This window comes from Brachycentrus maculatus, unplaced genomic scaffold (genome assembly GCF_059751285.1).
Source record: "Brachycentrus maculatus isolate JH-2025_06_01 unplaced genomic scaffold, ASM5975128v1 h1tg000004l, whole genome shotgun sequence".
Classification (NCBI taxonomy): domain Eukaryota; kingdom Metazoa; phylum Arthropoda; class Insecta; order Trichoptera; family Brachycentridae; genus Brachycentrus; species Brachycentrus maculatus.
In genome coordinates, this window is record NW_028280759.1 from 631304 (window position 1) to 688760 (window position 57457).

At 34.1% G+C, this 57457-nt stretch overlaps 2 protein-coding genes across 2 annotated transcripts; both read left to right on the plus strand.

The window, feature by feature from the left end:
- Positions 1–20144: 20144 nt before the first annotated feature.
- Positions 20145–24054, plus strand: LOC148313892 (transmembrane protein 205). Its single transcript, XM_088272316.1, has 4 exons — positions 20145–20506; positions 21489–21673; positions 22026–22189; positions 22336–24054. The coding sequence occupies exons 1-4, from the start codon at positions 20238–20240 to the stop codon at positions 22618–22620; spliced, it is 903 nt and encodes a 300-aa protein (XP_088128442.1). The 5' UTR covers positions 20145–20237; the 3' UTR covers positions 22621–24054.
- A 2114-nt stretch (positions 24055–26168) lies between these two features.
- Positions 26169–56972, plus strand: Cand1 (Cullin-associated and neddylation-dissociated 1). The gene is made up of 23 exons (XM_088272791.1): positions 26169–26369; positions 26469–26638; positions 28084–28297; positions 31375–31509; positions 32549–32706; positions 33510–33672; positions 35496–35775; positions 36462–36604; positions 38392–38552; positions 40537–40742; positions 41352–41518; positions 43074–43202; positions 43986–44117; positions 44621–44789; positions 45279–45427; positions 47821–47981; positions 51212–51410; positions 51678–51797; positions 53031–53168; positions 53907–54095; positions 54820–55063; positions 55656–55802; positions 56188–56972. The coding sequence occupies exons 1-23, from the start codon at positions 26328–26330 to the stop codon at positions 56313–56315; spliced, it is 3744 nt and encodes a 1247-aa protein (XP_088128917.1). The 5' UTR covers positions 26169–26327; the 3' UTR covers positions 56316–56972.
- Positions 56973–57457: the final 485 nt, after the last annotated feature.

The following is a 57457-nucleotide window of genomic DNA, read 5'->3' on the forward strand; positions in this document are numbered from 1 at the left end:
ATAGAACTTCTAAGAATTTGAGTAGTGTGGTTGTCAATAATGGGTAGAATTGGTGAATGTTACACGTGTGTAAAGTGATCACTTAAACTAACCTATGACGGTCGTCAGCCCCGTAAATGCTCAGACTTCCATATTCTTCTTCATCTTTGATGAGATGTCACAAAATAATATGAAATATATCATATCATTTGACCATGTTTGTATGACTAATGGTTGACAAATTATTTTACATATATAATTTTATAAAAGGGAATCGTAAAATATGCCCTCGGCACGGAAAAACTCAATGAGGACACGGTATTGTTTATTTTATTTAAAAGGTATAACCCGCAAAGCCTCTACTTTTAGAGGCACGTCTGCAAGTAGGATAGTTAGGATAGGAACGGTAACAAAATATACCACAAACACCAAGACCAATTGAAAATAAATCTTTCTTGAATTCATTTGGCAATTGGCGGAAATCAAACCCGCGACGCCAGTTTCGCAGTCGGGCGTCTACCCAACTACGTCACGGCGCCTGTCGTTGATTTGTCGGTTATTTAAAATTGTAAGTATGTGTATAATGAAAAATAAATAAATATACGTTATAAACTGAACGTTAAAATTACCTACGTAAAAAGCATTTTGACATAGACATTGGTATAGGTATCGGCTGTTGACTTTGTGACGCCTGTCGCGAGTTTGATTACGAATTACGTAGGTACTTGACAGATTACGTACTGCGTGCGGTATTAAACTGTACTGCGTGTATAGTGTTGCCACCAGACACTACTATAGTATTGTACGAGTATACCTTCACTTCCCTCCAAAGTCAATATCAAGTGGATTGTCAGCGACTCGTCAGATAAATCAAGGATCGGACCGACCAGGATGGGGCACCATACAGCATACAGCTACTGTCGCCTGTCAATCCTGATTCTGGGGATAGACCAATCACGTAATAATATATAACTCAACATGACAGCTCGGCTGTCAAACTCAAAACACAGTAAGGGACATTTTTTTAGTAGTACGTTTTTTTTTGCATTTTTGGACTAAGTAGATTCTACTTAGTCCAAAAATGCAAAAAAACCTACACCTAAAAAAATGTCCCTTACTGTGTTTTAAGTTTGGACAGCCGAGCTGCTTCAATCGTTTTGTATTGGTGAAGTAAGAGACCGCACAATGTGTTAGAAAATGTACTGCATTTTACTACGTGTGAGCCATTTTTTTAAAATCGTTTTTACATATGACATTTTCAGAGCCCATATGGTGGGAAAAATAAGTGTAACTCACCAACATAAAAAAGATCTCTAATTCAATTAAATTATTTTAACCACTTTTATTATTAGTACACTTTAACCTACCGGTTTCGACAAGAACCTTGTCATCATCAGGGTTTTTTTAAATTTAAAACATTATAATACTCATAATTAATTACGTTTTTGGAATGTTATTAATTATGAGTATTTTAATGTTTTTAATGTTTTAGAATTGAATAAACCCTGACGATGACAAGGTTCTTGTCGAAATCAGTAGGTTAAAGTGTACTAATAACAAAAAAAGTGGTTAAAACAAGGTTGTTTACTCTTATAAAGCTCATAAAATGAGTCACAAAGTATCTGCGAAAAATATTCAAGAAACAATTCAATTAATTCAATTCATTTATTTATAATTAACATACACATTACAAACTAAAATTTTAAGCGTATGAATTAACAAAAAATCGAAAATACCCCCCCAGACACATGGAACGGATCAATATCCAGCGTGATATTGTTCAGCATAGCAATAGCTCTTCCTACAGGCATAACCATCGGCAGGTTGGTCCTGTATATAGGAATGTGAAACAATCTATGCCGACGCTGTCTTAGGTAACTGTCGGGAACATACAGATCGATTCTCCAGATAATTTCAGGATTATCGATCATACCGCGCAACAATCGATAAAAATGCGTAATCAAATACAATCCTTCTATTCTCTAAACTATTGTAACCAAGCATACCCTGAAGAAACTCAATCGGGTAAAGCCGAGGATAATACCCTTACTCTTTCATATAGAGATACCTCAGAAACTTCTTTTGGACTTTCTCCATCAAAAGAGAGTACTTAAGCTCATGTAGCCCTCAAATCATCGTGCCACTCTCGAGTCTTCTTCGCATAAAGGAATTATAAAGATTCTATATTCTCAGAACGCGGGTATTTTCGAAAACCCTGGCAGTACGCAGAAAAAATCGTAACTGATTCCATTTTCCATAAATTCATTAATAAGGTTTTTTACAAATAATATGAATAACTATTGAATAACATAACTATGACCTCCAGCGCGGTAGCCAAATAATCTAACAAAATGAGGGACTAAGAAAATATGCAGCGTACATAATAGACACCTAATGCACATAAGGTAGTACTGTAAAACATGTCATGGCTTTAATTACCTAATCTTCTTTACTAGGTATTACCTCTTTTTGCAACTAGCTGTAATTATATTTCACTCCACACGTAAGCCAATTCGCTTGATCCAATCCCATACTAAGCATACCAGTGGTGTGGGACAAATTACTATATAAGTATGTACATATACGTCAAGGATGCCCAACCGGTCGATCGTGAATCAAAATTACGGCAATTCCGAAAACCATGGGGAAATTGTAGAAAAACCCACGTAAAATAGATAACAATTGCATATTTAGTGTACCATTGACCTGCCGCTTGTTCCTCTATTACCTGACCTAGAAATAATAATAATATTTTTATTTACAACATTTTGAGTGTGTCCAAATACTTATTCACAAATCTGGATTATTTCCTTTTATAGGAGTTATTTTTCATATTATTTCTGACATCTCATCAAAGATGAAGAAGAAGTCTGGGCATTTACGGGGCTGACGACCGTCATACGTGACAACCTAAATACAATAGAATTACGGAAAAAATATTAGGCCTTTTGTCAGAATATTTTATAGTAAGAGATAATTGGTACGAATAAAGCAACTATTAAATTTATTTTTTGTCATCTCATCAAAGATGAAGAAGAATATGGAAGACTGGGAATTAACGGGGCTGACGACGGTCGTAGGCTGGTTTAAGTGATCAATTTATACACGTGTAACATTCACCAATTCCACCCATTATTGACAACCACACCACTCAAATTTTTGGAAGTTCCATATATCGCGCACTCCTTTCAAGAACGTCATAAATCAAAAAACTTGATTTTTCAGGAGAACGTTTTTAAAGTTTAAAAATATAATACAATGTATTAAAAATAAATATCAAGCCACTTATTGAACTTTTTTTCTGAGCAACAGATATTTTTAGGTAAAACCTGAAGATTTTTTCTCCATTTGAAAAATATTTAGTTTATTAAAAAAAATAATTAAACAATACCTTTTCTACAAAATTAAAAAACAACATTTTCTTCCCTCTAGCGGGTAAATATTAAGTTAAAAATATGATTCTTTTTCTGGGGTATAGTACATTTTCTAGGCATTCTGAAAACATGCATAACTCAAAATTGACGATTTTTGATTTATGACGTTCTTGAAAGGAGTAAGTGATATATAAACCAATTCAGAAACATTGTTCTTGAATCACTAGAACCTCACTAGAGACATCCATACAGCCGTTTGTAATAATGCTTATCTCAGCATTGCATTCTTTCCTTTAGAACATATATCATGCATTATTTTGCCGCACATTCATCTAATGGATCGTGTTTCAAAGGCATTCTGTCTTTTTACATCCTTCTTTTGCCAACTGCATGCTTTAATTTCATATGATTAATGAAATTAATTAGATTAATTTCATATATTCTAACTTGACAAAATAATTTATAAACACCAAACGTGTTTATAAATATAATTCACATCCACTTCTATACATAGGGTTGGAACCAAGTCTCCATTATGCACTCACAGCTTACCTTTAGCTTTGTCTCCTTGTTTTCACAAATATACAACATGGAAGTGTAATTTTTGTATAATTACTGAAATTCCTTAAAGTAAAGGTTTTTATTAGTTTTCTCTAATGCGCAATTTGATTGACAAGATTAAAAGGTTGGGCACCCTTATGTACATGATACATACCAATGCACTTCTATAAAATGCACGTGTTAAATGTCACATAAATATATTATATTGTATGTATGTACAATACATATGTACAAATGAGGTCATGGCTCGACTGACTGGGAACTAGGTTAAACAGTTGATATCCAATCGTCAGATGTAATTCCTCTTTCTTTACTCTTATCAGCAAATAAAATCGGATTAAATGAAAATTAATCTAGGGCTTAGGGATAGGACTTATCACCAGCGCCGACCCTAGCAATTTTATAAGTTGGGATAGTCGATTACTCAGAATTCATTCAGTATTTTGTATGTGCCGAAATATTCGCTCACATATACGGAATACACTCCACTTAGGTCGTTGGCGTAGTCGGGTAAGATGCTCGGCTACGAATCTGGCGTTGCGGGTTCGATTCCCGCCAATTGCAAAATGAATTCAAGAAAGATATAATTATTTTCATTGGTCTGGATGTGCGTAATGTATTTTTCACATATACCTTACCTTTCCTAACTATCCTACCTGCAGACAAGCTTCTAAAATAGAGACTTAGCGTGTTATTCCTCAAATAAAAAATAAAAAAAATATTGGCATCTCAACATCGATGGTCTGAAACAGGGCTATCCAAACCAGAAACGATTCCGAGTCAATTCAAGAAAATAAATACATTGGAAGTCCGCAGAAACAAATACGTTAACTTTTTAAAGAATTAAAAAAAGTAAAAATACAGGATGTCACTATTAAAACAAACTAATTTTATTAGTTCTTCATTAGCTAAGCTAGATATCTTACCATTACGTCGCTTCTCCGCTGAGGTAACCAGAGAGAATACAAAATCACATCAATCTGTCTTTTCAAACAAACTACTCCTCTTCCAAATTCATGCATCTCCTTATTACACGTCTATTATTCCGACTCCTGGCCTGACCTAAAATATTGTAAATATTTGATCATGCCAAGCTTTCCTCGATTTTCCTCTCTTCCTTTTGCAACTACACTCGTTTCATACATTTGTATTACTCTTCTTTCTTCACTCATCCTATTCCCAAGCCAAAACCATCTTAACACACTTTTTTAAATTTATTTAGATGTTAAGTTTTTACCTAAAACACTGTTCATTAGTTCTTCATTAATTTATCTTTTACAATTTTGTCAGTATCAACATTAATTATTACGAAATAAATTTTGTAAGAGGAATTTGTTGTGATTGCAGTAGATCAAAAACACATCTCGGGTCGGACGTATAAGCCATTAGCCGTGCTTTGGACAGCCCTGGACTAAAAAATTAATTGAATATTTTTTTTCAAAAGATATTATATTTTCAAATGTTTTTTTGTTATGCAAAATAATTCGGGAAAGAGTCCTTATAAAAGTTTCTTACGTAAAAAACTTACTTATTTCAGAACTCGAGGTTTCAATGAAACTTCTTTCTGAGTTTTCATCATCTCTAGATTACAGATTGATGACTACATTGTACAACACTTCCTCGGTACAAAGATCACTCTAGATCAAGAAAGACCTTCGCGATCAATACCGATAATTGAATTAAGCAATCGTCTCCGGTGTAAATCCGTATATTGAAGTGAACTTTCGCCATAATTTTCTCGTCATGGTTCGCTATATGGCTCACGTAAGCAAGAAGCACGTGTTTATATCTACCATTTTAAGAATAAATAATCATTATTAGATACAAAGCATCAGAAATGAAGACTCCAAGGAGCACTTCTGGCAAGAGTCTACGAGATAGAGAAATATACGACATGTTATTAGATGGGAAACGCAAAGAAGAAGACGATGGTAGCACATGTGAGAAGAATGGAACCATCCAGACTCCCCCACATTGCACAACACGGCCAAACCCCATGGTAGACGACTTCTAAAGAGATGAATTTACAGCTGGGAATCGACATCGGAGGAGGGTAATCCCTCTAAAAAAAACAGGCCACAAGGCCAATACCAAAAAGAAGAAGAAGAAGAAAAAATACAAAAATATCAAGTAACGATACGACTATTGAAATTTGATGTGCATAAAGCTCTGAATTGTATAAAAAAAGTCTTATCATGATCGATAAATACACATAGAAAATGCGATCAGCCCTGCGCCTCATGTATTAGTCCAGGATAATATTAAATAAACGTTAGAGTAAAAAATCACTCCATTTCTTATATATATATATATGTGTATATATAAATATATATATATATATATATATATATATATATATATATATATATATATATATATATATATATATATATATATATATATATATATATATAAATATAATATATATATATATATATATATATATATATATATATATATAAATATAAATATATATATATATATATATATATATATATATATATATATATATATATATATATATATATATATATATATATATATATATATATATATATATATATATATATATATATATATATATATATATATATATATATATATATATATATATATATATATATATATATATATATATATACAGTATCTACTCAATGAATTAGGGCCACCCATTATTTTTTTGAATACTCTGAAATCTTTTGGATTATTATATTTATTTTACATAAATACTTTAAGTTTTCTATTGACATCTAATATCATGTATATTACCTTCAATAATATGTAAAATATACCTGGATTATTTAAGCCTTTACAAAATTTCAAACCCTTTTTCTGAGAAAGGTCCCCAATTAGCACAGGTAGACAGATAGTTGAAAGTTCAAAAAATAGTCCTATCTCATTTATTAGTGAAGTTTCTTGAGTTCTGGTTGTTGTTTTGTTCAGAGAGGTTATATAGTTATCGCGTCTTGTGAAAAAAACTTAATTTTTAATTTTAGTTCATAAAGTATAAAAAAAATTGTAAACACAAGTGTTTTTTTTGAAAAGGACAAAATGGGAAAAAGTAAAGACATTCCTGAGGAAAAAAAGTTTAGTGTTATAGTGCTACTGAAATTAGGAATACTATCTAATAGAGAAATTTCAAAAAAAGAAAACGTTTCTCGTCAAACAGTGGACAGAATTTCAAAATCAATAAAAAATCATTCACCCGCCGCCAGCAATCGGCGAAAGAACTGTCGTAGGATTAGAAAAACAACACCGAGGACTGATCGAAAAATCGTTCAAAGTGCCTTAGAAAACCGTAGTGCATCAGCAAAAACATTAAAAATAAAATTGGAAGAAGAGGGTATAAATATATCGGTATCAACACTGAGGCGACGTCTTTACGAAGTAAATCTGAAATGCAGGCGCCCTGTAAAATTACCAAAATTGACACCACGAATGAAAGCGGATCGATTAAAATGGGTCAGGCTACATCGAAATTACTCGGTAGATGATTGGAAAAAGGTATTTATTTAAATTGAATTTTCAACATATCATTTTAGTAAATAAACTTATATATTTGAATTAAACTTAAATTTTCATTATTTTTCAGGTCATCTTTAGTGATGAGTGCCGGTTAGAAGCCGTGACAGAGAGCCGTCGATTCGTCAGGAGAACACCAATGGAACGTCACAATGAGGCCTGTGATGTAAAAGTTATCAAACACCCCCCTGCAACAATGATATGGTCATGTATTATTAACAATTTACCTGGGCCGTAGTTTTTCGTGGAAGGAACAATGAACCAAAATTCCTATAAGCAGGTCCTCGAACGAATTTTATTGCCCTTCTACCATACACTCGACCCAACAGAAGGTCCATACACCTTCATGCAGGATGGGGCACCTTGCCACCGGGCTAAATCAATAATAAAATTTTTGTCTAACAAAAATCTGCCTTTGCTCCCCTGGCCTGGAAATTCTCCGGACCTTAATCCTATAGAAAACGTATGGAGCATGTTAAAAAATAAGGTATACTCATTTCCAAATCCGACAGTAGACTGTCTAAAAAAAAATATTCAAAAAATTTGGTCAGAAGACGAAGAAATAAAAAACATGATAAAACAGTGAATTTTAAGTGTGCCAAAAAGAATTGAGGCAGTTATTTCTGCCAAAGGTGGAAATACTAAATACTTACTATATTTATATGAAAATATATGCATAATTTAAGCGTAATAAAGTGTTCATGTATAAATAAAGCTCAATGTTGTTTTATTCAAGGTTTTCTCTGAGTTATTCCTGTTTGAATTGAGAAATTGCGCGAAATTCTGCGTGGCCCTAATTCATTGAGTAGATACTGTATATATATATATATTTATATATATATATATATATATATATATATATATATATATATATATATATATATATATATATATATATATATATATATATATATTTTTTTTTTTAAAGTTTTGATTTAAAAACTGTCTTTCTAAATCAAAGAAACGACACTTAAAGTTTGTAAATTCCTTCGTAAAACTGCCGTTACATCATCACCATTTTATTTTTTTCTGTTGAACAATGTTTTATCTCTAAAACTCTTTTCAAATCAATAAAATAAGTAAAGGAATATATTTCTTTACAAATATTGCTTGTCAAACTTCGTTTTATGATCAGTCATATCGTTTTATTACCTGCAACAAATGCATATCAACGTATTAAAGTAATTTATGAGTATTGAGTATTTGGCGTCAAAAATAAAAATGCATATAAGCTCCCTTATAAAAAAATCATGTTTGATTTATACTGTATCGTGCGTGATGATTTTATTAGCAATAAATATCACGCGTAGGTGATAATATAGTTGTATTATTAACACATGTATACCATGTGAAATAAAACTACAAATAGCCCATATAAATCAATGATAATAGGGTCATATAAAATTATAAATATCCTTCGAATGTATCTTCCTTAGGCATCAAGTTGTTAACATTGTGACGTGTGGAAGGTAGGTGTTAAGTATTGCAATTAAAGAATGTAATAATAATTTATTTAATGCACTATATTTGAGTCATATATGCACTGATACCGTAGGACAGTGTTCCACAAACTGTTACAAAGGTACTCCTGCCAAATCAAGAATTTTCAGAGGTACCCCAATGAAAAAAACAAACATTTTTAATTAATGTTTTACTTAATAAATACTACTATTTCTTAAAATCTACTGTGACACGTGTTTCGATGCATTCCACATAATTTTCAAACACCGTATGAAACACCGTTGAAAATTATGTGGAATGCATCGAAACACGTGTCACAGTAGATTTTAAGAAATAGCGGTATTTACTAAGTAAAACATTAATTAAAAATGGATAGATTTTACCACAAAGTGACTGCCAAATCAGTTAATTCAAATTTGATTTATTATTCAAATTAATATAATCTGAAAACATATATAATTTAACGTATGATGTTTAATGAAAATTATGAGCCTATTTAACTGAGCACAGGCAAGAAAAATTTGTAGCAATTGTTGATAAGGCTGCTCTCATCTCTTCGTTGATCGTCTTAAGGCATTCTCTTTGTTTTTATTTCATAGTAGTCAGTCGAAAATTCCTATTCGCATGGTCTTCGCGCAACAAAGCGCCTAGCTCGTATAGCTTTCAGCTATTTGTGGGTGTGTTATCTTCACAAAACTAGACTTTTTTCCGCGGCACACCAACTAATCACCACGGTACACCAGTGTGCCGCGGCACACACTTTGCGAAACACTGCCGTAGAGCCTAAGGTAGACCATTATCAGTATATTTGAATCACATTATTTTTTAAAGGTTATGAGGTATAAGGGATTAAAGGCTCATAGGTATCAGGGATTCGTAGACGATCATTCTCGTATTCAGAAATCCTGTCGATATTTTACCTCATAACAAAAAATCCATATTTAAAAAAAGTTTAGGTCTATACTCTAGCTAAAACAATCATGTGTCTAAAAAATTACCTTCGCTCTTTATCACGTGTGCTTAAAATCAATTTAAACGCATAACAGTTTTGTTACGAAATTCGACATAACAATGAGCAGAAATTTCGAATCATTTTATTTTTTACACTTGGTTTATGCTTTAAATTTTAAAAATATATACTTATATTTAATTGACTATTTTCGTTTCCTGATCAATATCAAATAAATAAAGTGTCAAATACGCGAAGTATTATACTAAAAATGCCAAAAGTTGAAGGTACGCTTTTACAAACATAAATAGAAGAAGAGTGTCATAACAAGATTGTATTTTTTCTGTTTTTCTTTATGTTAAAATTATACGTCAACCGTTTTATTAAAATTTATATCCTTATACCCCATATTTCTCCATTTTTTATTTTATTTGATTTAGTGGAATAACTTTGTGGAGTAACATAATTTTAAAAATATTTTAAAATTCAATTATCAGTTTTCATTATTTCACCCATTAATGAGAATGTCCGCCTCCGTAGTGTAATGGTCAGCACGCTCGGCTACCGTTCTGGAGGTCCCGGGTTCGATTCCCAAGGGGGGTAAAAATAAATATATGTTATTTTTTCACTGTAATATTTATTCAATATTACCATGGACTGGTACCTGAAGCGGAGGGCTGATCACCTTTCCTTCATGTGTAAAACGATCATGATAACACTGCGTTTATAAGACACAGTGCCCTATGCACCATTGGGGTGCGGATAAGGGTTTTATTATTATTATTATTATTATTTATGAGAACATCTGTAGTTCACAAAACTAGTTGTGTTTACATTAATAAACATAAAAAGTGGTCTTATACGAGTATTTTATTATGAAATTTAAAGATTTTCTTGGCAACTTGTTTCCTATTTCCTTTAAGTAGCATTTACAAGAGCTCAATTTTTTTTATACTTTCCACTAAACTAAGCCAATCTAGGTGTCCTGTAAATAAGCATTTCGAAACAGAGGCAAAGGAATGTCCTCGAGACAATATGCAAGCCAATCGAATCCATTGGCTTGGAATGCTTTCTAGTTTAGTGGACTGGGATCAAATCTGGACTCGTATAAATGCCACTTTCAAGATATCTGCTCAGCTCTGAAGAGTTGAACAGATGGCGCTATTAAAGGGACATATATTCTATTTTCACGAAACTCTTTATGAATAATTCCTCGATTAAAAGATATTGGTTCCTAAAAATAAGAACACCGATACTATAATTCATTCAAACCCTTTTCCGCACCCCAATGGTGCATAGGGCACTGCATTATAAACACAGTGTTATCTTGATCGTTAACACACGAAGGAAAGGTGATCACCCTTCCGCTTCAGGTACCAGTTCAGGGTAATTGAATAAATATTAGAGTGAAAAATCACTTATATTTATTTGACCCCCCCCTGGGAATCGAACCCGAGACCTCTAGAACGGCAACCGAGCGTGCTGACCATTACACTACGGAGGCGGACAAGATATATCAACAACATTGTTAGTGTGTCCAAATACTTGTTCACAAATCTGTATTATCTCCAATTATAGGAGTTATTTTTCATATCACTAATTATTGACATCTCAATATAGATGAAGAAGAAAATGGAATTCTGGGCATTTACGGGGTTTACGAGGCCTCATAGGCTGGTTTAAGTGATCACTTTACACATGTGTAACTTTCACCAATTCTACCCATGACTGAACTTCGAATTCAAATTCGAAACATAGTGCTTGAATCACTCAAATTTCACTAGACATCTACTGTGAGATAAAAAAGCTTTTTTTATGGAACAGAAACCCTTTCATTTGTATGTGAAGTCTGAATCCTAGATCATAATCACATTCATGAAAAACCCTAGAGAATATCCTTTAATTTTATTTTTTAGCATATAATTTGACCAGTTAATTCATTTACAACATTTTTAGTGAGTTCGAATATAAAAAAAACTATATATTATACTTTTATTCATTAATTAAATTAAATTGATAAAACTTTAAATACATAGGTACCTATTCAGGTTATCAAGAAGCCCATCACACATCTTGATATGGCCATGTACGTCGTCCTGAACCCTGTATCATAAGATTTGTGCGTATCAATCAGTTTATCGTTCTGTTCATCGATATACAAGTTATAATATCTTATCCGCATGTTTAACGTACAAAAATCAATAAATTGATTTATTTCCTCGAGTTATTATTTTACATTAATAAGATTAAAAAAACTTTCCCGCTTAAAAATAAAACTGATAACCGCCGTGACGTAGAGTCAAATTATTATAAAATTATCGCATGTGTGGTAGAGATCCTGGTGAATTAGTTACACAAAAACAACCATCGGAAAAATTGGAAAAAATTGGGAAATCGTGCGTTCAATGCACTGCGTACTTCGCAAAGGTAATGAGTGGAGGCTCATCTTGCATAAAAATAATTCGCTGTCCAGTCTGTTGTACGATCTGATCAATTTGAGACAACACTAAAAGTTTAAGCATGTCTAGGTTAACTAGGCCTGTAATGGTCTTTTCTAAACAAATAAAACTCCAATAACCTTTCTTCTCTCTCATGTAACGAAATGTGCTTAATAAACGTGATGCGTCCGCTAAATTTCACTCTCAATTCTCGTCTAATGATCTATTATCGAATCACCGCCTAAAAAGTTTTATAGCTTATAAGCATGGGCATTTAACATATGAAAATATATAACATAATATTTCTCTTGTATACTCAAAAGTTCCAGCTATTTCTAAGAATCCTCAAAGGTATCGCATCTAGCTCATGTGAATGGGCGCTTACATATTGCGAAAAATCAAATGGTATGAGTGATCAGTCATGAGCAAAAGGATAAGCGTTGCACCACAGTATATAAAATGATCACTTAAGGCAGAAGGTAACAGGTTTTACGTCCTTTAAATACCTAGACTTCTATAATCTCTTCTTAAAATTAGTGCATCTCTTTGGAAACACCTTTGATATATCAATAACATTGTTTTAACATTTAAATATTCTAAAATAATTATGATTCTACCATTTTTAGAATTAATTTATGGGTTACATAAAAATATTACAACACAAAAATATTGTTAAAACATTATAAATATTACAATCAAAAGAAGATACTTGTTTTATACCACTTGAGTTTTATTAAAGACTACATGTTTCAGAAGTTAAACTTCCATCATTCAGGTCTGTATAGTAACTAAAATATAAAATATAAAATTGTTTTATAAATAAGGAGAGGAAAGTTAGTTTTAGAACAATTTTATATTTTATATTTTAGTTATTATACAGACCTGAATGATGGAAGTTTAACTTCTGAAACATGTAGTCTTTAATAAAACTCAAGTGGTATAAAACAAGTGTTTTCTTTAATCATTGTAACATGTCTTACCACAAAGTTAATGCCGAAACAATAAATATAATATTATAAATATTATTTTAAAAAGTATTCTACGCTCCACTGCGAAACTGGCGCTACAGGTTTGATTCCCGCCAAGTACATAATAAATTCATGAAAGATTTATTTTCAATTGCTGGGTGTTTGTGATGTATTTTTCACATTAACCTTCCCTATCCTTACTACCGTACCTGCAGACAAGCCTCCAATAGAGGCTTTGCGGGTTATTCCATTTAAAAAAAGATGTTCGAATCGTATTTGGGTATGTGAAGCTAATGAGTGCAGAAAGAACATTTCGCTCACTCCTTTCAAGAACGTCATAAATCAAAAAACTTGTTTTTTCAGGAAAACGTTTTTAAAGTTTAAAAATATAATACAATGTATTAAAAATAAATATCAATCCACTTATTGAACTTTTTACTGTGCAACAGATCTTTTTAGGTAAAACCTGAAGGTTTTTTTCTCCATTTGAAAAATATTTAGTAAATTTAAAAAAATAATTAAACAATGCCTTTTCTTCAAAATGCAAAAACAACATTTTCTTCCCTGTAGCGGGTAAATATTAAGTTAAAAATATGCCGCTTTTGCTGGGATATAGTATATTTTCTGGGCATTCCGAAAACATGCACAACTGAAAATTGTCGATTTTTGATTTATAACGTTCTTGAAAGGAGTGAGCGATTTATACATTTATGAGGCGAATGTACTTTGAAATAGAAGCAGAGAAATACCGAGGAAAAAATGGCATAATCAAATATTTTAAATACTTAGGCGTGGTCAGGTCAGCAGTCGGAAGATTGTTTGCAAAGACAGATTAGTGTGGCGTTCTTTTATAAGTTCGTTAAATAGTTGGTTTAGATTTTTTACAGTATATTTATTTATTTTGTAATAATACAATTCTGCTAATACCACCACAACTTAATAATTCCCCTTTTACACTCTTGGTTTTATTTCGAATTGAAGTATTCAATTTAAAGATTGGGGTTTGCATTCCAGTGAATTGTTGATGATCCTGTTTTATCGTCCCGATGGCAATGGTATTCCTAAATCCAGTTTATCTCGCAGTTAGAACGCACGTGAGTAAACTCACGTAGGTAGGTTCTCACCATTCATCCCATGCAATCGAGTGTGTTGAAAAAATGACAATGAAAAAAAATACACACATGCTAAAGATGCGTGCACACACGTGGTATTTAAAAATAAAGCACCTAGTCTTGTAAAATACATTGTAGCACTTTTTAATATTGTACATATATTGTAGCACAATACATCTTTTTTAAAATTATTTATGTCACAATCTTATTTATATTTATTTTAAATTTTGTTTTATATAATGTCCGTATTGACTCTGTAAAGCTTTTAAAATATTTTAATTTGAATTAAAATAAATAATTATTATTTTGTTATTTTTTATTTATTTGAAAACGGTAAAATACAATTCAAAACATCTATTTTAATTAATAAATTTATCCTACTTTTATCGGATTAAAATCATAAAATATTTTTTTGAAAACAATACCAAAAAAGGCAATTTTTTCATAACCTAGGGCTTAATGAAACCCAATTACTATAAAAATACTGACAATATTTTTTTTTTAAAAAGATATATTGAATGATTATTATTTATATAATTAAAAAAATATGCCATGTGCGTTATTGATACATACAAGATTTTTTAAATGTTTTTCTGTAATCGGAAACGAAATCAGAAATCTTACGTGTGCAGCAAGGTTTATATGGAATATCAATATTTCTAGATTAAGTACCTAATAAATAATTATCTAACATAACTATTACATTCCACTGTATACAGGAACCTTATCAATAAGTTCTCCTCATATTATATCATCGTAATGTGCAAAAGAGTATATTATTATTATGTAAATAAAGTATATTGAGTATTATGAAATAATGATATCTTATTTCTATTTTTTAATTCTATTATTAAAACAGCTATTATCAATGCTACGATATTGTTGATCAGAAATACATGTTAGATTATTTACTGACAGATAATATTCGAATTACTAGTATTACCTTTTATTTTTTAAAATGTATAGTAAAATTATAAATGTTGGCTTGTTAAAAATCTCAAATCTTCTAAAGCCATTCAACAAATGATTAGAAATATTAAATAATACAAACTTAGGAGATTGAAATCTCCAAAAAGGTTTTGTTTTTATAATTTCACAATAGCATTATAACGATACATTCGTATCTCCTAAACGAAAACAAGTATTCTTTCTCAGAATTTTATCAAAACCAGTTATTTCTGCTAAACAAAAGCGCAGCTTTTTTTCCGTGGGTACATTCGCGAGCTTTTTGTGACTACTGTTATTTATATGATGCATATTAATTCATATTTGTTTCGATTTAAAATTTTGCTTCAATTATTTATTAAAAAAAACACAGATCTAAGTACCTTCTTCTTTTAAACGTATAGCTCATATAGTACATATTTCCTAACATTTTTCATTTGCATCATGATTGATTGATTGATTTTTTGTCAAATATTTGTAGTTTGTATTAGCACTTTCACCTAATCTAATTTTATTTCTGATGATATCTTTTGTATTCTTTCCAGTGCCCCTTTATTATAGACTTAAATATAATATATACTTACACACAGGCCATGCCTTTGTGGATTTTTTTATTTATTAATATTTTATATGTTTTGTACTTCTTATTTTAAAAGAATTTATAAAAAGAAAAAATTAACATAGTAAATAAAACTTCAACTAATAGCTTTTTCCACTTTAATTTATTTTACTAGCCACTTGTTTTTTGTAGTTTCCGACTTTTTCAGAAAAAAAGATCCTAATATAAAATGATATTCCATAAAAAAATCTATTAATAGCTTATAATGTAGTACATATCATTACTTTTATCAACAATATTATAAATTATTAGAATCTATATTCTTACCAACAATAATATCAAGTATTATAATAAATTTAACATTTAGTTTTAATTTATCTCATAACGTATGTATTTCTTTTATTCTTCGTACTTTCAGGCATCAATATCATCCAGAAAACTGGATGACATGACATGATATGATGTATGGTAAAAAAAACCCTTTATACATTCTTTTTAGACATTTAACGAACTTTTGTCAAAATAACATGGATTGACTTGGTCACTTCTCACAGTATCCCCACAATTTGTGTTTACTATATGAAAACATTTTTATAAGGAAATATGATATTAACAAATTTAATTAAATAATCCAGAATAATATCTTTAAACGGGGAAAACTTGACATGATCTTGATCATGTAAAGTTTGTCATACTTGTATTTTAAGTATTTGGGCGTGGTCAGGTCAGAAGTTGGAATAATTTATTGAAAAAACATATTGGCGTGGCGTTACATTCTCTCTGCCTACCCCTGTGGACAAACGGCGTTATGGTTAGTTAGTTAGTTTTTTTAAACATAGTTAGTAGACACAAATCATTACGCAATACTAAGAAAGTAATTAAAATGGTACTTATAATATTGTTTGCAAAAACAAGATAATACCGAAAGTCATCACGTGGAAAACACGCCTTTTATTGTTAATCGTAAACAAATCGTAGTATGAAAAAATAAACAATAAATTTATCATTGTCGTCATTAATAATCCGATGATTTTTGTACTACAAGTAAAAAACAATAATTTTTAAATCAATGCTTATATGTATTACTTTTTTGTGTTACGAATACCTAAACTATAGGGTTTTATTTATAATACCGATAAAATTATAATGTATTACTTTCTCCTAAGATTTATGTTAATTTATATTTTGTCACAACAACTTTGAATTATGCGCATAAAATATATCGCTCACTCCTTTCAACTACGTCATATATCAAAAATCGTCAATTTTCAGTTGTTCGTGTTTTCGGAATGCCCAGAAAATGTTCTATATCCCAGCAAAAACGGCATATTTTTAATTTAATATTTACCCGCTACAGGGCAGAAAGTGTTGTTTTTGCATTTTGAAGAAAAGGCATTGCTTAATTTTTTTTTAAGTATAGGTACTAAATATTTTTCAAATGAAAAAAATATTCAGGTTCTACCTACAGGAAAAAAAGTTCAATAAGTGGCTTATTAGTTTCAAAACATTTCATTATATTTTTAAACTTTAAAAACGATCTCCTGAAAAAGCAAGTTTTTTGATATATGACATTGTTGAAAGGAGTGAGTGATATGTAACATATGTAGGGAGTAAATGAATTTATAAAAACAGTGTTTTATTAACTCTAGCAAATGCGTGGGTATGTTTTATTTTTGACAAACCTTGTTTAGTGTCGTGTTGTTATTACTTGTGTCCATTAAAATACTAATTCTTCGTTAATCAAGGGAAATTATTATTGTGCATGAAGGGACTTTAAGGATAATTAAAATCTAAAAAATTGTATCCCGCCATAATAGTCAAGAAATGATATAAAAATTGGTGATTATTTTTTTTACTTGCAATATTCGTCTACCCAGTGTATATAATATTTTTTACTGTTGTTTTAAATATCAAAATAAAATACTTGTTTAAGACCACTTTTTGAGTTTACTGTCGTTACACGAGTAGTTTCGAGAACTATAAATGTTCTCATCAATATGTAAAAATACGAACTGTTTGTATGTTCAAAATTTCACCTATTGATGAGAGCATCTGAAGTTCTCGAAACTAGTCGTATTTACATTGAAAAACTCAGATGTGTCTTATAAATGTTTTATTTTTATACATAAATCATCATTTTATTCCACAAAGTTAATGCCAAATCGATAAATATTATAATATGTGTTTGTCACTACATTTTGTTAGATGAGAACAATGCTGGAAGAACGTAATGAACCTGAGATCATTCCATCTGATCCAAATGTTGAAGTATTACAAAATCGAGATGCAGAAGAGAATAATCACAATTTTGAATACGAGCAACAAACAGGAACCACTTTACATATTTTGGTAAATCGGATAAGCCGGTAAGTTTGTTTTACTCATAAAAATAAATTATTAAAACGGGTATACACATATTTTAATTATTTTTCATAAATTATTCAAAAATAATATAGGGGCATGCCTATAAGCAAAGTTATAATGCTTCAAATGCGTGTCCTAAATTATCACGAATTTTGAGTTGTGACGTTGTTCTTCGTTCAAACTTTAACCGCTTGATAAGGCCGAGTGAATACTCGTATTTTTAGATTTTAATCATGATTTGCATTTAAAATGGGAGTGTTTTATATTGAAAAATATTGAGTGATATCGTTGGTCACGTACGATCTAATTATACATTGGGATAGTTAGATAAATTAACTGTGAAAAATCGTTCAAAACTAAAAAAAATATTTTGTAAATGTTTTGTCGTCTTACATATTTAGTATCGAATCGTATAATCATACAAGCAAAGAACATTTGAAATTCTGTAAAACGTTGCTTACTTAAAAAAAAATTCGTAAGTATTTATTTATATTCTTGTGGTCAAGAAATTTGGAAGTCTTAAAAGTTTGTGAATGTGTTTAATCTTCCCCTAGAAAATTTAATAAGTCGTCAGTATAGATAGATACAGATAGACACTCATGGAAAAATACTTGATAAATCCCATAAATACCCGCATAAATCACCGTTAGGCACGTATATAGTCATGAGTTCTGAAAGTTTTAATAAATCCTGAAAAAACCCTGAAAAGTTTTTTTTTAAACGAATCAAAAATCCTCACTCCCCTTCCTGAAAACTAAATAAAAACTTGTGAGCCGATGACCTTTTTTGTCAATATAAAATTTGATGAATTTTTACAAATCTTAGCTCTTTTACAATTTAACACGAGAGTAACATGGAGAAAGCAAAGGCCGGCATTGAGTGAAAGCATCGATTTCTTTGATACCTGTTCTAATTAACGTATTAATTAAATTATTACATTATAATTAAAGGACATGTAGGAAATTATTACATTCTCACATTGTATTGTATTTTCAATAAAGCCGTCTAAAATATCTATAAATATCGTTCTGAACATTTGCAGAAAATGTCAATAATTCGTATTGATCTTTTTGGTTGTTGCTAGAATATTGATAACTGAATTTATTGACACACGTTTAATAGCATAGAAGAAAATGTGTTTATCAATTTGTTTATTTTGTACATCGATGGCAATTGTGAGTACTTTAATATAAAAACTATACATATCCTGCAATATTTTTTCGTATTTTAAAAACTCAACTTTGCAAATTGAATATTATTAAATTTGCAAAGTTGAGTTTTTATAACACGATATATGTGCTCCTATACTTATTTGGACACGTGTTCAACAAACGTCATCATTGTAAATCTCGCACCACTGAAAAATTGAAAACACGCGTCACATAAATAAAATAATTTAAAAAATACTATTTATAATGTACAGAGGTGGATAGAAGCTGATAATTATGTGTAATTAAATATTTATCTAGGTTACATTGTTATGAGATTATAATCTATGGAATCTTAGATTATGTTGTAATTAAAGGAAAAACGTCGCTAAGAGTTGAAATTATATGAAACAATCAGTTATCTTTTATTAGGAATCAAAATTTTATCATCAAAAATACTACAAAAGCTCGCTTTAGCGTCGGTTGAAAGCTTTTCAGTACGTCTCAAAGTTCAATGAACGAAATATGAATTATTGTATTATGTACTTTAATTGTCGATTTGAGAACTTTTGAGCTTCATGCGGGTAGTAGAGAATTACGCGAAAAGCTCAATCGTTACATCATGTTTTTTTGTATTACAACTAATAAATTACAATTGAAGGGACTCCGACGTAGCGCCATATTTACTGTCCAATGTAGACGGAGAAGGGGAAACCCACTCGATCGAGAATGTATTTAAACCGACTCTCGCCATCTGCTTATTCAGTAGCAAAAGTTAATTCGCGCTGTTGAGTACACTCGAAACAGAGTGCTCCCAAGACTTAAGAGATTATATCAAATATCAAATCGTTATCAAAATGTGCGCAAGGGATAAAGCGAGCGAAAGTATTCGCCCGATCGCCGGTTCGGATGTGGCTAGGGCATGCCCCGCGACGGGTGTGAGGGTGCCCCGCATAGTGCAGTACTACCGCCTGAAGCAGAAGCACGCCGCCCTCCGCGGGGGGCTGCCGCCCAAGGCGCTCCACTACACCCCCGACTGGCTGGCCGTCGTCACCGCCAAGAGTAAACTGTGCATGGAAGCGGCTGTTAAATTGTTCGCCAAAGCTGAAAAGAGTGCTCCCAAAAGGTGAATACAAACTGATGATTTAAAAAATGTATTAATGTGACGATAACTACCTCTCTTGGTTATTCGATGGCGCTCTAAGGGTGCAATTTTATTACACATACTACACGTTTATGGAAAGTGCTTAATTTTTTCCCTACGTGTGTAATGATTAATATCTAGTGTACTGCTCGCTTTATTCCTCTTTCTTCGTTACATTGAAGACAAAGTTTATTACTTTCTCTGGCGTTATCGGTAGGAAACGTTATCACAAACACGTGGAAAACTATTTTCCTTTTTTAAATGTCTTTATCTATTTATTTTTTTGTTAATCCTTATATTGGCAAAAATATATGAGTATTATATATACATTGCGATTAACAATAAAGAAAAAATTTATATATTTTAAAAGGTAATAAATAAAAAGTATTACTTTTTTTTAAAAAAAAAGTAATACTTATTAGATTTACTACTTGTTTATTACGTGTTTTACTCCGATTTTTTTGATTATTATATCAATTAAATTTTTACGAGTAATTACGGCATATTTCAGGAAATTCTTAGATCCACTTGAAAAATTATTATTTTAAATTACTGAGAAAAAGATAATCATAAGTACACACTCAATTATAATTTATTCAATCTTTTTAAACCCAGGTCATATTTATTAGACTGGCAACAACTCGTGAAGTTTATTTCACATAATTTTTTAATGACATATTTATTCAGCTGTTCAAAAATCTGCTCAAACTTACCTTGTTCTTGCTAAACAAATACAATAGCACGAGCTTACTACCAATATTGTCATAATGTCGGTGAAATGTCAATATAAACACTATAATTCATTATTAGTTCAAAACGACTGCTGCAGTTTATTGGCAAAATACAATTGTGGTACATTTTCACTACTCAAATAAATTAAACGATGCGAGAGTATATTGTTTTAAAAATCTAGGCATCGCTTATATTGTAAACGATGTTAATTTTCTTTTTCTTTTATTTCCAGATGGATCCCAGATACGCAGTTCCTAGCCAATATCACCATTCCTGTTGTTTTGGGACTTATTGTATCTTCTCTCGTTGCCCAACAATTCTTTACAACACCGGAGCCAAGCAAAATCTGGAGCCTTTTATATTTAGTTTCATTCGCCACCCATTTCGGCTCACAACTATGGATGACTTTAGTGCAAGGTAATTATTTTTTTATTTTTCTATATTTTTAATACAAAACTACAACTTATATTTGACCTGACTTTTTAAAAATAGCCGAAGCAAATTTTGTATTACTTTTTTTTACTTTCTATTTTCATTCCAAATATTTTTATTTTATGCTCCTAAAGATCAGAAAATTCTGAAATTAAAAACTTTTAAATTTTTTCAAACATACAAGACATTCACTATGGGAGTGCTAGCCTTTGATTGATTTTATAATAAATTAATTAGAAATAAATGCACCAGATTACCTGTTCACTTAGAATCAAATAACTTTTAACTTATTCAAATTGATTGATTAAACTAATATGGATGTTCTATTTTATTTCAGGTCTGGTTCTTTACTTCAGTCTTCCGAGGCATGTGTTTGGACAAGTGCAAGAAAAGCTGTTCCCATTTTTCTACATGTTCAACTCTGTCGTGAGCTTCGTTCAAATAATGTCCTACATCAATACGCAGTCACTAATTCGTCGCCATTCTCAAGAAATGATCCAGGTAAATAATCTTATTCATAATACAGTTTTAAAACAAACAACCTTTATTAAAAGTCCCTTTGAAACAAAAGAATGTTAATATCTCAGTAGAATTTAATTAGAAATTAAATGTTTATTAGAAGCTAATGTTTTTTTTTGTCTTTACAGGTCTATGTAATGGCGTTGACCCTGGTAATTGAACTCTACATCAGATTGTTTGTATCAAAACAAATAGTGCTGTTAAAGCACCAGAAGACAAGGATTGAAGCCGAAGCCGGGACAGGCCAAGAAATCGGTCACCTCGACCTCGGAGAACTGGCCAACTGCCCGCATTACATGGGAATCCTCAGGAAGTTTAGACGTCTGCACTCGTACACTTCAATTGCCACAATAGTCACCATTGTATGCAGTGGATACCATGTTATATACCTTGCAAGCAAGCTTTGTATATAAATTTAAAGATTTGAATTAATGTAATTCTAGCAACAATTGTTGAAAAGCTTTAATTATCAAACAAAGCATGTTAAGACCTCCTAAGGTATTGATATGAAGAGCAAAGAATGTCAAATTATTTATATGTAGCATAATAACAGCAAATCATGATGATTAGTTTAAATTGTATGCATAGGAGCCAAGAAACTGACTATTAAACTTGTGTCACAAATGCATTTAAAGTTTAAACAGCTATTTTAATTTATTATCTAGGAGATTTTACTTTATTGATTGAATATGTTATTTTTATGCAGGCATAACTCGGCTTGTGATGAATCGAATTCTTGTAACAATCCAATTATTATTTGAAATGTGTGAGCGGTAGTTTATCGTAACAGGGAGAGATTCAAAGTATTCTCGCGTTACAATGAATCTATTCTTATATACCAAATTATTTTGAGACTGTTCATTAATATTTAAATCATTCAAATGTTGGAATGGAGAAATTGTGAATTTTGATTGTTATTTTGGGAATATGAATTTTGTACTTTTAACACAGTTTGAAATTGTTAAGCAGTTTGTGCGTTATAACATATTTATATAGACTGATTGATGAAGCTGAGAAGATTCACTGAAAGCAAATATTTTCAATGTTCCAACTTTTTTCTAAAAGTTTGCATTCATTGGAAATAATTTGTAAATGCATTTTATTATTGAATTACTATCAATTTTAAAATATAGAGCATAGTAATATGATTTATTTGAAATTAAGCAGTTCTCCAATGAAAACATGTTAGGTAATGAAATTAATAGCTGTGCTATTTTAGCTTTTAATGTGTATTAGGTACAAATGTTAAGATATTAGATGTATAATAATATCAATAATTCAAACTTATCTAAAGTTTCAAAAGACTTAATTGTTTAGTTTTAATGATATTATGTATGATCTGATTTTAGAGAATTAATTACTTCAGGCAGTTAGATTATTTCTGTCATACCTAGTTGGTTTGTTGGATAATACTGGATATTACCACAAATAATAAGTTATTTATTGTATTGAAAACTTGTATTTTGACTTATTTGAAGCCAATTTTTTGCTAATCACTTATATGTACTGTGTACTTTAATTATATCAAAATAAATTTTATATGCCATTGTTGAGTATATTAAAAAATTTGAAAGATTTAAAATAATTTGATTTTGTAAGTGTGTAGATACTATATATTTTCTGTAATATTATTTTGTCTAAATACAATGATTATGTAAAATTGAGTTAATGAGATGATAGATCAATTGAAATATTCTTAGTAATTTTTCTAAAAATATTGTTCCTGTATTAGGTGATATTTTTGGAATGTAGGAATTTTGAAATGTGATTGTTTTTTTCTGTGAAGAAAATGTATATTATATGAATATTAAATCAATAAAAAGAAATATGTATACACCACAAATCAATCCCTTGTTTTATTATTAGTTTCCTTTAATTTAAATCTTAATCCATGAAAACGATTTTAAAAATATATTTAAAGAGTGTTCAATTCAAAATTTTCTAAGATTGAATTATTTTGTAACATGTAACAAGTTTGCATTGTAAGTTGTTGTTATTTCCAAAGTTATTTATTAACATTTCTAGAATTCAATCAAATTTTGTCATTATGCACCGCAGACACCAAAGGACAATAATTCAAGTAGTCAATTAAATATTGACATGACTATTTATTAATTTTCAAATTAATTATTTAAACAAAAAAAAGTATATTTGTATCAGACATTTTATAAATAAAAACTTTAGTAAGATCAAATCCTTTGTTTACAATGGATATTAGCCCCCAAGAATTTGTTATCAATATTTTTATAGACTTTTTATATTGAATACTTTAATGTTTGATAAAAAAATACATATATTTTCATGCTCTTACTGCCATCTGTTGTTATTACTGTTATATAGTAAAACATCTACAGTCACCAATACTTTGTCTACTTTCGAAATTGAAACATTTGTTTCTTTTCACATTCCGCCTATTAAAATAAATCCTTTGGCTCCATAATTTTGGCGTCGGCAGAGTGGAATTTTCTACTGAAATCGTGTCGGTAACCAGATAAACATAAACATTATTGACGTCAGTTGACGTCTTCACCGAGTAGTAAGCAATACTAAATATTGAAACCCAATCTGGGTACCCAAAAAGTAATGAAAATGTTGTGAGAATGTGAGTACTCGTTACTCTGCTGAAAGAAATTCACTAAAAAACTTTAATCTTATAAATTGTCTGGATCGTTTACAAAATGAAAGCACCCGTTTCATTTTCAATTAAAAAAAATATGACCATGTTCACCTTCTCGCATAACCCCAATGCTCCTATATATCTGGCTGAGAATTTTATATACCTCTCAGATCATGGTCTATTACTTCGTTCTTCCCAAGAAATAATACTTTCCATTCCTCGCAATAACACATCATTCTTTAGTAATTCCTTCTATGTCCAAGCGACCAGACTATAGAATGAATTACCTCTCCTTGTAAAAAAAATCACCTTCTCTATTAACTTTTAAGAAACATCTGAGACATGACTATTTATCATTAGAATCCTAACTGTCCATCAAACCTCCTCCCTTAGTTTTTCCCTCTACCTCCTTCCCAAAACTCCCTTTTTCCTTTGCCTACCTTATTATCATCTTTTGTAATTTATGTTTTTTTTCATGTTAATTTGTAATTTATGTTTTTTTGAATGAGCAAGTAATATCTACTTTCTGATTGCAAACGGCTTTATATGGTATTAAACATTTTGATCAATATCACTAGTCTGTTTTTGGTTGGTTGTAAGATATTACTTTTTAGCAATAAGCCCGCCAATGTACTTATTTGTTTTCTGTACACGACGTTTAAATAAAATAAAATAAAATAAAATAAAGAATCTTTTCGAGCAGTTTCGACAGTATCTGCAAAAAAAATATATTTAAGAACAGATAAAAAAAGGTAGTTGCGAAAAGCAAAATTACACGGCGCTTAAATTATTAAGAAAAATATTATTTATGTTATCTTCTTAACGTCCCATTTCCCACCAACATCTCAACCTTACTAACCTCCCCTAACAAACTTGTTTATAAAATAATTTGTAAATATCTTAAAATTAATTGTATAAATTTGTAAAGGTGTATGATAACTTACTAAAATAACTCACTAAACAAACTAACATAACTAATAAAACTAACCCTACTAACAGGAATACTAACACTTATAAGTCAAATGTAAAAAGTGTATATAAAGAATAACTCGACACTGGCTATAACACCCAAGAAGGGTGAAAAGCCATAAAAAAAAAAGAAGAAGAAGAAGAATGTTATCTTCTTCTTCTTCTTTTTAATGGCTTTTCAACCATCTTGGGTGTTATAGCCAGTGTCAAGTTATTTTATTTATATTATGCTTTTTGCTATCCAACATATTTTTTATAAATAATTTACGTAGATAAATATCGTAAATTAAAAGCAAGTAAGTACCTTCATATAATTAAAATAGTTCTTACCCATCACACAAACAAAAACTTGTTTCATTGTCTGTGGATCTTTTCGTTCGGTAAATTTTGTCGTTGAATCAAAATATTGCAAGTTTTCGTCTGATTTTGGATTCCATGTTTCGCCGGCGAATTAATGGAAGTTTAAAGTAGTGAATGTGTGGTTTTGTAGTTATTTAGATATAATTAATAACGTTAAAAATAAATTCGTTCGTCATGGCGAGCGTTTCATATCAAATAGCGAATCTGCTGGACAAGGTAAAGTGGCCGCAAGCGAGCACTATTTGCAGTCTTGAATGATTCTATTTTTTTCTTTCGCGATGGATCATGCGAACATTAATTTAAATATTGTTTCAGATGACATCAAATGACAAAGATTTCCGATTTATGGCTACAAATGACTTGATGACCGAGTTGCAGAAGGATAGCATCAAACTAGATGATGATTCCGAAAAAAAAGTTGTCAAAATGCTCTTACGGTTATTGGAAGACAAAAACGGAGAAGTGCAAAATTTAGCAGTAAAGTGGTATGTAATTCTTATTTTTTAATAATTTTTGATCTCTATACTAGCTTTAATTGGACTGGAAAACGTAATTTTTCATTATATCCCATAATATTTTGTTTGTAGGTTATGTATAATTTTGTTTTTATTTTACAATTACAATGCAATTATAAAAAAAATTAAAAGTTCCTTGAGTAGTTTATAATTCTAATGCGAGTATATTCAAAATAAAGATTATAAATTGGTTACTATAAAAAATAAATAAATAAAAAATCAGCTTGTGTCGATACTACTATAATATAATGTTGGCTTGTCCGCCTCCTTAGTGTAATGATTAGCATATGACTATCATGCCTGAGTTTCCGGCATCGATTCCCAATAGGGTAGGTTTATTTATATACATATCAACTCATTAACAGTGGCCAAAATACAAAAATCAGCTATTCATTTGTTTCACTCAACAGAATCGTTGCCCAGAACTTAGATAAAACTTTAGATAATCATAAGGGAAAATATAATACTTAAACGATAAAATTGGGCTCTTTAGGCAACCAATGTAATTTAACCGAATAGGTATACCAGCATCTCACTCACACCTAATAACAATACTATGAAATGTAATTTGATGTTGGCGATACAAGATCGCATCAAGCCACTTATTGAACTTTTTACTGTGCAACAGATCTTTTTAGGTGAAACCTGAAGGTTTTTTCTCCATTTGAAAAATATTTAGTATATTCAAAAAAATAATTAAACAATAGCTTTTCTTCAAAATGCAAAAACAACACTTTCTGCCCTGTTCCGGGTAAATGTTAAGTTAAAAATATGCCTCTTTTGCTGGGATTATAGTACATTTTCTGGGCATTCTGAAAACATGCACAACTGAAAATTGACAATTTTTGATTTATGACGTTCTTGAGTGAGCGATGTGTCATATTACACCAACCCGAGCACTACTCGGGTATTTCGATTTGCTTGCATTACATAAGATGATCAACAGAACTTTACTTGCCAGTTGCCACTTGACTCTTTTTATTGGAATTTATTAGAAATTCTTCAATAAAGGACCAAATTTTACCTTTTTATAAATATTTTTTTCTTTGTTACTGTTTCATTGCTTCTGTTTTGTTTTTTGAACTAGACAACTTTTAAAATTTAAACTCCTTAAATTAAAAATTAAATAACCTCATATTTTTAGTTCTATCTTTGCTAAAAAAAACTCAGTACGAATTGACTGCCACGGCAATTTTCAGGATTCCGGTTTAAAAAGCCAATTTCATTAAATCATATAATATTGTTAAAAACTCTAATTATAGTACTGAATTATATTTTCTGTTCATTTATTAATAAATTTTCGGTTAATGTAAGCCAGCATTGATTTATAATACAACATTTTGAGTGTGTCCAAATACTTGTTCACAAAATCTGGATTATCTCCAATTACAGGAGTTATTTTGTTACATTTACAGTCTGGGCCCGCTGGTGAACAAGGTGAAAGAGTACCAGGTGGAGTCCATAGTGGAGGCGTTGTGCGCCAACATGCTGTCGGACAAGGAGCAACTCAGGGACATCAGCAGCATCGGACTCAAGACTGTCATCTCCGAGCTGCCTCTGGGCTCTAGCGGGCTCGCTGCCAATGTTTGCAAGAAGATCACGGGGAAATTAAGCAGCGCAATCGAAAAGGTAAACTGATTTTGCAATTAAGTCCCAATGTATGATAAATTGCAACTTAATTTTATTTAAACCCAGGTAACATTGGACGTAATTGAATTGTTTGCTTAAAATATCATGAAAAAATATGTTTTTCTTCTATAAAAATATATGGTTTTGAAAAGAAAAGAGTTATTGAAAGGAAAACATGGCACGATCAGGTATGCCAAATACTTGAAAGTGGCCAGGTTAGGAGTCGTAATAATCGGCGGGTATGTATGAGGAGATGCATGAACGTGGAAGAGGCGAAGAATGTTTGCAAAGACAGAGTGGTGTGGTGTTCTATTCTCTCCGCCTACCCCTGCGGAGAAGCGGCGTGATGGTTTGTTAGTTAGTTTTTTATTGAAAGGTAAAAAGCTTTAAAAAATTATAAAAATATTTTTTCTCAAAATAAGCTAAATTCCACTTTATGTATATTTAAAAAAATATTGCATGCGAAGACACGTCCAGCTCCTTCGTTGCCGTTCGCGTTCCGAATTTGTATGTTGGAGATGATTTGAGATCCCGTCCTTGCAAAAAAATTTTTTTCGTGTAGTAACCCTTTGACCCCGTACCACATACGGCCAAAAAAAAACTGCCTTTGGGGATTTACCCGTATCTGGTAAGCGCACTACGGTAAAGAAATAGCTCAAACTGATTGTTTCATATTTTTTTATGAGGTAGTTAAATGTATTCTCGCAGGGTAGCTGAAAAATATATCCATTTGTAAATAAATTCTTTAAACTGGGCAATGGAAGCCACCGTATTTATTTATCCCACTGTTATATTCTAACGAGTCCTTCTCTTCGTTCTGCAACGTGTTAAGTAGAGATTCGTAAAGATGACTACAATGTGACAATTTGGGATGTTGCCAAATTGTTAACCATGTCTCGGATATGTTATTCTCGTATTCAAAACAAAATTTGTGTATCTTTATCTAAATTAGTGTAATTTCACTTTGCGCTCCGCTTTACACCAACTCTTGACTCATTTATTCATGCACAATTTTCAACTGTCTCCATTAAATGAATATATAATGAAACACAAATTCTCATATGACAATAATAATAGTGATGTATTAAAATAGTCCACATCCGTAGCGCAGTGGTCAGCGCGTTTGGCTACCGTGCTGTAGGTCCCGGGTTCGATTCCCAGGGGGGTCGAAATAAGTATGGCCGATTTTCACTCTCATATTTATTAACTATCACCCTGGACTGGTACAAGAAGCGCAGGGCTGATCACCATGCCTTCACGCAATTAACGATCAAGATAACTCGGCGTCGCTACGATGCAGTGCCCTATGCACCATTGGGTGTGAATAAGTGTTAGAAGAAGAAGAAGATTAAAAAATAGGATTCTCTCTCTTAGTATAAATCATAGAAGCTCATATTTGCCCCATTATTTGGACTATCTATGTCTGCCCCTGTAGTGTAGTGGTAAGCGTGTTTAGCATGCTGGGGCCCTCGGGTTTGATTCCCAAAGGGGACAACTAAATATAAGCAATTTTCGCTCTCGTATCCCCCTGGACTGGTACAAGAAGTGCAGGACCATCACCTTGCCTTCATGTAATAATCAAGATAATACTTCGTCAATATGTTGTACTACTCTATGCACCATTGTGTGCGGATGAGGATTAAAAGAAAACAATAAGTATATATTTTATGAAGTCATTGCAATATGTATTGATTTAGTTTTATGAATTTGTTTGTTGAATAGTCAATTGGCAACAATAGGCTTAAAAGCTTTTGGAAATGATGAACGCAGTTGGTGGTTGATGCACTTGGTTCAGTTGATACCACAATATTATTGTTGAGTGCAGAAAATGCCAATGCATATAGACATCCCAAAGTAAACAGCCATGTTGTCAATGTTAGTTAAAATATGTATTGGAAATCGCAATAATATTATGAGAAACACAAATGCAAATGCAAGCGCCCTTGAGGTAGTATTTTAAAAAAATAGCGCCATACAAATTATCCAAATTATTATTTTTATGGGGTTTAAAGCCAGCCTGATGCGTCGGTTTACCAACATTACAAATATTTATTTATTGATATAAAAAAAAAAAAATAGATAGCCAAATATAATTGATTCATTGTTGAATAATTTATTTGGATTAACCTAACAAAGTTTTCTTGTATGGACTACAATTTTTTTATTAGACAATATGTATTATTCTGCAATTTTTTTTTCTCCTCTAGCCCGCACCCACCTATTGCTGGGTGAAGGTCTCTTTTATTGCATGTTACTCCTCGCGGCTCTAGGCCTTCCTCAATCAATACTTTCCAGCAACATTATGGCGTTTTCACCCGCTCATTGCAAATTATTATAGTTTTGTTAAAAATAAAGAAGTTAGAATATGGAAATGAACTATCCGACATAATAATAAGACGTAGATTGATTCCACCAATACAGGTCAGATCTCTTTGTAGCGAATACCGAATTAACGAAATTTCCAGTATAACGAATCTGCAATTCATCCCCGGAAAACGTCCATATAAAATGTACTGAACCACAATTCAATTTAGCGAAGCCGATCTCAGAATAACGATTTTTTTTTTAAATTTTCAAATGATGTTACAATTCATTTTAAAACATTGAGAAGTTCAAAATAAAATTACGGTTTTTTTTTATCAAAAATTAAAAACCTATTCGAACTTACTTTTTTTAATATTTTTATTGCTTATGAATTTCTTTTTTCCAATAAAGTCTCACAGTTTGAAAATCATAGTTTCATTTCTGTTGTGTCCTGTAGTAGTTAGGTACCTATATTGTATTGATCACTGGCCGGAAGATCGGGTGTAGTGTAACAGTAATAACTCATTTTAATTTTCTAATAAGAGTGGGTATAATATAGCGATAAAATAAATTTAAAACGTGTCATATCCTATACATCCAGTGTGAATTTTAATTATAGCGAAATATTGTTTGGTCCCGTGAAGTTCGTAATACCGAGATTTGACCTGTATTTGTATGAGATGCCTCTTATAGTATTGCAAGCATGCTGGTCATGAAAATTGTTTGACAGCCTTTGTAGACCAAAGGCCAATTCGAGTGTTTGTTTATTTCAGCAAGAAGATGTGTCGGTTCAGTTGGAGGCTCTAGACATTTTGGCAGACTTGCTTAGCAGATTTGGAAACCAGATGATCACCTTCCATTCAGTGTTGCTAACATCGTTACTCCCACAGCTTGCATCGCCCAGACAGGTTTGCTACTTTCAATTATTACCAAAATATGCTATTATTTATACTGTAACCAGAAATATAAAATACCTTATTTGTATGAATAAAGATAGAAAACGTGCATTTTATATTTCCGGTCCAGTGAATTTACGGGATACTTCATTGATATATGTTTATTTTCAAAATATGTATGCATGTATGACAACAACAAATTTGAAGACAGTACTTGCGTCTTTGACATCTCACAGTTGAGATAACTTACCGTATGTTACGGACTGTAAAATGTCTTATTTAAAAAAAAAAGTTCTTTCAAAATTCAGGTCATCTTAGTTATTTATTTTTGTTACATCATGCACATAATTACAAATTACAATAATGTGCCCTCCCATGCTCTGCTGAGTTTTCCCATGCCTAGGGCACATACTCTAAATTAATATAAAAATGTCCAGTTTTGACTTGAAATTTTCGTCAGTCTAAGAATGGCCATATATTCGATGTCGCGGGAAACCTATCTCGATCTGGCAACATTGTAGTGATGGGAATCATACAATAAAAAATGTAGTCCACCACACATGCGTTTGTAGCACACAAAAATTGTGTAATGCAATATTATCTGAGGCGAACGCCTCCCCATTCTGACAAGGATTCCACGAGAGAAAAGAAAGATCAGGTGATGATTTTCAGAGATTTTTAGACTGACTTTGCAATCTAATAATATAAATGGTAAAAATACTGTTTTTAAATTGCTTAAAAATTAAAGTGTGTCTTATAGTATTTAATGGTCAGCACGCTCGGCTACCGTTCTGGAGATCCCGGGTTCGATTCCCAGGGGGGGGTCAAATAAATATAAGTGATTTTTTCTCTAATATTTATTCAATACTACCCTGGACTGACACCTGAAGCGGAGGGCTGATCACCTTTCCTTCATGTGTAAACGATCAAGATAACACTGCGTTTATATGAAGCAGTGCCTTATGCACCATTGGGGTGCGGATAAGGGTTTTATTATTATTATTATTATATTATTTCCTTGTGTACTGAAGGGGCGTTGTTTTGTGTTTAGGCAGTACGCAAGAGAACGATAGTGGCACTCTCCCACCTGGTGGTGACTTGCTCAGCTCCGCCCTACAGCAGACTGGTGGACCATCTGCTCGAGGGACTGGGAGGTAATTCAACTCCCAGTGTTCGGCGCACACATATCCAATGCATCGCGTCCATCTGGTGAGTCTCACAGCGCCTTCTTATCAATGGTGCATAGTACAAAACATCAGAATAATGTAACAACATTTTTTTTGCTCGTTTTACGAATTATACCTCTCATAACAAGCACCTCTCATAACGAATTACTTGTTATGAGAGGTGCTTGTTATGAGAGGTTCCACTGTATGTGATTATAATCCAGGATTCAGACCTCACATAAAAATATAAGAGTTTGTGCTCAGTAAAAAAAATGTCTTTTCTCAGTTACGACACATTAAAATTCTTCCTAGAATTCAGCAGCACACCAAAACCTACGGACGGGAAGGGTATTTTTACCTTCTGCGCTGACCTCATTTTAAAGTCAGAAAAGAAGGGATTACATATTTAATACTTTTAAATGAATATTATGTACCTAGGTCTTTGTTAAGGTCTTAACTATATGTACATAATTATCAAATCCCGCCACCAGCACAGCTGTCCAAATTTAAAACACAGTAAGGGACATTTTTTTTGTAGTAGGTTTTTTTTTGCATTTTTGGACTAAGTAGAGTCTACTTAGTCCATAAATACAAAAAAAACATACTACAAAAAAAATGTCCCTTACATACTGTGTTTTAAATTTGGACAGCCGAGCAGTCCGCAGTCGTAAAAAAACACATCCAAAAATGAAAAATTGTAAAATGCCACGTACATTGAATTTGATTACGGCACACCTGTATCTGGCTCACGGCACTCACTTAAACAATGGTTAAAACTCTTGACCAATATAATGGACTAAGCTTCTTAACAATCCGTTGATTGCGTTTGTGAATGTTTGAGCCCAGCCGGCAAGCGGGCCACCGGTTTGGCAGCCAGCTGTGGCGAGTGGCCCCGCTGGTGCTGGAGCACTCGCTGGAGGCCGACGAGGAGCTGCAGGAGCACGCGCTGCAAGCCCTGGAGGCCTTCGTGCTCAAGTGTCCAAAGGAAATCACGCAACATATACCCACTGTAAGTTTTACATTGCTCAATGCAAATTAATTCAAACAAATAAATGCTAATACATATTAAATATTGTAATTGAACACTGACTTTTAGAGTATACTAAATTGCATTTTATTATTAAAGATGCGGAAAAATATAATTTTTTACAATTGTTTCGCCTTGTTATGAGATTTTTAAACTACCGTGAAGATCAAATGGACTGAGGGTTCAATTTATATAGTGAATAATTTATAAAGTTATTTAAAGTTATTTATTTAGTTTTTCAATATATAAAGTTCTATTTTTTTTTTTAAATAAATAATCTGCCAAATAAGGTTTGTCTGCCTCCATTGTGTAATAGTAAGCGTGTTGAGCTACCGTGTTGGAGATCCCGGGTTCGATTTCCAGGGTGAGGGGTGAAAATAAATATTGGTGATTTTTTACACTCTAATCTTCGTCAGCCTCCGTAGTGTAATGGTCAGCACGCTCGGCTACCGTTCTGGAGGTCCCGGGTTCGATTCCCAGGGGGGTCAAATAAATATAAGTGATTTTTTCACTCTAATATTTATTCCATACTACCCTGGACTGGTACCTGAAGCGAAGGGCTGATCACCTTTCCTTCGTGTGTTAACGATCAAGATAACACTGTGTTTGTATGATGCAGTGTCCTATGCACCATTGGGGTGCGGATAAGGGTTTGAATGAATGAAATATTTATTTAATACTACCCTGGACATGTCCCTGTGGAGGGGTGATCACCTTGCCTCCATGTAAGTAACAATCAAGATAACAGTGTTAATACGATGCATAGTCCTATGCACTATTGAGTGCGGATAAGGGTTAGAAGAAGAAGAAGAATTAAATTGTGTCGGGTTGTGGTCCCGTGGTTAGTGCAAATTTGCAAGAATTTACATTCCAGCTCCATGCGGCATTGTTTATAGTGAGAGGTTGTTTTCTGTAGCCGGCCTTGTCTATGAAAACAAGCGCAATCGCCTTTCGCCCACAAACGCAGAGAACATTGTGTTCATTTGTCATAATTTACCTTTGGTTTTAACTTTGAATATGAATAAACTGTTTCGCACACTTTTACCTATTTGTTTGCAATGAATAAACGACCTAAATTTATCAGATTTTCATTCAATTGGCACGTAGTCTATTATTGATTAAGTATCATACCTGTCTAATATGGAGAGTACCATTAATTGCATTAAAAAAGTAATAATTCTTCATTCTTCACACTTATCCGCACCCCAATGGTGCATAGGGCACTGCTTCATATAAACGCAGTGTTATCTTGATCGTTCACACATGAAGGAAAGGTGATCAGCCCTCCGCTTCGGGCACCAGTCCAGGGTAATATTGAATAAATATTACAGTGAAAAAATCACTTATATTTATTTGACCCCCCCTGGGAATCGAACCCGGGACCTCCAGAATGGTAGCCGAGCGTGCTGACCATACACTACGGAGGCGGACTATTGCATTAATTGAATAATAACTTTTTTTTTTAACTTTACTTTAACTTCAACCTGTCTGGGAGTATGGACGTAAATGAACGTCAGTGCGAATTTTCCTTAAAGGAGTATCGACGTTAATGAACGTCGAAGTCCGTCTGTCAGTTAGTATGATGTAATTTGTATAGCAATGACATCTGTAGATATTTGTATGTAGTTTAGTCATAATTGAAAAATATTTCGAATAAGTGTTTTTTTTTAAAATTATTTCACCCCCCAGAGAGAGTCGGACATCAATTTTTGTACTCCCGGTAAGGTTAAGTTACCTTATATCCGTTTCATCTCTATATGTCAGTGATGGATGCAGTTCTGTGTAAACTAAGGTTTGTGTTGCAGATAACCCAGCTGTGCCTGAACATGATCGTGTACGACCCCAACTACAACTACGAGGCGGAGGAGGAGGGCTCGGACGCGGCCATGGAGGAGGGGGAGGGCGAGGGCGAGGGGGAGGAGCCTGAGGCCAACGACAGCGAGGAGTACTCGGACGACGACGACATGTCCTGGAAGGTGCGCCGCGCCGCCGCCAAGTGCCTCGAGTCTGTCATCGCCACGCGCCACGAGCTGCTCGCGCACTTCTACAGGACCGTCTCGCCGGCGCTCATTGCCAGGTTCAAAGGTACGCTCGGCAGAGTCCCATCATGAGTGTGTAAATAGTCCGTCTCCGTGGTGTAATGGTCAGCGTGTGTTGCAAATCTAGATGACTTCTCCTGTTGTCAATGGATTTGTAGTAAGAGTAGTAGTTTGTAATGTTAATGGATTTGTAGTATTGTCTGCCTCCGTGTGTAATGGTTAGTATGTTTAGCTACCGTGCTGGAGGTCCCGGGTTTGATTTCCAGGGGGGTGAAAGTAAATAGTAGTGATTTTACACTGTAATATTTATTTAACATTACCCTGGACTGGTTCCTGAAGCGCAAGAGTGGTCACCTTGCCTTCATGTAAGTAATGATCAAGAATTAATGAACACTGCGTCAATTCGATGCATTGCCTTATGCACCAATGGGTGCGGATAAGAGTTATAAGTAAGTAAGTAAGAATAGTGCTATGGTAGTGACGTGTAGTATTGTTTGCATGCTGTTGTAGTGATTGTCCTGACGAAGAGATGAGTATGTCTCAAAACCGGTAAAGAAAGAAATCTCGGTGAGTGGTTATATATATGGTTTTTGGTAATATACTAATATTACCAAAAATTTAAAAAAAATGTAAAAGTAAAAATAACCAACCACAAAGTAAATGCTTTAAATATTAATAATATTGAGAATATCAGTTTTCAAATTTTGTTTTTTTTTCTATGACTACGCGCAGAGCGTGAAGAGAATGTGAAGTGCGACATATTCTCCGCCTATATTGCCCTCCTGCGAGCCACCCGCCCCGCGGCTGGGGCTCAGCCGTCCTCCGCTGAGGCCCCCCTCCCGGCCGACTCGCCCCTTGCTCAGCTGCAAGAACAGGTAACACACCTATACCTATCTTCTACTTTATTATCTACACGTATCTAGCTAGTCAAGTACCATCTACACAACTTTACTTTTGCGAAAGGAGTGAGCGATATGAACACATATCGCTCACTCCTTTTAACGTCATATATCAAAAAACTTGATTTTTCAGGAGATCGTTTTTAAAGATTAAATATATTGTAAAATGTATTGCAAATAAATATCAAGCAACTTATTGAACTTTTTACAGTGCAACAGATCTTTTAAGGTAAAACCTGAATGTTTTTTCTCCATTTGAAAAAAAAAATTAAACAATACCTTTTCTTCAAATTGCAAAAACAACACATTCTGCCCTGTAGCGGGTAAATATTAAGTTTAAAATATGCCTCTTTTGCTGGGATATAGTACATTTTCTGGGCATTACGAAAACATGCATAACCCAAAATTGATGATTTTTGATATATGACGTTGTTGAAAGGAGTGAGCGATATGTAAGAAATGATAAAGACTATTATACCATTAACCCTAGATAACTTAACATTTGTCTACTCGACGACGTCCCTCTCCGAGAAAGTCAAGTGCACTTACTTCCCCGCGCCCCGCACCCGCCACCCTTTGTTTACTTTACTGATTGGTGCGAATAATTCATCGGGTGACGCGATTGCAATCACACGATAAATTAGGAGGTGACCTATGGCTATATAGTCACCCGGTTGACGAAAGTTTAGTTACTACGTTAGTTGTTCATAAATGTATGTATTATTATGACATCAAGGTCATGATAAAATATATTCTTGATGAGTCTTCAAACCCTAAAACTCCTGTTCTTTCTGTGACTAATGTACGCAAAATCTGTTATTTATGTCCATCAAGGGCTCGTAGGATGACAAAACATCGATGCATCAAATGCAAAAATGCCATTTGTGGATCGCACAATATTGACAAATATAGTAGCTGTGCGGAATGGTGATTTATCAGCAATAGTTTGCCTCCGTAGTGTAATGGTCAGTACGCTCGGCTACCATTCTGGAGGTCCCGGGTTCGATTCCCAGGGGGGGTCAAATAAATATAAGTGATTTTTTCACTGTAATATTTATTCAATATTACCCTGGACTGGTACCCGAAGCGGAGGGCTGATCACCTTTCCTTCGTGTGTAAACTATCAAGATAACACTGTGTTTATATGATGCAGTGTCCTTTGCACCATCGGGGTGCGGATAAGGGTTTGAAGAATTAGGATCGGGGTTCTCAATCTGGGTCAGAAAACTGATCACCTTGCCTTCATATAATTGGTAATCAAATCTACACGTATCGATTTGATGCTATGCCCTATGCACCATCTGGGTGCAGAAAGGTTCATAGATGTAAATAAAGTTTTTGAGGCTTATTACTCATATATATATCTTGATTGATTGATAAATAATTTATTTCTTTATATTATTGTTTGACACCTCAACACAGATGAATAAGAATATGAAAGTCTGGGCATTTACGGGGCTTACGACCATCATAGACTTGACATTCACCCATGATTGACAACCACACGGAAGTTCCATATATGTATATGTTCCAATTTTGAAACATTGTGCTTGAATCACTAGAACTTCACTAGAGACATCTATTGTGAGATGAAAGAAGCTTTTTTATTAAGCAGAAGCTCTTTAAATTTTATGTGAAGTCCTATGAATAACTCCTATAATTGGAGATAATCCAGATTTTTGAACGAGTATTTGGACACATTCAAAATGTTGTAAATGTATTCCTTGTTTGACGTTGATGTGTGTGTGTGTGGGTGTCACCAGGTGGGCAGCGTGGTGAGGGGCCTGCTCCCGGTGCTGCACGGCAGGTCCACGCGAGCTCGTCAGGAGGCGCTGCTCCTCCTGCGGGAGCTCCTCGCCGCACGGCCGTCCGCCCTGGCTTCCCACGTTCCCCGCCTTGTACCAGCCCTGCAATACTCCCTTAGGTAATAATTTGTTAATTCTTTTATAATATAAATATATATACATATATCGCTCACTCCTTTCAAGAACGTCATAAATCAAAAAACATTTTTAAAGTTTAAAAATATAATACATACAATGTATTAAAAATAAATATCAAGCCCCTTATTGAACTTTTTACTGTGCAACAGATCTTTTTAGGTAAAACCTGAAGGTTTTTTCTCCAATTGAAAAATATTTAGTAAATTAAAAAAAAAATAAACAATACCTTTTCTTCGAAATGAAAAAACAACAAAAAACTGCTCCGTAGTGGGTAAATATTAAGTTAAAAATATGCCTCTTTTACTGGGATATAGTGCATTTTCTGGGCATTCCGAAAACATGCACAACTGAAAATTGACGATTTTTTATTTTTGACGTTCCTGAAAGGAGTGAGCGATATTTCCATGATAGATCATAAGGAACTCATCCATGATAAAAATAGTGAAGGACATTGGTAACATAAACCAAGCTAGGACATAAAATGCCAAACCCTCTTCTAGTGAAACGAAAAGTCTGCTGATGATAGTCGACAGTCCGCCTTCTACTGACGAGTTTAACGTGGTTTCCTCCCAGCAATAAGCAAATGCTGAAAAGTTCCTGATTGGCCCACACTAGATTATCCCTCCTGTTCCCAACACAGATTTAACCCTTTGAGGACAGAATAAAAAATATTTTACTTAACACATTTTTATTTCTAGAAATTATTTACAAATAAGTGTACTTGTAAACAAAATTTTACTAAAAATTATGCACACAGATTGATACAATATTTATCCCTCAGCAAAATTTAAAATACACATTGTGTGCCGGGTGGTTAGCAACAAAGACCATGCTTTATAAAGTATAAATAAAAGCATTTCTTCTTGAAAATATGAGTAGTATATAACACTACTTATTTTTACTATTATTTTACTATTATAATAACTCACCTGTCATTTTGTTTATTTCGTTCAATAATCTCACAAAATTGATAAACTAAGATACAGATAACCTATAAATATCCCGACATGTGCACATCGCCACAATAAATAGTCTGAAATAAGCTCCAAGACAATGATACCAACATGAAATCTATACAAGCACTATTTCTGTTACATAGGCAACACGTATTGCACTATGGTTTTAACTAGAAACCTGTAGGCACTTAGACAATTTATTTTAAATTTGTGGTTAGCAGCTGTAACCAGTTGTACTGAAAGGGTTAAATAAAAACATATTTATTTGTCAGAAGAAACAAAAATCCACTTAATGATGTATAAACCTTGTACATAATAAGCAAGGTAAATAATAAATGCAATTCCCATCTAAAAAAAAACTATTGGAAGATAAGAAAGAAGATGGTTGTCTAGCTTGGGCCGTCTTCTGATACAATCTTCCTACAGTAACATTAGCAGAAGAACAGTTTTGTGTCCGCAAGTCTTAAACAGAAAGCTACATTCTGCAATACATTATTACTTCTCAAATGTTTACCTTGGTTGGGCGGATTTTAAAAGGGTCACAATATTTTTAACGGTCGTATGCTTCATAAAATGCAGTTGAAGAAAGTAGAATTATTTTCCTATGTAAAATCATAATTAAGTTTTTTAAGGAATAACCCGCAAAGTCTCTACTTTTAGATGCTTGTCTGCAGGTAGGATAGTAAGGATAGGGAAGGTTAATGTGAAAAATGCATCACAAACACCCAGACCAATTGAAAATAAATCTTTCTTGAGATTATTTTGCAATCTAACCTTTAAGCACATTTTCTCTCCCAGTATAAAACAATAATATGGCACACTTTAACTCCATTTCTAGGATGCTAAGGTTGTATAATAATTTAGAAAATACTGATAATGTCACCATCGACATACTTAATTGATATATTGGTGAAATCAATTTCAAATTTATTTCACCAATATGGTGGAGTCTTGAATTTTGTACCTTATGTAGCATAGTTTAAAATGTTGAATTTGTTATCCATTCCAGTGACAAGAACTCATCGTCCAACATGAAGATAGACACGCTGGTGTTTGTGCAGTGGGTGCTGGGGGGCCCCTGCGGGCCGGCGCTGCGTCCCCACGCCGCGGCCCTGCTGCCCCCGCTGCTGGCGTGCGTGCAGGACCCCTTCTACAAGATCACGGCCGAGGCGCTCCGGGTCATGCAGGCGCTTGTCAAAGTCATACGCCCGCTCAGTAAGTATACGTGAACCAATGTCAATAAAACACGGTTCATTTGGCTCCAGTTTAGAGATTATTCGCATATTTTACATGGGGTTATATTATTTTTTTGACATCTCAACATAGATGAAGAAGAATGTGGAAGTGTGGGCATTCTCGGGGCTTACGATTGTCATAGGCTGGTTTGAAGTGATCACTTTACACACGTGTAACCAATTCTACCCATGTTTGACAACCAAATTCTTGGAAGTTCTAAATATATGATCCAATTTCATAACATTGTACTTGAATCACTAGAAATTTCACTAGATACATCTATTGGTGAGATGAAGAAGCTTTTTTATTGAGCAGAAACTCTTTTTATTTTTATGTGAGGTCCGAATCCTGGATTATTATTACATACATTAGAAACGCCAGAAAATGTGCTTTTCATTTTTTATATTTTAGCTTATAATTTGATCAAATAATTTATTTACAACGTTTTGGGTTTTCAGATTTGTGAACAAGTATTTGAACACACTCAAAATGTTGCGAACTGATTTTTAGCTACTCAAAACGGCTCGGAAACTTGGTGCAAGAAGAGTTGTTTTCTTGGTTTTATTAATTAGCTTTGTTTGTGTTCAGATAACGGCATGGCGGTGGAGTTGAGCCCCGAGCTGGCGGCCTTCACGGCGCCCATGTACGCGTGCACGCTGGTGCGCCTGCGCGCCGCCGACATCGACCAGGAGGTCAAGGAGAGGGCCATCGCCACCATGGGGCAGCTGCTCAGCCATCTCGGGGACCAGCTGCAGGTCCACTCTCTTCATCATTTCATTACCTCATTCTTCATTATATTGTTTCGGCATTCGCTTTGTGGCAAGACATAAAATACTCGTTTTTTACCACTCGAGTTTATCTTATTACAACGACTAGTTTCGGAAGCTATGCTTCCATCTTCAGGTCTAAATGTAAACTGATAATGATAATTTAGACCTGAAGATGGGAGCATAGCTTCCGAAACTAGTTGTTTTAATAAAATAAACTTAAGTGGTAAAAATAAGTGTTTTTCTTTTACAATTTTACCTTATTCTTCATCGCCACAGCTTTATCAGCTAACTCTTCAACATCTCACTGTATTACTTCACAATAAAACATATATTTATTTCTTTACTCAAAATAACTGCAGCTAAAACTTATGTTTTAGCAATATCTACAATATTTTGAGTGTGTCCAAATACTTGATCACAGATCTGGATTATTTATCTCCCTTGGAAGTTATTTTTGAATTTCAACATCGATGAAGAAGAATATGGAAGTCTGGGCATTTTACAGGGCTCACGGCTTTAATCTTTTTCTGGTAGTCGAAATTTTGACTAGTGTTGGAGGTCAAAATTTCAAACCTTTTTTAAAGTTCCTTTCCAAATTGATTTTTGTTAATTTTTTTTTATAATTTGTCATTTTTACAGTTGTATTTTACATATTCAAGGAATGGTTAGTTTTGTGGAGACCCACCAAGTCACCTGATGTGTTTAGTCACCGCAGTTCTTTAAAAAATACATATGATAGTAAAATAATGACAATAAGGACATACACACTAACAATGAATGAAAACAAAACTTTTGTACAATTCTTAACATCTTCTTAACTCTTGATCGCTAACCCATTCCTTCATTTTGCCTTTGCTCCATATTGCGGTTTGGACTCATATTTCCGCTGGCAACAAATTAAAAATAGAAGTGTAATTCTTCCCATCCCTGCATCATAGTTGTACAATAAAGAATTTCTATACTGTCCACTAGTTGCTCATCTATAATATGTCGCTCACTCCTTTCAAGAACATCATAAATAAAAAATTGACAATTTTCAGTTTCAGTCACGTTTTCAGAAAGCCCAGAAAATGTACTACATATATCCCAGCAAAAGAGTCATATTTATAACTTAATATTTACCCGCTACTGGGCAGAAAGTGTTGTTTTTGCATTTTTAAAAAAAGGTATTGTTTAATTATTTTTTTAAATATACTTAATATTTTTCAAATGGAGAAAAAAAACCTTCAGGTTTTACCTAAAAAGACCTTGAAAAGTGGCTTGATATTTATTTTGAATACATTGTATTATATTTTTAAACTTTAAAAATGTTCTCCTGAAAAACCAAGTTTTTTTTATTTATGACGTTCTTGAAAGGAGTGAGCGATGTATCCACTATACTGGATGTGACTTTATGCATTTGAAAACCAATTTTGTATTTTTCCTTTCAAGGTAAATGTTGTACCGTACAATTTGATTTTGCAATTACTTGTATGTTAGATTTATTGCAGCGACAACAGTGAAATAAGCAGTCCGATAATGAGATCTTTTTCTTTAACAGATGGAACTTCCGGTGTGCCTGCCGATATTCCTCGAGAGGTTGCGCAATGAAATCACCCGCCTGACGACTGTCAAGGCACTCACCAAAGTGGCCGCCTCCCCCCTCGGCATTGATCTCAGTCCCATCATGGTGAGTCTCCCCACCCACCGTGGACTTTTCAAAATTTATAATAATAATAATTGTTACTGCTAACGGTACTGGAACACTTGTGATGTGGAAGACGGATATGCGCAAATGAAGACTATCTTTTATTTATTAAAAATTACAAAGTTATAAGTGTGAAAATAACAAATATATCTAAAACCACCAATATATCTAAAATTTAACACTTATTAAGGCGAGAAGAACAAAGTGACACAATAGAAACAGAGCAAGCGCGACGTATACACGTTTGAATATTATTTAATCTGAGCCCACAAAAATTTGTCCGCCACCCCCCTTATTTATATGATTTTAAAGGAGTTACATGTGATGGGAATAATATTATAAACAAAATGAAAGTCGATGAACTGCTTCTCTTTGTTCTTCTCGCGTACATTTATGAATACTATTTTAATACATAAATTATTCTAAAAATTACACAGATTTTGGAAGAAACAATAATAATCTCTCTCTGGTCTCAATCCTGCGGATTGGTCTGCAGCAACAGATGACATCTCCTTCGCCATTCTCGTCTATTTTCGGAAGCCCTCTTCAGCTCCTCATACGTCGAGCAGCCCATGTCTTCGTATAAGTCGCTTAGGTATTGGCGGCGTGGGCGTCCTCTGGCGTTTATTCCCTCGATCGTCCCCTCTATTATTTTGTGCAGGAAACCCTCTTGTCTTAGCACGTGGCCGAAATATAATAATAATAATAATAATTTTGGATAATTCATATAACATTTATTTAACATTTATAATATTTCCATTTTAGGTGGACGCCGTCCCCATCTTAGGATCTTTCCTCCGCAAGAACCAGCGAGCGCTGAAACTTTCCACCCTCATCCTGCTGGACACACTAGTTAAGAATTATAGCCCCGCTCTCAATCCGGAACTATTGAATAAGGTACATTTATATTTCTGCTATTTTTATTTTTCACATGTTCTTCATCTACTACTACTACTACTACTGCCATCACGCCGTTTCTCCACAGGGGTAGGCAGAGAGGATGGAATGCCACACTCTTCTGTCCTGACATACACTCCTCACCTCCTTCATATCATGGATGTGAAGGAGGTGAGGACATCTAGTCATACATGCCCTCCGATTAGGCAGACTTTTGACACCGCCAGATTTTAGGTTCTGATTGATCTGATTGTGCCGAGTCTTTTTCGGTCATCCTCGTTCTGTTTTCCCTCTCACATTCTCCACATATATTTTCTTAGTCATTCTCTCATTATCCATTTGCTCCACATGTCCATACCACCGTAAAAAACTCTTCCTAATCTTTTCAATTATTTCTTGTTCAGCCTTACATTCCTTTCGTATATCTTCATCTATATTGAGATATAATGTAAAATAAAATAGCTAGGTGTCAATATTGCGCTAAGAGTATTTCATGGTTGCAGGTGCTGATTGAGCTTCCCCCGCTGGTGAGCGAGAGTGACTTGCACATCGCGCAGCTGACCTTGGGGCTGCTGTGCTCCGTGTGCGCCTCCCACCCCGTGGCCATGACGGAGATGCACCGCACCGCCCTGCCGCAGGTCCTGGCTCTCGCCTGCAGCCCGTTGCTGCAAGGTACCATCCTGAACTTGCATTATCATCGTAACCTGCACTGTTTGACAATATCCTACTCTATTGTAGCCTACTCTAGCTACATATCCATTAACAATAAGAGAAGTAATCTATAGATACGTCAAGTTTAAGTTGAACCTAACCTGACCTAACACCAAGACAGGTCATGAGTTACATGTCTCACCTACTTGAGAGTGATAAACACTAGATAAACTACGCACGGTAGATAAACATGCTAACCATTACACCACGGAGGCGGACAAAACTACAAATCCATTAACATTACAAACTACTACTCTTATTACTAATCCATTAACATTACAAACTACTACTCGTACTACAAATCCATTAACATTACAAACTGCTACTCTTACTACAAATCCATTATCATTACAAACTACTACTCTTAACTGCAAATCCATTGACAACAGGAGAAGTAATCTAGATTTGCGTCAGTTTAAGTTAAAGAGTCCATTTATTTGGTGATTTTAGGTGCTGCTCTTAATTCTATGTTGGAACTATTCCAAGCCCTGGTGAAGACGGGCCTTCCAGAACTCAGGCACCAGGAGCTGTTGCGATTGCTCGTGGCACCGGTGAAACGACTCAACCCCCAAAGCACGGTTCCACATCTACACAAGCAGGTAATTCAACTAATCAACATTTATTCATATATATTCCGTTAGTGTATGGAAATATCTATAGTGCTTACTATTGGCAGACGATAAATGAAATGTAATTTATTTTATGTAATGTTAACTTTAAATGTGTTAAAAGGTGGCAAAATTTGTCCTTTAACCTTTTACACGCGTCTTAGATATACCCATCCTCCCGTCACACGCGGCACTCCATTTGCGTAATCTAAATTACGACTTTAAACAATAATAACGTAAATATTTCAACAACCAGTGTTAAAGAAATCATCACCAACATTATGAAGTACGTTTCTAAATGTAAATAAACTCCTAAAACGTCACTAAATCTTGATAAATCATCGAAGATCGTTTCCCATACAAGGCCGGCGGCGCCATATAGACACTACATAAGTAGATGCATGCATATACACATCACACATACATACCCCACGTAAGAACCGTGCGCGGGTACCGCACCAGACTGTTGCCGCCGTGAGCCGTTGTGGTTTTTATAGTTAACACTTGAAAAGGTCTTAAGGATTATACACACTAAACTTAAAAAGACATAAATAACGCAACGATTGCTCTTCTATCGTCAGATGTTTATTTCTCGTGATCGCGAAAGCTATTTCAATGAAAACATATATTTCCGAAATTGTGGAGTCCACCTATTTATGTATTCTTGCCTTTTCCGTAAAATCGAGAGTGCTCATCTTGTATACTGCATATAAAAAATATTTCATGCTTTAAAAAAATCTTCGAAAAGTCCCGCTCTGTAGAATCTTCGGTTAATATTGTATCAGGATTAATACCTGAAGTGAAATGATCGAATTCATGTACTATTGGTACAAAAGGGACTGCATCCCACGAAATTTCATCCCCTTCTTCGACTTTTATCTCCGTATCGGAATCATAAATAGATTCGGCAGCTTCACTATTACTGTCGCTTCCGCTCATTTCAAAATCCGAGTCTATTGACTCCAGATTTTTCAAAATTTCATCACCGCTAAGACCAGAACCCGCCGTTATTAAATCACGTAATTGTTACTATATTTTTTCTTGACACAACATAAATCACTTCACGAAATTTTTTAATGAATAAAACAAAAAAAGTTTAAAACACAATAAAGTTCGATTCACTTTCTACAGATATTAAAATATCTCACTATGCATTTTGTACTAAAAACAGCCACCACATGATTACTGTTTGCATATTAAATAATACTTCACGTCCTTAATAAATTAAATCAACTTAATAAGATTAATGATAGTTTTTCACATTCGCAAAATAATGAGTACTTATGTTTCAAGTCGGTGCAGGTCACCGCTTATCTGAACCAAATACGCGCTTACGTCACACGCTCGCTACGGCGCGGGAACATTTAAATCTGCTGTTGATTTAATCATAATTAGGGCTTGTCTTTAAAGTGTCGTCTGGTTGGCTGGGAACCTTATTTTAGAGTGATGCCAAAAGATGTCAGTAGTGTAATGATTCAAGAATTTTTAGAGTATAAGTTTCACCACCGGCCAGTATATTTTCATTCAAATATCGCGGGAGAAACTTCGCGGCTCCTATATGAGTCGCCCGCGTACGAGGCAAGCATAGGGCGACTCACCCGTGAGTCGCCCGCGGCCGTCGGGTTAATTTTAATTTTGATTTACAATTGGCGAGATTTAATTTTTTTGTTTAATTTTTGCTATTTTAATAATTTTTTTCATATCGCTCACTCCTTTCAAGAACGTCATAAATCAAAAAACTTGATTTTTCAGGAGAACCTTTTTTAAGTTTAAAAATATAACACAATAGATTAAAAATAAATATCAAGCCACTTATTGAACTTTTTACTGTGCAACATATATTTTTAGATAAAATCTGAAGGTTTTTTCTCCATTTGAAAAATATTTAGTATATTTAAAAAAACAATCAAACAAAACCTTTTCTTCAAAATGCAAAAACAACATTTTCTGCCCTGTAGCGGGTAAATATTAAGTTTAAAATATGCCTCTTTTGCTGGGATATAGTACATTTTCTGGGCATTCCGAAAACATGCACAACTGAAAATTGACAATTTTTGATTTATGACATTCTTAAAAGGAGTGAGCGATAATGTATAAAAGTTATTTTGCACTATTAGCTTTAAAATTTCTATTTACATAAACATTTCAACAAAACTAAACTTTGATTCTACAAGATGAGCGCATTAGTGCCAGCAATTGTAGGAGCTGCAAAAATTCTGTGATTGGTAATTGAAACGGATTTATGCTATTATTTGACACTCTACTAAATATGGAGTTCCCTTTCACTCCTGTCAACTTGGACGGGCCAACATTTTACAGGCATGTTTGAGTAGGTCCCGTTTGTGTTGCGTAACTGTAGATTGATTGGTTTTCCTTATGTGCAGGCATTCCACTCGCTGGCCAAGTGCGTGTCGGCGCTGACAGTAGAAACTCCGGCTGAGGCGCTGCGAGGTGCTCAGCAGTTCCTTCAGGACGTGGAGAACCCGGCGAGCGACGCCCATCACATGTTCGCCCTACTCGGGATTGCAGAGATCGGCCGTCACATGTCAGTCTACCAATTTTTCTTTTTTTGTTTTCCTTTTTTTTATTTCTACAGCAACAAATGAAACCTCTTTCCCCACTCTGGTCTATTTTGCGAAACCCTCTTTAGCTCCTCATAATTCAAACAACCCATGTTCCCTTATACGAGGGAACAAACGCCAGAGGACGGACCTTTGCAACTTATACAAGAACATGGGCTGTCTACCAGTGGCGTGCCTAGGGTTTACCAGTAAGGCAAGCCCATTATTTTTCACATTCGTGAATACATGATGAACCTATAATTTCTTCACCTAATATAATTCCCAGTATATGAGCACCCAGAAAGTATTATAAATATAAACAATGTATTGTAATCATTGTAAAAATTATGCATCTATGTAACTTTTGTAAGGGATAGCCATCACCTTGAAATAAATAAAATGTTCACTATAATAAAATATCTTCCTCAGATATCGACCATCACCATAAAATGGCATGCATAGTGTTTAATAATAACCATCGGAATCCATAATCCACAATAATGCTTGATAAAGTATATTTGGTATGTATATCAATTTCGTAGATTGTGGATAGGATTTTTTTTTTAAAAACTTAAAAAAACATATTTGCTCAAACCTTATTATGAATTGTGAATGAAGGCTTTCGAGAAGTATTTGTCTTACAAATAAATTTGCTTTAATGTTATAGAATAGGAATATGTGCATATTTAAAATTAGGGAAAAATAGCCCCGCAACGTACTGAAACATTTTCATTTGTATTCTAAAGCGAACCGCCTATCTTTTTTCAAAAACGATTTTATTATTTCCTCATAAAAAGACGCTAAATGTTTGAGATCTACTAATAGTTTTTTTTCTATGGCAATCATAGAGAGTTCGGAAAGGCGATTTTGTCCTTGTGTATTTCTTAAGTACGTGTGTATTCGTTTTAAAGCTGAAAATGAGCGTTCTGCTGAAGCACTTCTAGCTGGTATAGTGACCACCAAACGAGTTAACCTTAGCAACTCTGAAAATACGTCTTCAATACTATTTTCCTTGATAAAATTTATAAGCTGAAATACATTAAAATCCTTCAATTCCGAAGAAGAGTACAGACATATTAATTGATTTTTTAATGATTGTTTATCGAAATGAATACCGCAGTAAAATTCTAGAGATTCTAATTCGTCATTTGGAAAATTCAGTTTATACTGTCGTAAAGCTTGTTGTTGAGCAATTGAAAAAAATGAAGTTTGAATATTTCAGAATATTAATTTCGGAAAATATGTTATCAATAATTTGGATGAAAATTCTTTTGTATTCCGTACGAGCACACAAAACATTTTGTCTTAAGCGAGGGGCAGTATTATTTTGAGATGCAACGACATATATTTGATAAAATTGCGATTGAAAATCCGTACTTAACCAGTTTTGAAAATCTTTTATCTTATTGCTGCAGTAACCCACGTCGGTTGCAATTTGTGTATGATATTATATAAACTATCGTTTTTTTTCATATAATGTGAAATACTTGTAAGAAAAAATTAAAAGTAAAAGATTTTAAAGAATTATAAAAAGATTCCAACCGACAAATTTGTATCGCCTTCCCATTGCTGAGGATTGTCAGCCATTTCACTAAATAAGTCTATTAGATTATTTTTTTGTTCAAATATAATATTTACAGTACGTCTAACGAGTAGCAGAAATGTGTGGTATTTTTTATTGCAAAATTTATCGTAATAAGCGGATCTTTTTGTACTGTTGAACTGTACTGTACGATTAAACTTCCATTGAAATTTAACCGTTTGCGATATTTTTAAATCGAAAGTAGGTCTTTGAGATGTTATCATTTCTTTTTTTTAGTAAAATTCAAAGCGCTAACCTCTACATTATGAATTAATTCCTTCACACACTTTAAATCGCCACAAGGAACGACATCGGCCATTTTCGAACTCATTATGACGTATGAATACGTAAGGAAATAATTAGATAATTTCCCATAATAAATAAATATGTACTAAGTGTAGATAAGGCAAATAATTAATATGTAATAATCGACTCTACAAAGGCGTAAAAGTCGTTGACAATAGTTTGACAGATAACCATTATGAAATACGTTCGATACGATTGCAAATTGTGCAGCAGGTGTGTTGCTAGGTTCAGGCCAATAGAAGCTGGCTTCCATTTTCATACAAAATGCCATATATGTACCTACTATTTTATGGTTAGAGTTATATTTTTTAAGCAAAAATATAAGACATATTGCCGGAACCAGAAGCCCAAATTGAAGCCAATGAGAGCGAGCGAGATGGCTAATCTTGTATCGCCTGCACCTGAATAGACGGGGCGAAAGCCGAGTGTTTACACTCTGCTATCTCGGGTAGTACGAAAAAGCGCGCGATAATTTAAAAATAGGCATACATTAATTGTGTATTTTTAATCATTTGGTCCAGATTTAGTCATCTTTATGTGGATTTATTAGGCAACCCGGGCTTTTGGGCTTCTAGGGAAGGTCCGCCACTGCTGTCTACCAATATTCCTCTATTAAATCCATTTCGACTCCCAATTATAGCTTAATCAAGTGTATTTTTGTGATGTTTTCAGAGAATAGTCTGATACATACATCCTATGATTTCACATCTTTATTTTTGCAAGAAAAACTGGGCTGTTTTTTTTGTTTGTTTTTTAAGGTTTTTTTCCAAAAACATCTTTATCAAAACCTCGGTTTATTATGACTTTATCCAAATCTTTCTACGCAAATACTGAATTTGACTCTTGGGGTATACTGGGATATTGTTATCAAAATACCACATGTATTGGTATTGTTATCAAAATATCACATGTATCATAACAGAAATTATGTTTTTTCTGTCAAAAATAAGTTTATTAAATTAACTATTTTCAAGCATTTCCAAGTAGTAAAATGATTTGCAATGAATCTAGCATATGGGTACTATATAAAGGTTTCCCCTCTATTTTTTCACAACAAAAATGAAAGGTGGCAGATAAAAACTCGCGTGTGGTATGTTTCTGGTCACAAGTTTCAAAATAAAATAAAATATGGATGGGCAGGGCAGAATGGTGAATGTTACACCGTACTTAAACCAGTCAATGATAGGTGTGAGCCCTGTAAATATTCAGACTTACGTATTTCCTTCTGAAAAGGCTTCTTAAACTTCTCTCTTAAAATATTTACAATACCGTAAGTTCGGTGACCTTATGCACCCGAGCATTATATTACGATGTATGTCTGTGCAGCGACCTGAGCCCCATCAGCAACCTGAAGGAGATCCTGCTGGCCTCCTTCTCGCCGCCCTCGGAGGAGGTGAAGTCGGCGGCCAGCTACGCGCTGGGCTCCGTGGCCGTGGGCAACCTGCCCCAGTTCCTGCCCTTCATCCTCGGGGAGATCCAGCACTCCCCGCGCAGACAGTACCTGCTCCTGCACTCGCTCAAGGAGGTACGCCATACCACTCCACTCGCATAGACAATATGTCCGTAAGACTTAATAGGGTATTATCACTCGGTATTAGAGCTCCAATCCGAAGAAAGATGGACAAAAGCCCAAGCCAATCATCGTTTTAAAACGCTAACTGACGTGCCGGACGGTAAAATTCCGTGTAATTCCGTGTAGTGCACAAACGCCCTAAGTGTGTTAAGTAAATATTGGAGTGAAAATTCTCTTTATTTTTTTTTTATGTACTGTAAGTTACTTGTTTTTTTATAGATAATATCATCACAGTCGTGCACTCCTTCCGGCGTAGAGGCTCTGCGACCCTTCATCCCCTCTATCTGGCAGCAGCTGTCGGGACACTGCCAATGTGCCGAGGAAGGCTCCAGAAATGTGGTTAGTTCGACTTCTTGATCTGACCTGCTCGAGTCATCAGAGGAAGTATAATGTGTGACGTGCCAGAGGATGAAATGTGACATCAAAGAATGTGTTATGTTATTTTTAACACTCAAAATGGAGTTAAAATGTGACCATTATTTCGTCTGTAGATAGTGTATAATTTTTGGGGAGACAAAAAAAACTGATGATTTTTGCACTGGCTGAGGAATATCAAATGTGCCATTAGGCATTTGATGTATGATGGACCAGCACTAAATTTTATATTTTATTTTTTAGCATTCATTCTACTCTTCTTCTTCTTCTTCTTCATGTGCTATGTCAGGTCCCCCCGATGTCGACGATTACTTGAGAGTATGTGTTTTGGGCATCTCTAAACTGCTCCTTAACTGTTCTGATCCTCATCCAATCTTGTATATTTTGGAGGCAGGAGATCTGCCTTCTGTCCATACCTCGTCGACTTTCTATTTTGCTTTTTATGATTTTAGCGTTGTATTCTATTCAATTAGGAGTAAGGCATTTGGTAGTAAGGCATTTGGGAAAAATTATGCATTTTCGAGATCTGAATGGCCACTACTATATCTGTTTGGTAATTACAATTGTTGTTGAAAATGTTGACCCAGAAACCAAAGTAAAGCAGAGTAGAGGCTGCTCGTACAGTTTTTAATAAGAAGAGAAATATATTCTGTAGTGACAGCCTCAACAAACAACTTCAACAAAGAGTGGTTAGGTGTTATGTTTGGTTAGTACTTCTATATGGAGTTGAATTGTGGACCCTCAAAATCAGCCTTTTAAACCGATTAGAGGCATTTAAAATGTGGCTACATCGTAGAATGCTCATTCCTTGGACCGATATTGTCAGCAACGCAAATGTGTTCCAAAGAAGAGCTTGCTCTTGAGCAGGGATCCAGTTTCTGACTGATATCAAGGTCCGGAAGGTGTTCTATCTGGGGCATGTGCTGAGAGCAGACAAGTACGAGCTATTGCACCTAATTATAAAAGGCAAAAAAGAGGGTCGACAAGGTGTGTAGGCAGAAGATAGATCACCTGGCTCTGGAATATACGAGATTTGGCGGGAAAAGGACCATCCTGGCGCTGTTTAGCGCTGCCTAAAACAAGGACAATTACTTTCAAGTGGGGGTCCTGACATGACACGAACAGAAGAAGAATTATAATTCATCAAACCCCTCATATTCATTGTAATCCCATTCACATTATAATCGTTTTGGTTAGGTATCGGAGTGTCTAGGCAAATTGTGCCTGCTGGAGCCTCGAGACCTGCTCCCCCGACTACAGTCCTTCCTGCAGGCCCCCGAGCCCCTCACCAGGACGACTGCCGTAACAGCTATCAAGTTCACCATATCTGATCAGGTAATGAATCGCAAAGAGCACTCGGAATGAAAGATCCTTTATTTATTTTCGTGGTTTACTTTGTGCATATCTTCTTTTGATCCTAGCCTCGTCACCTAAGCTTAGTTTCGTTAATTGATTTGAGTTAATTGATTCGTCACCTTGTGGTAATATCTATTATTTTTTATTTTACTTTAGAACTATTCCTGAAAATCACATTTTCACACGGGCATTCTGATATTTTAATTAAAATTTTACTTGGTAAAATACCACTTTTTCTTAAAATCAATAGATAATAGACAATAATGACAATGTGTTTTGAAGCATTCAGTATCATTATATTTTTGTGTTTGATAATATGTTAAATGAGTCCAAACACATGTCACAATAGATTTTGAGTAAATTTTAATAAACGAAAAAGTTAAGCAAAAGTACACTAGGAAGTAATACTTTTATTGCCTCAACTATGATCAATGATTTCTGGCACTTTTAATGATGTAATTCCATCAGGTTCTGATGCACCAGTTATTACAGCTCTTTTTACACTGTTATATGTACTAATGGCTGGCCTTTAGCATGCTATATGGTGGGAGTCTCTATGAATACAGTCAGTATAGTGTGTGCAGTGTGTTGCAGCCGCAAGCTGTCAACCCGCTGGGGTCATGGGGGAGTTCCTGTCACAGCTCTTTACACTGTTATATGTACCAATGACCGGCCTATATGGTGGGAGTTACTAATAATGTGTGCGGTGTTTGGCAGCCGCAAGCCATCGACCCGCTGCTGCGCGAGTGCATGGGGGAGTTCCTGTGGAGCCTGAGGGACCGCGACCTCGGGGTGCGGCGCGTGGCGCTGGTGGCCTTCAACTCGGCCGCGCACAACAAGCCCTCGCTGGTGCGCGACCTGCTCAACGACATCCTGCCGCAGCTCTACCAGGAGACCAAAGTCAAGGTACTGACAACCCTAGTTGTTTAGCCATTACACGCTTGCAACGCCGGCACAAAATTATCACATGAATTTTCTTCTCATTCAAAACTCTAAGCAATTTAACTGTGAAATTCGCCATTAATCAAACAATTTGGAGTTTTAACACATTTTATTCGGGCAGTTATTTCATCAACCCTGCCCTAATTATACTCAGACAGTCTGCCGCCTGACCCTCAGTATACTAATCACAAGTAACTGCATACCCAACTCCGATGTTTTTTGGCATCTCTCATGCTCTACCAAAGTAAGCAGATAGAACGCTTATAGATAAGTGTCTCCCGCAAACAATTTATTAATTTTGAATATAAAAAAATATTATGCCTAATTCTAAATTACAGAAAATATATATTTTACTATTTTTTTTTTTAAATTAACAATCATTTCCCATTCATTTACTGCTTTCGTTATTTTGTTAATAAAAAATACAAATTACTTGTAAAATATCATCTCGCATCAGTGTTCATGTCATTCAAATAATTTTTTTATTTTGTTTGATTTGAAACATTTTTAGAATTCTTGTCCCTTCAATTTTGAACAAGATATGATCTGATATGATAGATAGATCCGTTAGGAAAATGTAGTGGCTCGTGTCATTCGCAAGATTTGATAAATCAATATATAACTCTGTCATTCAAGTGTTGCTTCGAGGCTTTTTGCTTTCCGAAATAATTAGAAATTTCCATTGCAGAAAGAGCTGATTCGCGAGGTAGAGATGGGCCCCTTCAAGCACACGGTGGACGACGGGCTGGACCTGCGCAAGGCCGCCTTCGAGTGCATGTACACGCTGCTGGGCACCTGCCTGGACCGCCTGGACGTGTTCCTGTTCCTGGCGCACGTGGAGGGCGGCCTGCGCGACCACTACGACATCAAGATGCTCACCTACCTCATGACCGCACGCCTCGCCCACCTCTGCCCCACCGTCGTGCTGCAGAGTGAGTCTAACCTAACCTAACTTTTTGCGGCGGTGGAAAAATCTTCAAGACACAACAGGGAGCCAACGGTGCCAAGCTCCTTGTGGTAGTGTGGGATTCTTACCCACTAAAAAAACCCTCTTCTCCAGCTGCCTCCCTGGAATCCGCTTTCATATATTACTTCAGGGAGACGGCTATGGTCCTAGATCTCATCTATGGTCTCTGCACTGGTAATCTTCGCCGGGTTCTTTCCTCTGCTTTTTTTGTCTTCATAACGCACGATGCGTACTTGCCCAGGCGAACCATGCTTCCGCGCTGTCCAGCATGGAGGGGACCATTATGCTTGGCGACAGATGCGCGTTTCCGAGTTCGTCCTTTAAAGAGGTCCGCGATTCATTCCATGCTGGGCAGTCGAAGGTCGTGTGGGCAGCGTCATCGTCGCTACCTCCACAGAGATGGCACTCGCGGGTTGCTTCTTTCCCTATTCTGTGGAGGTACGTTCCGAAGCAGCCATGACCCGTGAGGTAGTAGTCGGTCTACCTTACTTAATTTAACCTGACCTAGTACGCAGGTTGCCCCTAGGATTCCTCTCATTTGTGTCCTTTTTACGCAGGACTGGAGGGATTGGTAGAGCCTCTGAGAATCACATGCACAGCCAAGGTGAAGGCCAACTCCGTAAAGCAGGAATATGAGAAGCAGGATGAACTCAAGAGGTCGGCCATGAGGGCCGCAGCTGCACTGTTGCAGATACCCGAAGCAGGTATGGCTTCTCTTTTACTTTCTTACCTGGCTATAGACGTGACTAATAAATAACTGTTACTTTTTCACTTGTCCGATTGGAATTTTATTTGCTACTTTTTTCCAGTTTAAATTTCTTTCCAAATTTTGATGCCAAAATGTCACATTTATTATAGTAGCTAGAGAAATACAATGTAGCGATTTTTAAATTTTTTTATTTAATATAGTTTAATATAAACTGCGAATTTCCCCGCTGAACTTCTGACCCAAATTTAAAAAAGGCTTCTTGGTCAACAAAGGTTCCCCATCTTCACTGACCCTTTGGACCTCTGATGACCCCACTTTTTATGTTTAAATTTATTTTTTAAATTTGAGTTTTCATGTTCTAAACCAAATTGAAATTCCAGATAAGAATCCCCACCTGATGGAGTTTGTCGCGCTAATAAACTCTTCGGAGCTGCAGCCCATCTTCGAAGCCATCCTGAAGGACTCGAGCGGGGGCAGCGTGGACCCCAACCTCATGGACCAGAGTTGAGGAAGGCGACTCGCGGCGCAGTGACACTCCTCGCACTAGTTAAGGCTGAATATCCATCCTACCCCTTATCACATTATTGTAATGGAATTAATATATTCAAACTATATTATTTTGTAAACAAATTCTTAGTAAACTAGTCGCTTCAGATTCAGAACCACAATTTGCCAGCTCCTTGGCAATTCATCAAAACTTTTTTTTTAAATCAAAGACGTTTATCAATTTTTTTATTATTTTTAAATGTTTTATTTTAATATCAGACAGGCTTAAAGACTTGCACTTGCACTATTGCACAAATCATGTTATAAAATAATACTAGTATTTACTAAACCAACTTGGTGTGATGTCAGTCATTTCTACTAAATATTTTGATACATATTTCAATTTGTTGAAGGAATTATATAAAAATCGCCAATAAATGACATCAATCAAATTTATGGTTCGAGTGTCAAGAATTATGGTCCAATCTCCACATTTTCTGTTCATATTGGTCCCCTTTTGCATTTTGTTAAATTTCCTTTTTTTTTTTGCAGTAAAAACTTATTAATTTGAAATTAATGAAATTAGATTTTTTTTAATTAAAAAAAAAAAAACAATTAATTTTATTAATTTCCTAAACATATTTCGAATATACATTTTTTCTCAAAAAAAAACCAAAAAGAATCGATTATAAAAATTAATTTTAATAACCGATTCCATTTATAATAAAAGTCATAATTTTTTGCTTTTGTTTTGGATTAAATATTTTTATTTTTTCCAATTACTGAAAGCTTTACATGAAAAGTCTTTTGAGGCACAAGAATTATAGCAAAATTTGAATTATCATTGTTAAAATCAAAAGCTTTTACTGTGATTCTTCAAACTATATGAATATATTTATGTTTTGTACTGACAATTCTTGGTGGATTGCACTTTTTAATAATAAAACAACTTAATAGTTTTTTCCACTTTTATTTAATTTGTCCAGTGACCGAGTTTTATTGTTACCGATATTTGACCAATTTGATGGTGTCAGTAATGACGAAACCCGGTCACTGGCCAAATAAAATAAAAGTTGTTTTATTATATAAATGAAAATACATAGGTACTGTGTACTAAAAAGAGGCTAATTAATTATTGTGGTTTTATAATTGCGGTGACATATT

Excerpts from the sequence above, each read along its gene's own strand:
- LOC148313892 (XM_088272316.1), top strand. The coding sequence starts at position 20,238 with ATGTGCGCAAGGGATAAAGCGAGCGAAAGTATTCGCCCGATCGCCGGT. Across the intron at positions 20,507-21,488 it reads GAAAAGAGTGCTCCCAAAAG|ATGGATCCCAGATACGCAGT; the intron begins GTGAATACAAAC and ends TTTTATTTCCAG. Across the intron at positions 21,674-22,025 it reads ATGGATGACTTTAGTGCAAG|GTCTGGTTCTTTACTTCAGT; the intron begins GTAATTATTTTT and ends ATTTTATTTCAG.
- Cand1 (XM_088272791.1), top strand. The coding sequence starts at position 26,328 with ATGGCGAGCGTTTCATATCAAATAGCGAATCTGCTGGACAAG. Across the intron at positions 33,673-35,495 it reads TCACGCAACATATACCCACT|ATAACCCAGCTGTGCCTGAA; the intron begins GTAAGTTTTACA and ends TTTGTGTTGCAG. Across the intron at positions 54,096-54,819 it reads ACCAGGAGACCAAAGTCAAG|AAAGAGCTGATTCGCGAGGT; the intron begins GTACTGACAACC and ends TTTCCATTGCAG.